The sequence below is a fragment of the Rana temporaria genome, chromosome 1, assembly GCF_905171775.1.
Source record: "Rana temporaria chromosome 1, aRanTem1.1, whole genome shotgun sequence".
Classification (NCBI taxonomy): domain Eukaryota; kingdom Metazoa; phylum Chordata; class Amphibia; order Anura; family Ranidae; genus Rana; species Rana temporaria.
In genome coordinates this window covers 657470630-657542718 of record NC_053489.1, presented here as the reverse complement: position 1 = coordinate 657542718, position 72089 = coordinate 657470630, and positions in this window count along the sequence as shown.

Here is a 72089-nt window from a genome sequence, read left to right as displayed (position 1 = left end):
AAAGCCTTTTCCAACATCATTTCTCCTATAACGGACTTGACTAAACTGTCTACTCGGTTTCGCTGGACACCAGAGGCCCAAACAGCCTTCGAAACCCTGAAAGGCTTGTTCACCTCGGCATCCATTCTTAGACATCCCGACGCAAGCCTGCCCTACATTCTTGAAGTGGATGCATCTGAAACCGCGGTCGGAGCAGTCCTCTCTCAGAGGCAGGGCCCCAAGGCACTGCTATATCCTGTTGCATACTTTTCCCGTAAACTATCTGAAGCAGAGAAAAAATACGATGTTGGGGACCGAGAGCTGCTGGCGATAAAAGCCGCCTTGGAGGAGTGGCGGTATCTCCTGGAGGGCGCAGCGCACCCGATTTTGATTTACACGGATCACAAAAACCTTGAGTACCTGAAGGTGGCCAAGAGACTTAAACCACGCCAGGCCAGGTGGGCACTTTTTTTTACGAGATTTTCATTCCACATCACGTACAGGCCAGGGTCAAAAAATATCAAGCCGGATGCTCTTTCCCGCATGTACGCCAGTTCGGAGTCTCCCAATCCTCCGGATACTATTTTGTCATCAGGGAACTTTTTGTTACTACAAAGGGACTTGGTACCCCAGATCAGGCAGGCATCCGCTGGCATTTCTTCTCCACCTGATCCGGAGCTACAATCCAGGGACGGTTTGCTATGGTACCGGGATAAGATCTTCGTACCGAGGGGCTGCGAATTAGTGTTCTGGGCTCCTGCCATGACCACAAGCTGGCTGGGCACTTCGGGATACAAAAGACCGCTGAACTTCTGCAACGCACCTTTTGGTGGCCCCAACTCCTGAAGGACTGCAAGGATTATGTGGAATTGTGCACTACGTGCATTCGAAACAAGGGTAGTAAACTCAGAGCCTGGGGACTCCTTAAGCCATTACCCGTACCGGAAAGACCTTGGAGAAGGATCTCCATGGATTTCATCGTGGAACTTCCCCCATCAGAGGGCTTCACCACTATCTTTGTGGTAGTGGACAGGCTGTCTAAGATGGCACACTTTGTCCCCTTAAAGGGCACACCCTCGGCTCCAGAGACGGCTAAAGTCTTCATCAGAGAAATTGTCAGACTCCACGGCATTCCTGCGGATATTGTGTCCGATCGGGGAGTACAGTTCACCTCTAGGCTCTGGAGGGCACTCTGCAGTAGTCTCAAGATCGGCCTATCGTTCTCGTCAGCATACCATCCACAGTCAAATGGGCAGACGGAGAGAACGAATCAGACTCTTGAACAGTATCTCCGCTGCTTCTCGTCCTTTTCGCAAGAAGACTGGGTGTCTCTGCTGCCCCTGGCGGAGTTCGCTTATAATAATTCCATCCACTCTGCCACCAAACAGTCCCCTTTCTTTGCCAACTACGGGTTCCATCCACTGTTCCTCTCCAATTCTGTTCCAGAAAGTACGGTACCCGCCGTTCAAGACACCTTGGATTTCTTTAACTCAAATAACAGGATCCTGCAGGAAACAATGACCAAAACACAGGAACGCAATAAGGAAATCTTTGACAAGAGAAGAAGGGGAGAACTCAACTTAGTACCCGGAACTAAAGTTTACTTGTCCACCTTGAACTTAAGGCTTGCATGCCCTACGAAGAAACTAGGTCCCAAGTTTGTGGGTCCCTTTGCTGTCAAGAGAAAAATAAACGAAGTAGCCTACGAACTTGACTTACCAGAGTCCTTTCGAATCCACCCGGTTTTTCATGTTGCCCTGCTCAAACCAGACGTTCCCAACTCCTTCCCTGGACGGGATACTGATCCCCCAGAACCAGTATTAGTCGATGGTGAGGAGGAATTTGAGGTGGAATCCGTCCTGCATTGCAGGAAAAGACGCAACCAAATTCAGTTCCTCGTTAAATGGAAGGGGTATGAGCCGGAGGAAAATTCATGGGAACCGGAGGACAACATACACGCCGAAAGACTAATTCAGTTGTTTAAAGACTCTCACCCGCTGAAGATGACTCAGTTGGGCATCCGGAGGCTGCCCCTTGGGGGGGGGCAATGTCATGAATTGCCTCGGCCACCAGAGGGCGCTAGCGGCGCATCGGCACGCACAGGGCGCGCGCAATCAAGGCAATCGCGCTCGTGCACGCGCGCATCGGCGGTAACGGCGCGCGGGAGCGCGCATCGGCGGTAACGGCGCGCGGGCACGTGCAGGCGTCCATCTGGCGCCAAAACAACCTATTTAAAGTGTCCTGGGAGCCTGGCCTCTTGCTGTCCGGTCTGCAGCGTTTTCCTGAGACCACCTGTACCTGTACCTGTACCTGTACCGACTACTCCTGCTTGATCCAGATCCTGATACCCGGCTTGTCTTCGTTGTTCCTGTCTTCCGCCTGCCCTGACCTCGGCTTGCTCAGACCATCCCTCTGCCTGATCCCTGGTACTCCGCTGTCCGCCTGTTGCCGACCCGGCTAGACGACCCCTCTACTACCTTGGCCTCTCCTGTGCCAGTCGGGCTGCTCCTGCTTCTCCGGTCTTCTGGGACCCGTCTCAGTCTTCTGGGACCTGCTGCGGCCAGACTCTCCGAATACCTTCCTTTCCGGCTTACCTGCTGTTCCAGTGCTGCTGCATCCAGGCTGCTACCTACCGGGCTGCACCTGCCTTTCAGAGACTGCTTCGGACTCCGCAGAATCTCCATCCGGCCCCTGCACCAGCGTCATCCCTGGCGCTTGTGCGACTCTGCATTCCCGTTCCCCCTGTCTACTCTACCAGGGGTCCCGGGATCAGAGGAGTAACAGCTGCCGCTTCCTGCACGTCGGGCTCATCCTTAAGGTACGTGACACCAGGTCCTTTACCTGCATAAAGGTCTGGGTCTTAAGTGGTTAATGACTACTTTATGTGCCACAGTAACATGTTGCACATAAGAAGGCCCTATGAAGGGAAAACCACATTCTTTATAAGGGAGAACTTCACCATGAAATATAAAACACCCCTTGTCTTTAGGTTTGTGTAGTATGGGGAAGGGTTAGAAATCCTGTCAGGTTTTTTATTGATTTTTGTGCCCCCAATGGGAAGATTCACCCCAACTTGTCAAGGTGACCACAGTCACTGACACAGAAACAAATGGAGAATATAAGATTTTTAACTAGAATAAGTATGGTAAAATCTTTATTAGGGGCACCTGTCCAGTGACAAATGCCTAGAAGGGAAGTTCCTTGACTTTCCAGAGACTTCCTTTCACTTCCTGACAAAGAAAAATACCCCCAGAGATGGGACTTTGGAGGCCAAACTCAAAGGTACAAAAACGTTTATTGGATGGACCGAACAAGATTCCGATTGATACTTGTTAATAACAGACCTAGTTGGTCGAGATAATTTACCATAAAAACACTTGCAAAAGGTATGCAGGTAGAAAGCACCAGGAATGAAAAGTGCACCAAGTGATAAAGAAGAAGAGAGGAATGGGGTTTTAACAACACATCAGTGTATGATACAACATAATTAAAACAAAAAACACTCTCCAAGGGACGGTGGAAGATGCCCGACGCGTTTCTGGTCTTGTGGGTGAGCAGAAGACCATCACCAGGGGCCAGAGAGTTGTATAGTGTGTGAGTTCTCAATCGTTAGATCTACCGGTAGAGAGATCCCTTGATGGGGTAACAATTGGTCAGTGGGCTCAGGGTGTATCTCCTTGAGTGCAGCCCTTTCCGGAGCAAACACGGGTCCCAATACGGGGGGGGGGGTTCCTTATTTTTCAAAGGCCCCTGAAAACCTGTAGGGTTTGTTCAGGTTGATCCACCTGGATCAAGGAAGGAAGACAGTTTTTACAGTGAGGTACATCCACGGCCTGATGGCGTTAATCCCGAGTGTAGAGGGTGCCTCCTTTCACTTCCTGTTGCATTTCCAGACAAGGAAGTGAAGGAAAATCTTCTCATTCGTATTTAGACAGCAAAAATGAAAGGGTAGGGATCCAAAACCCTCCTTCCCTATTCTACTCAAAACAAAAAATGTTTTGGCTTTGCATATACTTTAACCTTATTCTGCCTACATATCTCATACAGTATGTGCAGAACAGTGGCGGCTGGTGCTCCATTTTTGGGGGGGGGGGGCGGCACACAAACACCCCTGCCAGGGCTGCACTTACCCTATCCAGGTTGCAGCTTCCCCAGATTCTCCTCCCTGCCAATATGGTCTTAAGATCCGCTTCCTCTCCTGATCGGAGGGGAGGAGAAGCCAGAAGATAATAGCGAATATTGATTCAGTAATGTCACAAGTGGGTGGGCTTGGGGCACAGAGCCCAACCTTTTTGAAGCCAATTAGAGCCTCAGGCTTCGAATAAAAAACTCATATAAGTCTATGCATCCAGCACTCTGCATGGAGATTAGAGACTATTTGCCTCCGCACCAACAGTGTCTGGCCCATAAGGGGCGCCGCTCTACTAATCTCCATGCACCGCCCCTGCGCCCCTTATGGGCCAGCCGCAGTTGGTGCTGAGGCAAATAAGGTGAGCTTTAATGCTGCACATGTGTATCCATGGGCAGTCAAGGTTTATATGCTGAGAGCGCAGTCACTCCATTGTTTCAGCAGAGTGACTGACTCCTAGTCTCTAGTAATGACCAGGAGCTGGTGGGACTGGCTCACAATTATGTGACCCCTGTGACAGCTAATCACAGTGCTCATATGACTGAAAAAAATAATATGTTAAAAGGATGCCAGAGTGGGTGGAAAGGAGTAAATTTGATGAATATGTTTTATATTACTAAAGAAAGTAAGAAAAAGATAATTTTTTTTATTTCCACTGCATAGGGTCCCCAAGAATGAGAATAGTGGGCCAGATTCACAGAACAGATACGACGGTGTATCTCCTGATACACCGTCGTATCTGTTGTTCTATCTATGCGGCTGATTCATTGGGCCAGATTCACAAAGAGATACGACGGTGTATCTACAGATACACCATCGTATCTCTGACTTACACTGGTCCTATCTATGCGCCTGATTCATAGAATCAGATACGCATAGATAGGGCTAGATCCGACAGTGTTACACTGTGTTACACTGTCGGATCTTTTTTTCCATTTAAAAATGGCGCCGGGGCGTTCCCGCTGATTTACGATAAATAATATGTAAATCAGCGAGATACGCAAATTCACGAACGTACGCGGACCCGACGCAGTCTTCTTACAACGTTTCCGTAGCGGCTTTCCCGGCGTATACTTACCCCTTCTTTTATCAGGTGCAGCCAATGTTAAGTATAGCCGGCGTTCCCGCGTCGAATTTGAATTTTTTAACGTCGTTTGCGTAAGTCGTTCTCGAATACGGACGGACGTCGTTTACGTAAGCGTCGAAACCACTGACGTCCTAGCGACGTCAGTGGGAGCAATGCACGCCGGGAAATTTCGCGGACGGCGCATGCGCATTTAAATCGGCGCGGGAACGTGCCTGATTTAAATAGTACACTCCCCTAGCCGCGGAATTTGAATTCCGCCGGGGGGATTTAGGATCCGCCGTCGCAAGTTTGGAGGTAAGTGGTTTGTGAATTAGCCACTTGCCTCCTAAACTTGCGGGAGCGGATCTTAATTCACGTAGATCGAGCGGATCTATAGATCCGCTGAGCTACGTGAATCTGGCCCATTGAATCAGTTCCGCATAGATAGCCCTAAGATCCGACAGGTGTAATTGACTTACACCGTCGGATCTTAGGATGCAATACCGCGGCCGCTGCAAATTAGCAGTTACGGCGATCCACGAAGGTTTTTCCCGTCGTTACGTCGGCGCACGTCTTAGTTTCCCGTCGCAAAGTTAGGGCTGCTATTAACATGGTGTAAAATTACTCCACCATGTTAAAGTATGCCCGTCGTTCCCGCGTCGCTTTTGAATTTTTTTTTCCCCGGCGTAAGTACGTTACGCACGTCGCGATTCACAAACACGTCGCGCCGCCGTAATTTCACGCAAAGCACGTCGGGAAAATTGCGAACGAAGCATGCGCAGTACGTCCGGCGCGGGAGAGCGCCTAATTTAAATGGTACCCGCCCCATTTGAATTGGGCGGGGCTTGCGCCGGACGTGTTTACGATACACCGCCGCAAGTTTACAGGTAAGTGCTTTTTGGATCGGGCACTAACTCTGAAAACTTGCGGCGGTGTAACGTAAACGGGTTACGTTACACGGCCGCAATTCTATGTGAATCTGGCCCAGTGCACCTAAATGTAAGTGAGTGAGTGAGAAACTTGTATAGCGCGACACATGCGAACTGAATCACCTCAGGGCGCTTGGTATCCATTTCCTACTATATTTTGCCTTCAGAATAGATGGGTTTTGAGTTTTTTCCTGAAGGCCTGGTGATTCACTTCTGTTCGGATGCTGGTCGGTAGAGCGTTCCACAGTCTAGGTCCTTGAACTGCAAATCTTCGTTCTCCTTTGGACTTGTATCTAGCCTTGGGTATCTGGAGTAGATTTTGGTTAGTAGAACGTAGTATTTATAAATATTTTCGGTGGTGTTATACCACACATCAAAAATATATATATATTTTTTTTTGGGGGGGGGGGGGTTATATAGTTAGCAGGGCAGCAACTGTAAGACCGCTCACCCTCTGTCACTCTGAGTTTCAAAGCTACCTGGCTATTGCCATATAGTTGGATTATCAATATATTTCTTCTATCACAGGTGCATTTGTTTGTACTACTTCATCATTCCTTTCTTTTCTTTTTTTCATCTTTTTCCCAGTTCTTCCTTTATTTACTACAAATATATAATTGCTTTTATATTTGCCATAGATGAGATCAACAAGAACCCTGAAATTTTACCCAATGTGACTCTGGGATATCACATATATGATTCCTGTAATGATGTGAATAGGGCCATAGAGAGTGTCTTGAACATCCTGTCTGGTGCCAAGGCCTCATTTCCAAACTACTCCTGTATGGATCAATATAACCTGGCTGGTGTTATTGGAGATTGGACTTCAGAAATATCTATGCACATAGCACAAGTGCTAAATCTATATGGAATCTCACAGGTGGGAATAAATTATTGCTACAAATTAGTCAATGTATTTAACATGGATAATAGTATGGAAATAAAAGGGCAAAGGGCACCTTTTTGGATTGGGTTCAGCTCACTAGAAGTGATCTCCATTAACAAATGTCATTTTTTTTTTCTGGGGGAGGTTGGGAAGTTGGTGATTTTAATGTAAACCTGCCAGGGAGGTATCTTGATTATGATGCTTACCAGTAGACAATTGAGGGCCGGATTCAGATAGAATAGCCTATCTTTCTGCGATCGTAACGTATCTCAAATACGTTACGCCGCCGTAAATTAGGGCGCAAGTTCCGTTTTCAGAAACCACTTGCGCCCTTAGTTACTGCGGCGTAATGTATGTGTGTGTCGGCGTAAGCCTGCCTAATTCAAATGTGGATGATGTGGGCGTGTTTTATGTATATTAACTGTGACCACGTGTATTTGACGTTTTTTACGAACAGCGCCGCAAATCGTCAATGCTTTAGACGTGAACGAAACTTACGTACAGCCCTACTCGCGAACGACTTACGCAAACGACGTAAAATTTTAAAAACTCGACGTGGGAACGACGTCCATACTTAACATTAGCTACGCCTCATATAGCAGGGGTAACTTTACGCCGTAAAAAGCCTAACGTAAACGACGTAAAAAAATGCGCCGGCCGGACGTACGTTTCTGAATCGGCGTATCTACCTAATTAGCATGTTCATTGCGTAACTATACGGAAGCGCTACCTAGCGACCGGCGTAAATATGCAGCCTAAGATATAACGGTGTAAGACACTAACGCCGATCGGATCTTAGGGAAATCTATGCGTAACTGATTCTATGAATCAGGCGCATAGATACGACGCCGCACACTCAGAGATACAACGGCGTATCCGGAGATACGCCGTCGTATCTCCTTTCTGAATCTGGCCCTGAGTGTCAAATTCACTTATCTAGACCAGAGGACTCTAAACTACGGCCCTCCAGTGGTTCAGGAACTACAATTCCCATCGTGCCGAGTCAGGTCTGTGAATGTCAGAGCTTTGCAATGCCTCATGGGACGTGTAGTTCGGCAACAGCTGGAGGGCCGTAGCATGGAGATCCCTGATCTAGGCAATGGAAAACAAACTGTTCATAGACTTTGCAAGGAAAGATGCACTTTGCAAGGGAGTTTTCTCCAGAGCCTAGTGAATGAGGTGAAGTTCTGCTGACTTCCATAATCCATGTGCAGGCAGAATTTGTATTTTTTTTTCACAAACTAAGATTTCCAAGCATACCTACCAGCTAGCCTGCAAAAAACAAACAACCCTGTCTAACAATTTACGTTAAAAACGGCGGGTTTTGTTTGTACACATTTGCAAATATGGGCCAGATTCACAGAGACTTACGCCGACATATCAATAGATACGCCGTCGTAAGTCCAAAAATGCGCCGTTGTATCTCTGCGCTCATTCTTAAAATGAGATACGCCTGAATGTTGCCAAGATACGACCGACGTAATTCTCCTACGCCGTCGTATCGTGGGTGCATATTTACGCTGGCCGCTAGGGGCGCTTACGTTGATTTACGTGTCGAATATGTAAATGAGCAAGATACGCCGATTCACGAACGTACCTACGCCCGTCGCCGGAAAGCTACGCCATTTACGTAAGACGAACACCGGCATAAAGATAAAACACCTCTATAGGTGGCGCAGCGCATGCAAGGTATGGACGACGGAACAGCCTTTGTATTTTACGTCGTTTGCGTAAGCCGTACGTGAATGGGGCTGGGCGTAGGTTACGTTCACGTCGAAAGCATTGAGCCGACGTATCTTAGGGAGTATTTGCGACGTGATTCTGAGCATGCACGCGCATGTGCCGTACGAACGGCTCTTCATTTACATGGGGTCACGGTTAATTTAAATGTAGCACGCCCACTACCTGCCTACTTTGAATTAGGCGGGCTTACGCCAGCCCATTTTTGCTACGCCGACGTAACTTAGGGAGCAAGTGCTTTGTGAATACTGGCCTGGTCTCACTATGTTACGTCGGCGTAGTGCAAATGGGATGCGCTACGCCGGCCAAAAGTTGCACCCTCATACGTGAATCTGGCCCTATATGTGTAAGCCGAAGTGCCTACGTCAAGGCTCCACTGTATACTGTGGTATATAATTTTTAGAGTCTCCAAGTTGGAACACATATAGCAGTGGATAGATTATGGAAGGTTTGCCTGGAGGGAGCCCACCCCTCCTTTAACCACTTAAGACCCAGACCATTATGCAGGTTAAGGACCTTGCCCCTTTTTGCGATTCGGCACTGCGACGCTTTAACTGACAATTGCACGGTCGTGCGACGTGGCTCCCAAACAAAATTGGCGTACTTTTTTTCCCACAAATAGAGCTTTCTTTTGGTGGTATTTGATCACCTCTGTGGTTTTTATTTTTTGCGCTATAAACAAAAATAGAGCGACAATTTCGAAAAAAATGCTATATTTTTTACTTTTTGCTATAATAAATATCCCCCAAAAATATATAAAAAAACATTTTTTTTCATCAGTTTAGGCCGATACCTATTCTTCTACCTATTTTTGGTAAAAAAAAAAACGCAATAAGCGTTTATCGATTGGTTTGCCCAAAATTTCACACGAGTGGTCTAATCAGGTCCGTCTGACTGTTTTTTAGGCAGACCCAATCAAATCTTCCATTCTCCTCTATGGGGCTTGTGTCCGTTTACACCCAACTACCTCTGATCTGATCTGGAAAAAATAAAGGGAAGGGGATCCAATCCAATCTAAAGTAGAAACATAGAAAAGTGACGGGAAAAAAAGACTGAGTGGTCCATCGAGCCGACACATTTTTTACTTATTTTTTGTTATACAAGTTTTGTATTTTTTTTAAAGCCATTTACTGTAGACTGGCTCACTACTTTTGCTGGAAGTTTATTCCAAGCATCAACTACCCTTTCAGTAATATAATACATTCTAGGATTAGTCTTAAACTTTCCTCCAGTTAGTTAGTTCAATGTCCCTGTGTTTTTGATTTTGGTTTTGATTTTGGTTTCATATTGAAAATACTGCCCTCCTATATCTTATTCACTCACCTTGATGTATGTAAAGGAGTTTTATTGACAGACGATACTCTTCTGCCTAAACTGCTTCTCCCTGCTTGTCAGAGTTAACCGCTTTCCATCCGGGCCAATTCTGACACTTCGCTCCTACATGTAAAAATCATAATTTTTTTTTATAGAAAATTACTCAGAACCCCCAAACATTATATATGTTTTTTTAGCAGGGGCGCAATGTACGTATGCATTTGCTTCAGCGTGCAAGCTCGTCGTGCTTTAAAAAAAAAATTGTATTGTTTATTTTATTTTTTTGATTTCTACACTTACAGGTCCTCCAGGCTGAAAAGCTTTAGATTAAAAAAAACAGGATGATCTCGGCTTTCCAGCCGAGTATATGGCAGTATTTGCAACCACCAGGCCGGGTGTGATGTTATAACGTCGCGCCCTGGCCTCCGAGAGTCATAGAGATGACGGGGACCATCTGTTCCCCGGAAATCTCTATGGTCAACTTCCGCTGCCAGTGGATTCCTTCTCCGGGTTGCGGATCACATTAGCGAGTCGGTAGAAGCGCTGGAGCGCTGCGATAGGGGGCGTCCCATCCTACTGCCTGTTAGAACAATCAAGTGGTTAAACTACTGATATGATTGTTCTTAGGGTGCAGGGAATCGCTGGCTTAAAAGAATGATAGCAGGTTAATGTCTGTAGGTGGAAGCATCAGCCCGGTATAACCACTGAAACTGGAGGACATCATGTATGCCCTTCCGACAGGAAGTGGTTAATTTATACTGAGCTATTCATTCACAGTCTCAGAGTACATTTATGCCACTGCTCTGTACATGTTCATGTGCATGCATGGGATTGACGCCATTGTAGGACTGCCAATCAAGTGGCCAAAGGGTCCATATCCAGAAGGAAGGCCAAGAGATAATGCTTATGACACCTGAGAATGCACCACAGTGCTGGGGGTTAAATTCCATGCTAAAGATGGATTCCAGTGGGGTAGACTGTTGTGAATAACAGTACAGTTAATATTAAGTCCCCTGGGAGGGGACTTCAACATCCCCCTAGATCCTAGAATCGACACCTCCTCAGGAACTTCAGCTGTCCCCTGTCGGGTCCGAAGAAGTATACTACAAAAAATGCATGAAATGCAAGTGGTAGATGCCTGGAGGACTTTACATACAAAAGAACGAGATTATACTTTTTTTTCCAACCCACATCAAGTGTACTCGCGTATTGACATGTTTTTGATTCCACACTATTTAATTTCAGACGTTACAGAAATCATAATCGGAAATATAACATGGTCGGACCATGCTCCGGTTTCGTTGTGTCTCTCCCTGTCTAACCTGGCCACTCAACGTAAGGGATGCTGGCGATTGAATGAAAGCCTTCTTCAAAATCCTGAAGTAAGGGACGATGTATCTAAAGAAATGATAGCATATTTTCAGATAAACGACATTCCTGAGAGTGACCCAGGTATGATTTGGGAGGCACACAAGGCCGTGATCAGAGGAATTTTAATCAAACATGGAGCAATTTTGAAAAAGAAAAGGGAAAAACAGACCAAAGAATTATTAGATGAGATCCAGACCTTAGAAACACAGCATAAAAAGATACAGACAGCATCAGTAGGTAGGGAGCTGGGACATCTGAGAAGACAACTGTCGGAGATCTTACGGTTTAAAGCAAAAGCCCTAATCCAACGAGGGAAACAAATAGATTATGAAATAGGAGATAAATGTGGCAGATTGTTAGCAGGGAAAATTAAAGAATAGAATAGGTCAACTTATATATCACAAATAAAAGATAAAGAGGGACATTTAAAACAGATACCTAAAGATATTGCCCAGACATTCGGGAAGTATTATGCTACTTTGTATAACTTGCCTCACGCTACTTCCCCTCAGTCCAGGATAGCAGAATATCTAACCTCGACAGGTATGACGAGATTACCCTCACCAGCCCGTTATAGTCTGGACACTCCTATTACGGTAAAAGAAGTGACTGAAGTATTACAGTAGGTGTTTGTGATATTGTGCTTTTAGCAGGACAGCGTCGCGCTGATACTCGGCGACAGGGTGCCGAGATCTCGCCGACATCTCACACTCACTGGAATAGTGACAGCACATCCCAGCAAGCGCGTCATAGAAGCGACGGGAGATCCGACTTGGATTCCCGCCAATTCTACACGCGTGCGGCGTTTGTTATGAATCCTGAGGGGGAAGTCCCCGCCGGATTTTAAATAAAAATCCGGCATGGGTCCCCCCCTCAGGAGCATACCGGGCCCTTAGGTCTGTTATGGGTTGTAAGGAGAGCCCCCCTACGCCGAAAAAAACGGCGTAGGGGGTCCCCCTACAATCCATACCAGACCCGTATCCAAAGCACGCTACCCGGCCAGCCAGGAAGGGAGTGGGGACGAGCGAGCGCCCCCCCCCCCCCCCTCCTGAGCCGTACCAGGCTGCATGCCCTCAACATGGGGGGGTTGGGTGCTCTGGGGCAGGGGGGCGCACTGCGGCCCCCCACCTCAGAGCACCCTGTCCCCATGTTGATGAGGACAGGGCCCCTTCCCGACAACCCTGGCCGTTGGTTGTCGGGGTATGCGGGCGGGAGGCTTATCGGAATCTGGGAGCCCCCTTTAATAAGGGGGCCCCCAGATACCGGCCCCCCCACCCTAAGTGAATGAGTATGGGGTACATCGTACCCCTACCCATTCACCTGCAAGAAAAGTGGTAAAAACACAAATAAACCACACAGTGTATTAAAATATTTTATTTTTCTGCTCCGGAGGCCGCCCCCTGTCTTCTTTATTAGCTCTTTTACCAGGGGGGGCTTCTTCTTTGACGTCTTCGGGTGGGTGGGGGCCGCCGTCTGGTTCTCTTCCACCGCCGGGGGGGGGTGGCTTTTAAAAAAGCCCCCACCCCCCCGGCGGGTTTCCTCCGGCGTCTTCGGCGGGGCTCTTCTTCTTCCGCTATCCCGACGGGTCTTCTCCGCTATCCGGGGGGTCTCGCCGCTCTCCGCTGTTGACTCGTCGCACCCCGGTTCTTCGTCTCGCAGTCCGGTCCCTTCTTCCGTGCTGTACGTCTTCTTCCGCGCTGTGACGTCATGTTCTTCACTTCTCTTCTTCTCCCGATGTTGACTCGCCGGTCCTCCTCGCTGAAATGACGGATGCGCGCCTTGCATCGGACCTATATAGGCCTCACAGTCCCATCATGCTCTGTACCTACCCATGTGATACCTACCACATGGGTATCACATGGGTAGGTACAGAGCATGATGGGACTGTGAGGCCTATATAGGTCCGATGCAAGGCGCGCATCCGTCATTTCAGCGAGGAGGACCGGCGAGTCAACATCGGGAGAAGAAGAGAAGTGAAGAACATGACGTCACAGCGCGGAAGAAGACGTACAGCACGGAAGAAGGGACCGGACTGCGAGACGAAGAACCGGGGTGCGACGAGTCAACAGCGGAGAGCGGCGAGACCCCCCGGATAGCGGAGAAGACCCGTCGGGATAGCGGAAGAAGAAGAGCCCCGCCGAAGACGCCGGAGGAAACCCGCCGGGGGGGTGGGGGCTTTTTTAAAAGCCACCCCCCCCGGCGGTGGAAGAGAACCAGACGGCGGCCCCCACCCACCCGAAGACGTCAAAGAAGAAGCCCCCCCTGGTAAAAGAGCTAATAAAGAAGACAGGGGGCGGCCTCCGGAGCAGAAAAATAAAATATTTTAATACACTGTGTGGTTTATTTGTGTTTTTACCACTTTTCTTGCAGGTGAATGGGTAGGGGTACGATGTACCCCATACTCATTCACTTAGGGTGGGGGGCCAGTATCTGGGGGCCCCCTTATTAAAGGGGGCTCCCAGATTCCGATAAGCCTCCCGCCCGCATACCCCGACAACCAACGGCCAGGGTTGTCGGGAAGGGGCCCTGTCCTCATCAACATGGGGACAGGGTGCTCTGAGGTGGGGGGCCGCAGTGCGCCCCCCTGCCCCAGAGCACCCAACCCCCCCATGTTGAGGGCATACAGCCTGGTACGGCTCAGGAGGGGGGGGGGCGCTCGCTCGTCCCCACTCCCTTCCTGGCTGGCCGGGTAGCGTGCTTTGGATACGGGTCTGGTATGGATTGTAGGGGGACCCCCTACGCCGTTTTTTTCGGCGTAGGGGGGCTCTCCTTCCAACCCATAACAGACCTAAGGGCCCGGTATGCTCCTGAGGGGGGGACCCATGCCGGATTTTTATTTAAAATCCGGTGGGGACTTCCCCCTCAGGATTCATAACAAACGCCGCACGCGTGTAGAATTGGCGGGAATCCAAGTCGGATCTCCCGTCGCTTCTATGACGGCTCTGTCTCCATCGCGGCAAGCCAGCTCGGCGCTGGCTCCCGCGATGGGGCTCGTAGGTGCTCAATCTCGCCGAGAAAGAGAGCGAGATTGACACAAAATCGGGTTCACCTACTGTAAAATCATTCAAATCTGGAAAATCTCCTGGTCCGGATGGCTTTACTATAAGTTACTACAGAGAATTTTCTGAGTTGCTAAGTAAACAAATGACAAAAGTCTTTAATGCGGTGGGTCTGACTTCCACATTCCCTATGGATACCCTGAGAGCACATATTACGTTAATTCCAAAAGAGGGGAAGGACCCGGCGGATTGTGGAGGTTACAGACCCATCTCGTTACTGAACACAGATTTAAAAATATTTTTACGAAAATATTAGCAACCAGAATACAATCATGGATCCCCCAAATAATAGATTTAGACCAAGTAGGGTTCGTCCCCACGAGAGAAGGTAGAGATAATACAACAAAAGTTCTTAATTTGATTAATCAGGTAAATGATAAAAAATACCGTGTGTATTTTTAAATACAGACGCGGAGAAGGCGTTTGATAGGGTAGACTGGCGGTTCTTATTTGAGGTGCTGAAACAAATAGGAATGGGAGAACGAATGATTAGCTGGATTAAAAATGTTTATACAAACCCTCAAGCAGTTGTAAAGGCAAATGGGGTCCTTTCTGAACCCTTCAGCATCTTGAATGGTACTCGCCAGGGCTGCCCCCTCTCACCCCTTCTCTTCGTTCTCTCTTTGGAACCATTGCTGAACAGAATTCGCCTGAATCCGGATATACGGGGTATTAGGGTTGGGGAAGGAATCCACAAGGTTTCTGCTTATGCGGATGATATGCTTTTTTCAGTAACCGAGCCTCATATTTCTCTCCCTACTTTGCTGAGTGAGATTGAGAAATATGGCACTCTCTCTAATTTAAAAATAAATCAGACTAAATCAGAGGCCATGAGCATGTCACTATCCCCTCTTTCCCGGGATTCCATTCGGGCGAATTTTTGTTTTAAATGGAGTCCAATGCTTAGATACTTGGGCACAAATATTCCATCAAAAGAAAAGGACATTTTTAAAATGATTTTTTTACCAATGTATAATCTATTACGAGCCCTACTTGACAAATGGCGACTTGGTTCCCATTCTTGGTTTGGCCGCATTAGTATAATCAAAATGTCCATTCTTCCGAAAATGTTGTATTTACTTCAGGCGCTACCAATTAAGATTCCAGTGACTTTTTTGCGTCAGATACGTAGTTTATTTATGAATTTTATCTGGGCCGGGAAACGTCCTAGGATTAAAAGAGATCTGTTGACTATGCCTAAGAATCTTGGTGGAATGGGGGTCCCAGATATATTTAAGTATTATTATGCAGTACATCTATCTAGATTAGTGGACTGGTGTAAACATGTTAGATCTAAGAGGTGGGTTGACATAGAACAACAGCTGAGTACAGTTCCTTTAGGTAGAGCACCTTGGTGCTATACAGTATTACCGGCTCCTCTTAAAAATCACCCTATAATTGGCACAACACTAAAAATTACTGCACGTATATGCCAAAACGGGAACTTTTCTACAGTGCGATCACCTTTGTTTCCCATATTGGGGAACCCAAGTTTTAGTCCGGGTAATGAAAGAGGATGTTTCCGGTTATTAACCACTTGACCACCAGGCACGTAAACCCCCTTAATAACCAGACCAATTTTCAGCTTTCGGTGCTCTCACAATTTAAATGACAATTACTCAGTCATACAACACTGTACCCAAATGAAATTTTCGTCCTTTTTTTCACACAAATAGAGCTTTCTTTTGGTGGTATTTAATCACCGTTGGGTTTTTTATCTTTTGCGCTATAAAAGAAAAAAGACTGAAAATTCTGTAAAAAAAAAATTTTTCTTTGTTTCTGTTATAAAATTTGGCAAATTTAGTATTTTTTCTTCATTCTTTTGCATAAATGTGAAATATGAAGTTACGCCGAGTAAATAGATACCCAACATGTCACCCTTCAAAATTGCACACGCTCGTGGAATGGAGCCAAACTTCGCTACTTAAAAATCCCCATAGACGACGTTGCAGGGTATTGCGGAGTATTGTGGGGTATTGCAGGGTATTGTGGGGTATTGCGGAGTATTGTGGGGTATTGCGGAGTATTGTGGGGTATTGCAGGGTATTGCGGAGTATTGCGGGGTATTGTGGGGTATTGCGGAGTATTGCGGGGTATTGTGGGGTATTGCGGAGTATTGCGGGGTATTGTGGGGTATTGCGGGGTATTGCGGGGTATTGCAGAGTATTGCGGGGTATTGCGGAGTATTGCGGGGTATTGCAGGGCATTGCGGAGTATTGCGGGGCATTGCGGAGTATTGCGGGGCATTGCGGAGTATTGCGGGGCATTGCGGAGTATTGCGGGCATTGCAGAGTATTTTGGGGTATTGCAGAGTATTTTGGGGTATTGCAGAGTGTGGGGGCATTGCAGAGTGTGGGGGCATTGCAGAGTATTTTGGGGTATTGCACAGTGTGGGGGCATTGCAGAGTGTGGGGGCATTGCAGAGTGTGGGGGCATTGCAGAGTGTGGGGGCATTGCAGAGTATGGCTGGTACTGCAGAGTATTGCACAGGGAAGGATCGATGGCTGGATCTGTGACTGCATGTGTCACAGATCCAGCCCGAAGCAGCAGCAGCAGCTGCTGCTGCTTCCGCTCTCTCCCCTCTCCTCTCTCACACTGTACCGTTCGGTACAGAGTGGAGAGGGAGTATTGCGGGGTATTGTGGGGTATTGCGGAGTATTGCGGGGTATTGTGGGGTATTGCGGAGTATTGCGGGGTATTGTGGGGTATTGCGGGGTATTGCGGGGTATTGCAGAGTATTGCGGGGTATTGCGGAGTATTGCGGGGTATTGCGGGGCATTGCGGAGTATTGCGGGGCATTGCGGGGTATTGCGGGGCATTGCGGAGTATTGCGGGGCATTGCGGAGTATTGCGGGGCATTGCGGAGTATTGCGGGGCATTGCGGAGTATTGCGGGGCATTGCGGAGTATTGCGGGCATTGCAGAGTATTTTGGGGTATTGCAGAGTATTTTGGGGTATTGCAGAGTGTGGGGGCATTGCAGAGTGTGGGGGCATTGCAGAGTATTTTGGGGTATTGCACAATGTGGGGGCATTGCAGAGTGTGGGGGCATTGCAGAGTGTGGGGGCATTGCAGAGTGTGGGGGCATTGCAGAGTATGGCTGGTACTGCAGAGTATTGCACAGGGAAGGATCGATGGCTGGATCTGTGACTGCATGTGTCACAGATCCAGCCCGAAGCAGCAGCAGCAGCTGCTGCTGCTTCCGCTCTCTCCCCTCTCCTCTCTCACACTGTACCGTTCGGTACAGAGTGGAGAGGGAGGAACCGGCGTCATCACATGACGCCGGTTTGTTTACTAGTGATCGCTCCGTCATTGGATGGAGCGATCACGTGGTAAATCGCCGCTATCAGCGGCGATTTACCGTGATCCGTGATCAGCCGGGTCCGGAGACTCCCATGCGCGCCCCATAGGGTGGTTGCTAACTGGTTAATAGAGAAAGGAGTATATCAGGCCTCACATTTTATTATATCAGAAAACTGGCCATCGATTAAAACATTAATACAAATAGGAGGTCCTTTTGAAGTCAATATCTGGCAGGCGTTGCAATTAAGTAATTTTTTTAGATCATTAGTAGTGTTGCTCACGAATATTCGTATTGCGAATATTCGGCTCGAATATGGCATATTCGAGTATTCGCGATATATTTCGAATTTCGCGGTGAATATTCGCTATTCCGAATATTCGCATTTTTTCAATTTTATTTTTAAAACAGATCACATCCTATCGACGTCTAAAAGCATTGCTGGTATGATTAGAGACCCTGGGCCGAGTAGCTAAGCTGAGGCGATCCTTTTATGTTGCCGAATATTAAAAAAAAAAAAAATGCGAATTTTCGCTAATGCGAATGCGAAAATGATTGCGAATTTTTGATAACTGTGGTAGGAGAACTCTGATTGCCTCTGATGCAAAAGGGGGGGGGGCTTTGTGTATGTTTCTGTTATGAATATTTGTATGTTTGATATTATTTTTTTTTGTAAGAAGGAAGAAAAAAAGGGGAGAATACAGCAGCAACTCAAAAATGTTATACAACATAAATTAATACAAGACAGAAAATGGAGTCGCTCTACAAGAATAAAAAATATGTCTAGTGACAAGACATGTGGGCAAATTATAAAATAAGCAAGTGCAAATAACTTGTGAAATACACAGTGAAACAAATATATAAAGAAATATAGTCCCAATAATAGAAAAATAATCTTTCATAAAAATGTCTTTGATATGTGAAGTGAAAAAAAGTCCAAAGCATGCAGCATGAACGTGTTCAATCTTCAAGGTGTTTGATTGACAAACGGCTGTGACAGATGGATAGAGTAAAGAATCACCACCAATGCAAAACACTTTTTATTTTCTATTGTAAAATATCACGAATATTCTGAGCCAATCAGAGTGCTCCTTCCGCATTTGCCGAATATTCGCAATTATTTTGTATTGTAAAATATCAAGAATATTCTGAGCCAATCAGAGTGCTCCTTCCGCATTTGCCGAATATTCGCAATTATTTTGTATTGTAAAATATCACGAATATTCTGAGCCAATCAGAGTGCTCCTTCCGCATTTGCCGAATATTCGCAATTATTTTGTATTGTAAAATATCACGAATATTCTGAGCCAATCAGAGTGCTCCTAGCGCTGTTGTCGAAATTTCGCCATCAATATCGCATTCGCATTTTGCGAAATTTCGATAAAATATCACGAATATTCTGAGCCAATCAGAGTGCTCCTACCGCAGTAATCGAAATTTCGCAATTATTTTCGCATTCGCAATAGCGAAAATTCGCAATCATTTCATTTCGATAAAATATCACGAATATTCGAATTTAGCGAATATATCTCGAATATTCGACTATATATTCGAGATATATCGCGAAATCGAATATGGCGTATTCTGCTCAACACTAATCATTAGGCCCGGGAAGTAATTTTCATCGTCAGTTAACAATCTTTGAGTCGTACTGTAATGATTTAGAACCACTAGCCCGAGGGATCTCTAAAATGTATGGACTATTAAATAAATTTAGGGAGGATCAGGAGATACCGGGCCTTAACAAATGGGAGAAGGACCTAGATAGGACCTTCTCTGCATTACAACGTAAACAGATTATCTTTTTGACTCTAAACTCTTCAATCTGTACACGAATTCAAGAATTAAACTATAAAAACTTGATGCAGTGGTACCATACTCCCGTACGACTCAAAAAATTCTGCAATGAAAATTCTGACAGATGTTGGAGATGTGGAGAAGAAAGCGGGACATTGATTCATATATTTTGGTTTTGTAAAAAAATAAGAGTTTATTGGTTGTCAATTATGAGAATCTTGCAAAAAATTTCTGAGTTAAAAATACCCAATGATCCCGCTTTTTTCCTACCTCACCTATCTGAGATCCCAGTTCAGACTTATCGGAACTCAGTATTGTGCCATTTGGTGAATGCAGCTAAAGCAGGTATACCCTTACGGTGGAGGGATACTACGTCACCAACAGTTTTAGAGTGGATAAATAGAGTTAGAGATATAGAAGCTATGGAAGACCTAGTTCTCTCAGCTAAGGGTAAAAATAAACTATACAAAGAAACGTGGAAGAGCTGGAATTTGTTTAAAAATTCAGATGAGGGGAAAAGATTAATGACTGAACCTGATAAATGAAGAATCGGATACGCGCAGGGAATTATAATGTAAAATATAATATGAAGGATAAACCGACTTTCCTGTTATGAATTGTGGTTTAAGGGAGGGAGAGGATGTGGTTCCCCTTCTCTCTCCCCCTCTTTTCTCTTTTTTTCTTTTTTTTCTCTTTTTTTTTTTTCTCTCGTCTTTTGAGGGGGGGGAGCTGGGAAAGGGCAGATGCATCACTTGTCTCTCTGTGAGAGAGAGTGATGACTAAGAAAAGGGTTAGAGTGGGAAGATTTAGTGAGGGAGTTTATGGGAGGGTCCAGAGCGAATATGTATGTATTTTTTTTGTCAAGAGGATTGTATTCATGTTTGTTTTTGGCAGAGTATTTGCCCTGTGCCTTTCCATATGCTGTTTTATGTAAAGAAAAGAAAAAAACAAATAAACATATAAAGTACAAAAAAAAAAAGAAAAAAAGAAAAAGCAGTACAGAGTCACATTGGGACTTAACAATAAGCCACAAGTAATACGTGTCCCCTCAAAGACACATACAACAAGAATACCAAGCAGCTATGAAAGTGTAAAGTATGAAATGAAAGTATGAAATGAGTAAAAGAAAATTAATGGTTAATGGAAAAAAGGGTAGAATGGGTGCCACATATTTGATGAAGTTCATTATGTTTTTAAAGCAGAGTTCCACCCAAAAATGGAACTTCCACTTTAAGTGATGGTGACCCCCTGGTATGCCACATTTGGCATGTCATTTTTTTGGGGGGGAGTGGATACCCTTTTTTTTCTAGGTTTCCAGCTCCCACATCCTCCCAGCACCAGAAAGGAAGTTCACCTCCCCCCTCCCTTCCTGCAATCTTCCTGGACATGTCACAGGTCCCAGAAGATTGCTGGGCCATTCGTGGCTTGCGCATGCGCAGTGAAGTCTGTGAAGTCACACCCGGGCGCCCAAAGTTACAATGCTGGCAATGCAGATAGAAGGGGGCGAGGAGCTTGGCTTCATTTGTCCGCATCGCTGGACCGTGGAACAGGTGAGTGTCCGATTATTAAAAGTCAGCAGCTACACTTTTTGTAGCTGCTGACTTTTATATGGGTGGAACTCTGCTTTAAAAAAATCTCCTAGTTGAATCTGCTCAAAAATTCACCAGGAATTTGAATCTCAAACCCAAAGGATCACATTCTAGTGATGATCTCAAACCCCATCCCTATCCAACACTTCTGTTTAGTGTCAGAACATTCCCACTCTTTTCTGCATCCATGCATCCCTATTGGCTGATCATTGTTATAAGTTGCCTCATTTGGTAAGAGTTGGCCAGGAGTTCACTGCCAGGTAGTGCTAAAGCTTTGCCAATTCAGAACAGTTGGGTCAAGGAGAGCTTTTTTTATATAAAATGTCCTGTTCACTGTATTTTCCGGTGTATACGACGACTTTTTGGATGCAAAAAAATGCATCCAAAGTCGGCGGTCGTCTTATATGCCAAGGACAGTCTCCGGCTGCTGCGAGCATCCATGATTTAAAAGCCGCGCCTCCTCAGATTGTTCCGTGATAGGCGGAACACTAATACTGGAATGTTAATATCAAAACATTCTCCTATTATTTATTTAGATCAGCTATGGAGCACCATATGCTGTACTGACCAACAGACAACTCTACCCATCCTTCTTCCATACCCTGCCCAGTGATCACATTCAGTTCCTGGCAGTCGTTAAGCTCCTCAAACACTTTGGCTGGACATGGATTGGTGTCATTGCGTCCGATGATGATTATGGAGAGCGTCAGACTCAGGAGTTGATATTGAGCGCTGCCAGCCATGATATCTGCATTGAGTTTATTATTAAAATTCCACATGATCGAATAAAACAAAACAAAAATGAACGTTATGAGAAAGCAAAGATTCTAAACAATTCAACCTCCCAAGTTGTTGTACTTTGTGGGAAATCTTCATATTCCGTGAAGTACTTTCTAGAAATGGAATGTGAAATTAAGAGTGAGACATTTATTATGCCAGTAACATGGACTGTTGAGTGTTTTTTTCAACTACATAAAATACCATACCATGGAAGCATACTATTTACACCATCTAGAAAAAGTATACCACGTTTAAAGGAATCGTTTCAAAATATTTCCTCTGCCAATTGTACTGATGACTTTTTACTAGAAAATATTTTAGCATCCTTCTACTATTGTTTAACATCAGATTCATATTTCAATAGGATATTTCAAGATACATTCAAAGGTAAACTTCATAAATGTAACGCTATTCCTGACGTCTGGAAAAACATTGATACTTTTGGAACCACATATAATGTGTATAAAGCTGTCTATGTCTTGGCACATTCTTTGCACAATATGGAAGCCTATTTGTCCAGAAATGCCAAAGGAACCTTCATGAAAAATCAGAAGCTTATGCAAGAGGTAATGTGTATATTACTGTCTTGTACACATCTAGTAACTACTGCTATGTATTTTTTTACCACAACATTTGGTTAAAGCAGAGTTCCACCGAAAAGTGGAAGCATCGCTTATCTGCCTCCTCCCCCCTCCGGTGCCACATTTGACACCTTTTTTGGGGGGGAGCGGGTACCTGTTTTTGACAGGTACTCCTCCTCCTTCCCCCACCGCAGGGCCATTCAGAAAGCAGAGCACGCTTTGCACATGAGCAGTAGGGAACTGGCTTCACTGCCAGGTCAATGTACAGGCAATGGCAGCGGCAGCACAAAATGTTTACCCTTAGATTGATGCTCATTTTGTCTAGGGGAATCGGCTAGTTTTTTTTAAATCGAAGCTGTACTTACCTTTTTAGAGAGCGATCTTCTCCGCCGCTTCCGGGTATGGGCTGCGGGACTGGGCGTTCCTATTTTGATTGACAGTCTACCGACAGGCTTCCGACGGTCGCATCCATGGTGTCACGATTTTCCAAAAGTAGCCGAACGTCGGTGCGCAGGCGCAGTATAGAGCCGCACCGACGTTCGGCTTCTTTTGGCTACTCGTGACGCGATGGATGCGACCGTTGGAAGCCTGTCGGAAGACTGTCAATCAAAATAGGAACTCCCAGTCCCGAAGACCCATACCCGGAAGCGGCGGAGAAGATCGCTCTCTAAAACGGTAAGTACAGCATCGATTTTAAAAAAACTAGCCGATTCCCCTAGACAAAATGAGCATCAATCTAAGGGTAAACATTTTCTTATGGGTGAACTCCCGCTTTAACATCTGTACCTGAATTCACAAGTACTCTTTTGGATGGAAAGGTACAAAATCCCACAGACACATTCCAAATGTTTTTACGTAAAGCTTCCTCAAATGATAGGAGGCTGTCATTGTTGAGAAGGGTAGTGAATTCTATATCAATGCCCCTAGTTTTCAAATAGGATGTCCAGCAAGGTACCTTGATAAAGGTGGGCTGCATCCCATCAATATTTCAGGTGCACAATGAATTGCTTAGCTGACCACTTTACTCCTTTAAGTCCTGTGTGCAGGTACAGCAATAGGTATGGGCCGAACGGACCCCTGTTCAGTTCGGACCCGAATATTCAAAACCCCGAAAGTTTGGACCCGAATAACGAACCCCATTAAAGTCAATGGGACCCCGAACGTCAAATATCAAAAGTGCCAATTTTGAAGGCTTAAATTCAAGTAATTGGGCATACAATGGTTATAGGGGTCTAGGTCCTGCCCTGGGGGACATGTATCAATAAAAAAAAGGTTTGTGAAAAACGTCATTTTAAAATGAGCAGTGATTTTTTTGATTTTTAAAGTGAAAGCCTGGGGGTCCCCTAATGCCCTGTACACACGATCGATTCATCCGATAAAAACGGTCTGATGGGTTTTTTCATCAGATATCCGATGAAGCTGACTTTCATCAGTCTTGCCTACACACCATCAGTTAAAAAACGATCGTGTCAGAACGCGGTGATGTAAAACACAACGACGTGCTGAGAAGTTCAATGCTTCCGAGCATGCCTCGACTTGATTCTGAGCATGCGTTGATTGAGCCAATGTGTATGATGAGGCTACAATGTAGTGCACTGGGAACAAGATTAGAGATTTTTTTGGATACATTCTGGTGTCACTTTGACTAAAATTGGTCTCTGGGTGTTGTGGCGCCTTCCCACCGTAACCCTATAGAGATAATCTTGATGTACAGTAAGCAAGAATTTGCCTTGCAATGATATGCACCTGTCAGACAGGTACTGAAAAATTGGTCTTTGACCACCACGTCCACCTTTGCCTCTGAACACATTTGTTGCTGGCCCCCTTACAGTGCCAAGGGAATGTCTGCCTCTCATTGTTGTCCTCCCAGACATTATTTGGAGGAAGGGGCGGTGCTTATAAGCAAATGTAAAGGAGAATTTGAAATCTGTACCTAGATGCACTTTAATCAGTGTAAAGTGGTGTTTGGTGCCCTTTAATTTGAGTACTCACACTACACAGACACACTCCACGGATACAATATAATATACTACAATATAATTGCGCCAAACATACAGTGACGCACAGAACTATATGGCGTTAAACTGGCAGTAATGCACGCAAAGCGATATGGCGTTAAACTGTCAGTAACGCACGCAAAACTGTATGGCGTTAAACTGTCAGTAACGCGCACAGAAGTAAATGGCGTTTAACTGGCAGTAACGCAATCAAATAGATGGTGTTCAATTGTCACTACACTGACGCTATCGGAACTGTCCCTACTCTAGCTATACATTAATGTCAAGATTACTGACACAGTCTCACTACATTACAGTGAAACTATCTGAGCTGTCTCTACTCTACACTAATGTATGTATACAGTATATAAATGACATGGTCTCACTACACTATAGTGAAACCAGGGCTCAAAATTTCAAGTTCTGAGCTAGCCAGGCCTCAAGGGTTACTCGCCACTAGTTGCCCCACCCAGCCCGCCCAGCCCTTAATTTCGCCCCTAAACAGTCCCTCATAAATCTCATGAAATGACACTTAAATGTTTTATGCAGAATTAAGTTATAAAAATAAATATTAACAACAACTGTATCCGTGCCCACCAATGCAGGCTGCCTATGTCCACCAAATGCAGCCCATGTCCACCAAATGCAGCCCATATTCACCAAATGCAGCCTGTGTCCAACAAATGCAGCCCGTGTCCACCAAATGCAGCCCGTGTCCACCAAATGCAGCCTGTGTCCACTAAATGCAGCCCGTGTTCACCAAATGCAGCCAGTGTTCACCATGCAGCCCGTGTCCACCAAATGCAGCCCGTGTCCACCAAATGCAGCCCGTGTTCACAAAATGCAGCCCGTTTCCATCAAATGCAGCCCGTGTCCACCATGCAGCCTGTATCCAACAAATGCAGCCTGTGTCCACCAAATGCAGCCCGTGTTCACCATGCATCCCGTATCCAACAAATGCAGCCCGTGTCCACCAAATGCAGCCTGTGTCCACCATGCAGCCTGTGTTTACCAAATGCAGCCTGTGTCCACCATGCAGCCTGTGTTTACCAAATGCTGCCCGTGTCCACCATGCAGCCTGTGTTTACCAAATTCAGCCCGTGTCCACCATGCAGCCTGTGTTCACCAAATTCAGCCCGTTTCCACCATACAGCCCATGTCCACCATGCAGCCTGTGTTTACCAAATGCAGCCTGTGTCCACTATGTAGCCTACCTGGTTCCTGTGTGCAGGGGAGGAGAGGAACAGGAGCGCCGCCCAGATGATCAGAGCGCAGCGTGGGGAACACAGGATAACAGTTTTCATTTTACTTGCCATGTTCCCGCCGCTCAACGTCATATTCAGCCCCGCCCCCTGGCCGGGGAACTTTGATTGACAGATCACCCAACACCAGGATTGGACGGATGATCTGTCTATCAAAGTTACAGGACCAGGAGGCGGGGCTGGATCTGATAGCGAGCGGCAGTCACTGGGAGAAGGACTCCCATTACACATAGGCTGCCGGCGGTGCTTGCCCCACGGCTCCCAGGCAGCCCTTCCTCGCCAGACCTCAAAATCCAATAGCAAAATGTGAGCAGGCGATTTTTTGAGGGCTGGTGAAACTATCTGAGTTGTCCCTTCTCTAGCTGCACACTATGCAAAGCTGAATGATGGTCCTCCTCACTACACTCACACTATCCCTAGACTGACACTAAACTAATATTCTACACTGACAATTGAAGCAAAATAGTACACTATAGCACAATAACTAGCTAAAAGGACTGAACAGAGCCATGTTCTATCTCTCTCCACGCCAAAATCACACTGATAATGGCAGCAATTGTAAGAATACTTCATACTGTGGGGCGGGAATGAGCCATGATTGGATAAAGTCATGATGACAGTGTCTGATCATGACTCTGACAGTGCTCTGTGCCCTAATTGGCTTATGCATTGTGGTCGGTTCGGGGGGCTGAACAAATGGTCGAACGTTCCGAAAGTTTGGCTGTTTCCTGAATGACCGAACAGCGAAAGTTCCGCCCAAACTTATGCTCTGGCCGAACCGTTCGCCCATCCCTATACAGCAACATTAAAAATTAACTATACAAAAAAACTCAGGCCCATTATAAGGAAAGGCATCCCATTTGTGTATGTGTGATATTCTAGAAGAGAGGGGGTTCTTTACATGATACAGTATCACGTAATCTGATTTTTTTTTTCAACTGCTTTGCATGTTGTGTTTTTAAGCTAATTTAAACCCTAGAGTATCCACAATAACCCCTAATCTGGATGATTGTTGCATGTATTGGAGAAGGAAATAATAATAAAAAATTATGTAATTTAAGTTAAAAATTTTGAACGGTTGAAAAGACTTGGTATAGTCTTGTGCACTTTTTTTTAGTTTTTAAGAAGAGTCCATTTTCAAGATCCCACTGGAGAAGAAGTATATTTTAATGAGAGAGGAGATATGTGCACGTTGTATAATATTTACAGTTTTGGAAATAATTCTAATATTGGACTTTTACATATATATTTGGGAAGTTACAATGCATCTTCTCCTGATGGAGAAGAATTTGTGTTTGATGGATTACCACCAATATGGAAACATAGTGAGGTTCGTGTTTTCACTTGATTACTGATACCTACATAGATGTGTTAAGTAGTGTAGGAGCTTACCGCTAATTCTCTCTAACATTAATATTGCCCTATCACCAAGATGAACTGCATTATTAGGCAGAAGGGATGTGCAGGAGGTGGGAAGGGATGGACAAGCTTTAGTACTTTGAGAAAGTGTTGGAGTTTGCATGTCAACTGTAGGATATTAAACAAAAGATAATTAGGACAGCCACACTCCAATCCAATATAGCTTTATTGTAAAAAATGGAAACAGGCACTACAAGTCACAGCAACGAAACCCAGGACAGCTGGCGCGTTTCACACTAACTCAGTGTTTACTCATATGATTAAACACTAAGGGGCAGATCCACAAAGAAATTACGCCGGCGTATCTATTGATACGCCGGCGTAATTTCAAAATTCCCGCGTCGTATCTTTGTTTTGAATCCTCAAAACAAGATACGACGGCATCTCGGCTAGATCCGACAGGCGTACGTCTTCGTACGCCATCGGATCTAAGATGCAATTTTTCGGCGGCCGCTAGGTGGCGTTCCTGTCGAAATCCGCATCGAGTATGCAAATGAGCTATTTACGGCGATCCACGAACGTACGTCGGCCCGTCGTTTTTTTTTCCGTCGTTTGCGTTCGGCTTTTTCCGGCGTATAGTTAAAGCTGCTATACTGAGACGTACTCAATGTTAAGTTACGGCGGCGTAGCGTATCTTAGATATGCTGCGCCCGGCGCCCGGCGCAGATGTCTGTGGATCTGCCCCTAAGTTACTGTGAAATGCTTCAGCTGTCCTGGGTTTCGTTGCTGTGACTTGTAGTGCCTGTTTCCATGTTTTACAATAAAGCTATGTTGGATTGGAGTGTGGCTGTCCTAATTATCTTTTGTTTCTAATTGCCATGTGCATTTGCCAGCACCCTCGGTTCCTGAGAGGAAGATTGCAACCAGATAGGACCTACCTGGAGCAGCAATTTCTGTTTCTTTGTAGGACATTTGCAGGCCCCAAGTGCATGTTTTTTTTTTAGCTTAGTTAGGTAAGGTGAAGATATGGTTATTTTAGCCACTGCCTGACCGACTGGTGAATGTATGTATCATTTTTTATTTACCATTTTTTTCTCTTTTTTTTTACATTTTGTATATACTGTGACCAGAGCAGTGCAGTGTTACCATAGTGAGGAGGTGATTATGATTTTGTTTAACACTATGATTACTTATAACACTGAAGATCACTGTTATAAGTGGAGCGCCAGCCTCGTATAGGCCACTGGAGGATTACTGACCCCAAAGGTTGTGCTGACCTTGCAAGCCTCCCAACACCACTGACACTCTGGGTTCAGACATAATTCAAAGAAAGAATGCAATTGCAAAGACACCAGACTGTATCAAATACATTTGTATTTTACTAAGGAATCTTAAATCAACAAGAAATTATTATTAATGCAGGTATGTTTCAATCTCAATCTTTAGTCTTGGCAAGTATACAAAGGATAGGCGATGCAAAGAAAGAACACACTAACTCAAACGGTAATAACCAGTAGGCCCTGGAAGAACCTATGACCAAGGGTATAAAAGTGAAGAGAATGACCTACCTCTGTCAAACTGCTCCCTTAAATGCCATGGGCCCAGGAAGGAAACAACACAATATAAAAGAACTCAATATGTGAACAGTGCAGTAAGCAAATTCTGAGTAAGAGTTCCTCTTAATGAGCACAGGTGTTATGTATTAAGTCCTTCATGTCGGGGGGAGACTAAATAATTCGTTGTAGAGTAGGTATACAGAATTTTCAGCTAGCTCAACAAGGGCCCAGGGAGGTTGCTGTGCAATGGCGATCAGCAATAGTAGATAGCATATATAAACAAGGCCAAGGCTAATTCCAAGCTTACTTAACCACTTCTCGACCGCTATACGACTATAGATGGCGGCACTTTAAAGATGGATATCTCGGTAACGGCAGCAGCTGCTGCCATAACCGAGATATCCATCTTTAGTGTGAGCAGTCCTGTGAAAGATAACGGTGGTCTCTGCGGCGGATTCGCCACGAGATTACCGTTATCGGCGGAGGGAGAGGACCCCCCCTCCCGCCGCTCTCCCGCGCCCTCCACCGCTTACCGGAGCCGTCGGTAGCGGCGGAGGCGATCGGGTCCTTCAGCCTGCTGTGTGGGGATGCGAGTGAGGGCAAGATGTCCCCATAGCATTGCGGCGTCCGTGGGGGTATCCCAGTGCGCATGCTCGAAATCATGTCGCAAATAGTCAATGCTTTCGACGTGAACGTAATTTACGCAAAGCCCTATTCGCGAACGTTTTACGCAAACAACAAAAAATTTGACGCTGGCCCGACGTCCATACTTAACATTGCGTACGCCTCATAGACCCAGGGGTAATGTTACGCCGAAAAAAGCCTTACGGAAACGACGTAAAAAAATGCGCCGGGCGGACGTACGTTTGAGGATTGGCGTATCTAGCTAATTTGCATACTCTATGCGGAAATCAACGGAAGCGCCACCTAGCGACCAGCGTAAATATGCACCTAAGATCCGACGGCGTACTAAGACGTACGTCAGTGGGATCTAGCCCCCATTCAGGCGTATCTTGTTTTGTGGATACAAAACAAAGATACGCCGGAGCATCCTAGAAGTTACGCGGCGTATCAATAGATACGCTGACGTAACTTCTTTGTGGATCTGGCCCTTAAAGTGTAACTAAAGGCAAAGCTTTATTTTTATTTTGGACAGAGTGGAAAGGGAATAGAACGCTTGTCAATTTTTATTGCTGTCTGTGCCCCTGTTAGGGAGATTGACTGTCTCTATTCTGTTTACCATTATCATTGAAAATGAAAGTAAAAAAAAAACTCCCAAGAGGGAAATTATCTTCCAATAGGGACACTAGTTCCGGTGTCCTGGGGGTCCCCAGGGAATTCCCTTAATTTGCATAAATTTCCTCCCCTTTCCTGTTTGGATATGGGATATAAAGTGAAAAGAAATCTCCTCAATAGGACACAGATGATGAAAAAAAAATCTGACGGGGTTCTAAAGCCCTGTACACACGATCAGTTTGTCTGATGAAAATGGACCGTTTTCATCGGACAAACCAATCATGTGTGGGCCCCATTTGTTTTCCATCGGTGAAAAAAAATAACATGTTTTAAAATTTTCCTATGGATAAAAAAAACGATAGAAAAAAAACGATCGTTTGTGTGGAACTACATCAGAGAAAAATCCATGCATGCTCAGAATCAAGTCGACGCATGCTCGGAAGCATTGAACTTTATTTTTCTCAGCACGTCGTAGTGTTTTACGTCACTGCGTTTGACACGGTCGGATTTTTGACTGATGGCGTGTAGGCAAGACTGATGAAAGTCAGCTTCATCGGATACCTGATGAAAAATCCATCGGATTAGATTCCATTAGATATCCGATCGTGTGTACAGGGCACAACCCTCCCTTACTATATACAAAATGAAAAAAAAAAGGTTTTGCCTATACAGTAGGTGTTTGTGAAGGTGTTTGTGATATTGTGTTTTTAGCACGACAGCATCGCGCTGATTCTCGGCGACATGGTGCCGAGATCTCGCCGACATCTCGCACTCACTGGAATAGTGACAGCACTAGGGGGGGGCACCCTGTCCCCATGTTGATGAGGACAGGGCCCCTTCCCGACAACCCTGGCCGTTGGTTGTCGGGGTATGCGGGCGGGAGGCTTATCGGAATCTGGGAGCCCCCTTTAATAAGGGGGCCCCCAGATACCGGCCCCCCACCCTAAGTGAATGAGTATGGGGTACATCGTACCCCTACCCATTCACCTGCAAGAAAAGTGGTAAAAACACAAATAAACCACACAGGGTATTAAAATATTTTATTAGTCTGCTCCGGAGGCCTCCCCTGTCTTCTTTAGCTCTTTTACCAGGGGAGGCTTCTTCTTCCGATTTCCGGGGGTCTTCTCCTGCTCTCCGGGGTCTTCACCGCTCTTCTGTGACGTCTTCTCCGCTCCGGGGGTCTTCTCAGCTCTGGGGGGGTCTTCTTCTATGTTTGCCGCTCTCCGCTCTTGACTCGGCGCACCCCGGTTCTTCCTCCCGCTGTCCGGTTCCTTCTCCTTCAGGGCTGGCCGCCGCTATACTGGCGGCGGTCAGTCCGCTCTTCTGTGACGTCATCTTCTTCTCTTCTCGTCTTCCGTCTTCTCCAGATGTTGACACGCCGGCCGGCTCTTCTCGCTGCAATGACGAGTGCGCGGCTTGAGTCGGATTTATATAGGCCTCACAGTCCCATCATGCTCTGGTACCTACCCATGTGATACCTACCCACGTGGTACCTACCGGAGCATGATGGGACTGTGAGGCCTATATAAATCCGACGCAAGCCCCGGAAATCGGAAGAAGAAGCCTCCCCTGGTAAAAGAGCTAAAGAAGACAGGGGAGGCCTCCGGAGCAGACTAATAAAATATTTTAATACCCTGTGTGGTTTATTTGTGTTTTTACCACTTTTCTTGCAGGTGAATGGGTAGGGGTACGATGTACCCCATACCCATTCACTTAGGGTGGGGGGCCGGTATCTGGGGGCCCCCTTATTAAAGGGGACTCCCAGATTCCGATAAGCCTCCCGCCCGCATACCCTGACAACCAACGGCCAGGGTTGTCGGGAAGGGGCCCTGTCCTCATCAACATGGGGACAGGGTGCTCTGGGGTGGGGGGCCCCCGCAGTGCGCCCCCTGCCCCAGAGCACCCGACCCCCCCATGTTGAGGGCATGCAGCCCAGTACGGCTCAGGAGGGGGGGGGCGCTCGCTCGTCCCCACTCCCTTCCTGACCGGCCGGGTAGCGTGCTTTGGATAAGGGTCTGGTATGGATTGTAGGGGGACCCCCCTACGCTGTTTTTTTCGGCGTAGGGGGTGCTCTCCTTACAACCCATAACAGACCTAAGGGCCCGGTATGCTCCTGAGGGGGAACCCATGCCGAATTTTTATTTAAAATCCGGCGGGGACGGGGGGGCGCTCGCTCGTCCCCACTCCCTTCCTGACCGGCCGGGTAGCGTGCTTTGGATAAGGGTCTGGTATGGATTGTAGGGGGACCCCCCTACGCTGTTTTTTCGGCGTAGGGGGTGCTCTCCTTACAACCCATAACAGACCTAAGGGCCCGGTATGCTCCTGAGGGGGAACCCATGCCGAATTTTTATTTAAAATCCGGCGGGGACTTCCCCCTCAGGATTCATAACAAACGCTGCACACGTGTAGAATTGGCGGGAATCCAAGTCGGATCTCCCGTCGCTTCTATGACGGCTTTGTCTCCATCGCGGCTGGCCAGCTCGGCGCTGGCTCCCGCGATGGGGCTCGTAGGTGCTCAATCTCGCCGAGAAAGGGAGCGAGATTGACACAATATCGCGTGCACCTACTGTAGTTTACTTTGAATTGAACGTGACATACGTCAAACATTTTTTTTCTAGCGATGATATGGTGAATGTTGCATTCAATAAATATATAGGGGGCACATAAGGTTCTTGCTCTTAGCAGTATTTTAGTATAAAGCTAAGAGCAAGAACACAAGGACATGACCTCAAACTAGCAGGAGGAAAGTTCAAAACTGATCTTAGAAAGTATTATTTTAGTTAAAGAGTAATTGATTTTTGGAATAGACTTCCAAAAGACATAGTGAGTCAGTCAACAGTAAGTGGATTCAGACATGCTTGGGACAAACATAGATTTATACCAGTGGTGTCAAACTCAATTTCATCAGCATTACGATTGCTCTAAAAGGGCCGGTTGTATCTGTAAAACTAGATGTCCAGAACACCCCCACCCCACTTTAGATCAGATGTCAAGAGCCCTCCCACCATCAGAGGTCAAGAGTCCCCCACCCCACCTTTACTTCACAGTGCACCCTCTTTACTTTGTGCTGCTGCTGAGAAGAAGCTGGGGGGTGGAGCTGGGAAGCAGAATGTGCAAGGTCTGCAGGAGGACCAGAGGAGGGCTGGAGTCAGCTGCGGGAGTTTAATGAATGCTGAGACCAGAGGAGGCAGACATGAGGGGGTGCTGAGGCTGTACATACAGGTGAAGGATCTGTAGGAGGAGTCTTTTCATCCTCTCTTCTGCCAAATGCTGAGATGGAGCGGGGCAGAGACATGCCTCTCCATGGCTGCATGGTGAAGCACAGGATCTGGTGGAGGAGTTCTTTCCTCCTTTTTGCTGGTGACTGCTGAGACAAGGTAGGGGTGGAAACAAGGGGTGTGACACAGCTGCAGAGGAGGTGCGAGGGCCGCATGAAATGACCTGGTGTGCCACATTTGGCCCACAGGCCTTGTGTTTGACACATGCGATCAATGGTCAGACAAAAAGTTTTATATATATATGTATATACTGTATATATATATATATCTATCAGAATGGGGCACTTGGTCTGCCATCAGTCCTCTACTTTTCCTTGTTTCTATGTACTGCTTTATCCACTTAAGGACCGCCCCCTGCACATTTACGTCGGCAGAATGTCACGGCTGGGCACATGCACATACAGGTACGTCCTATGCTAGTACCCAGCCGGGTCGCGGGCGCACGTCGCGGGCGTGCGCCCGCGACCCGGTCTGAAGCTCCGTGACCGGGACTGCGGAACCTGCGGACCCGATCGCCGCTGGAGTCCCGCGATCGGTCCCCGGAGCTGAAGAACGGGGAGAGCAGTATGTAAACACAGCTTCCTGTTCTTCACTGTGGCGGCGGCATCGATCGTGTGATCCCTTTTATAGGGATTCGCAATCGATGATGTCACACCTACCTCCCCACTCCTACAGTTGTAAACACACATGAGGTCACACATAACCCCTTCCGTGCCCCCTTGTGGTTAACTCCCAAACTGCAATTGTCATTTTCACAGTAAACAATGCATTTTAAACGCATTTTTTGCTGTGAAAATTACAATGGTCCCAAAAATGTGTCAAAATTGTCCGAAGTGTCCGCCATAATGTTGCAGTCAAATAAAAAAATAATAATAAAAATGTAATATATATTTTTGGGGGATATTTATTATAGCAAAAAGTAAAAAATATTGCATTTTTTTCAAAATTGTCGCTCTATTTTTGTTTATAGCGCATAAAATAAAAACCGCAGAGGTGATCAAATACCACCAAGAGAAAGCTCTAATTGTGGGATAAAAAAAGGACGCCAATTTTGTTTGGGAGCCATGTCGCACGACCGCGCATTTGTCTGTTAAAGCAACGCAGTGCCGAATTTCAAAACCTGGCCGGGTCCTTTAGCTGTCTAAAGGTCCGGGTCTTAAGTGGTTATAAATATCTCCTTTAAGTTTTATGAATTCACCTATATAATGTAATTAATGTAATACAATGTTTTCTCTTTCTTTTCTTAATATGATTGTTTTCTAGGCTCCAGTGTCAAAGTGCTCTGAAGATTGTCTTCTGGGTTCCAGAAGAGTGATGAAGAGGGGGATTCATCGCTGTTGCTTTGAGTGTGTTCAGTGTCCAGAGGGGGAAATATCCAATGAGACAGGTGCAAAAAAAGAAAATTTTCATAGTTATATAGCGTTCACCTACATTGATACAAAATAATGGAACATGGTGCAATACTATTTGTACTTTGAGTTGTAAAGCTATCTCTGTGTGTATATATATATATATATATCTTATATATACAGTATATTTGTATATCATGTATAGTCCACATGTATCTACTAAAAGAGTCTATGGAGGAATAGATATAAGTCCATCTGAGGATGGAGTCACAAAGCCACAGGGGTGTCAGCACGTTAGGGCAAGCCTCTTGTTAGGAGCACGAGCAGTCTCCAGGATGCATGCAAGAGGGGGAGATATAAAGGTGCCTCTAAGTGCAGACTGTAGGCAATTTATTCAATAAAAAAAGGGTATATATATCCACTCACATTAGATAGAATAAAAACAGGCACTGGATAGTCCTTGTCTGGTGAGATGGGAAACAGTTTTCACACTGTTGGTGTAGCCACCACCATTCAGCTGGGTCCAGGAAGCTGGCTAGTCTGTGCAAGGGAACCAGAATGAGGGGTGGAGCAATGTGTTTCAGAGCATGTGCACTGAGGATTCTGAAGACAGGTGAGTTACTTTGTCAAGCTACTAGAACGGGACTAAAAATGCCATTATATATAGCACGCTATTTAATGACCATAATTCAGTTCCCTACTGAAGATGTAAACGCCCAGACGACACGCGTCTAGGGGCAGAGCTTGCGTATTGACGTCACATCGTGGCCATCTTGAGACCTATTTTTTACCAACTCTTTTTTATTTTAAATAAATATTTTATACGGAAAGCACTCGATTTTGCCTTCACATATTTATGCTATTTGGCAAGACAAATCGAGTTATATGTCCCATGGAAGCAGGTGTCTTGGAGGAAGGAGGCTGATTCTCAGTATTTTGCCAATTATGTGTACTATCCCCAGAGGGGAACACTGCTGATTCAATTCAGATGTGAATTGAGCAGCCTGTGAAAGTGGTGGTAGAGAACTCAAGCACTTTGGATTTGTAACAAGCCCCTGTTCGCTCTGTTCCACTCTCCCAACACTACTCTGCTACTATTGGATCAGATTGCAGATTGCAACATCTGATATTTCGGTCGTCCGATGCTTTGTGATTTGAACTACAGCTATGTACCATTCAAATCCAGTTGTGATCGCTCAGAACAAACACCAGGCAGGCTGTATGTAAGTTAAAACAGGAATCTCACGTTTACTGGATGCACACAACACACTTTTATACATAGCAGTTTGAAAACCCCGCCCAAACAACTACTTTCCTATTGATCAATTGTAAAGTACACTCTAGTCCTCACTTAGTTCATTTTGGCCATGCAAATGAAGAATTGAAACAGGGTCAGCAGGGATTGGTCCGATAGCTTGAATAGGAGGGCTGATGTGTAATGACAATAATATTATCTTCATGACCTTCCTCAAGGTCCAAAAAGGCTAGTTTTCTGCATCCAAGACATACGTAAAAGACAATCCAAAATCATTAGTGTTACAGTGTTCGACGAATGCTGCAACCAAATTTTGAGGACTGTCCCTGATGAATATAGTGTCCTCTATGTACCTCTCGAAAAATATCTGTTTTCTGTATCAGGATTGTTGTGCCATATGAACTTGGATTCCCAAAATCCCATAGCAAAATTTGCACCCATGGCGGTCCTCTAAACGTATCCATTTCTAAAACTAAAATAATTATGTGTGAGACAAAATTTTCTGCCTTCTAAGATGAAGTTGGCTTGTTGCTGATTAATGAAAGAGTCTGTAGATAAAAAATGATTCAAAGCTGAAATTCCAAATTGTTTGGTAGAAATCCCTACACAAAAAGGAGGCTTCAACTTTGTCTATAATACCGCTATCTATTGCACAACTTACCAAAGAGTCTGCCTCGATTTTGTATTTAGTTAGGGGGTCTGTCAGGGACTGGTGTGACCAGAAATGCGTGGACTGCAACAGAGTGTACCAAACACAGGTAAAGTGTAAATAATATGATTTATTAAGTGAACAACAAAGAAAATGTACCTCCTATACAGTAAATAGTGTAACCCAACCAGTGAACCAACAACCACTGAACACAAAACAAACAACAGTCTAAATCAAATATGTATAGAGCATGGGATAACCAACTTGCAATCATTCCAGAGCCAGGGTCATAAACTGGAGATCAAGCAGGGGGAGGTGGGAACAAGACAGGACAGGGAAAGGGAACCAAGAGACGGACCGAAAGGGTAGGAAGAAATCAGGCTGCAGGATCAGGGTTAGAGTCCAGGAACAGGAGATGGGAGATGGGATGCAGGCTTCAGGCACACAGGAACACAGATCAGGTGCACAAGGAGAAAATACCAATCCAAAGTGTAATAGCAGTCACCAGGTTTAAATACACATCCTGCAATCAGCATCAGGTGATGACTGATTGCAGGGGATGAGGTCTGCTCCTAACTGCCGAGAAACACCCACTGGTGGACACCAGAACTGCAGCCTAAAGATCTGGGAGCACAGTGTCACCAGCAGGTGAATCCTCTCCCGACCATCAGCCTCCGACTGCTGAAAGACACCCACTGGTGGACACCGGAACTGCAGCCCATAGATCTTCGATCCACAGTGCCACCAGCAGTTGAAATCTTTCCTCACAGAACCCATCTTCGAAGGAGCGACCTCCGGATGCTTCAACCAGCCATATCTGAAAGAGTCCAAAGAGCTAATGTCTCATAAGCCCAAGGAGTGCCAGGTTCCAAATAAGAAGCCTTGCTGCCGGATCCAAAAAGAAGCTAGGTGTTTCACCGCCTGGGTCTGGTAACTGGTTAGTTACCCCACCACTGGGGCTAGGAAACTGGCTATGTATCCTCGGCAGGTTCTTAGAAGCATAGAACATTTTATCCCTCAAAACAGTAGGCATCCCGACGCTGGGGTACCATGGGTTATTCACAAACTTAGCCCTGGGGTTTTTTGACAATACCGAAACTTTGACACCTGAATGTGTAGTTACGATCATGTAGCTTGCCTGATCTCCAGGACTCGTTCCACACTTCAACGGCCATCTAGGTTTCCCCAAGGCACTGGTTGCCCGGCACAGGTCCCCTAATGCACCTGGAGTTGTGGCAATCACATTTGTGTTGTGGCAAGGCCCGAATGGTGCTCTTCCACACCCCTGGAGCTCACCACTACCAAGGTAACAAAGGCAAACGTGGCTACCAATTGTGAAGGATATGTCCGGACCACCAGGATTTGGAGCCATCGGAGCAACTTACTGAAAGGTGGACCCAATCGAGGAAACTGAAAAAAGAACCTTAGGCAGAACAGGTAACCCCTACTAGGTACACAAAGACTCAGACGTGTCAGACCCAATAACAGATGGAATCCTACCCTCCGCAGGACAATCCAGCCAGGCAGTAAGCATTGAGTCAATAACATCACACTGATCTTTGGTCAAAGGATCATCTGAGGCGGGCTGGAAAGCAGGCATCGAAACAACAGGCATATCAGGCTGGGGCAGGGAGCAGAGGCACATCAGGCTGGGCAGCGGGCAGAGGCAAAGCAGGCTGGACAGCGGGCAGAAGCAAAGCAGGCTGGGCAGCGGTCAGAGATACATTAGGCTGGGCAGCGAGTTAAGGCACATCAGGCTGGACAGCGTGCACCAGATCATCAGGCTGGACATTCAGGCACCGGAACATCAGGCTGGACAGCGGGCACCGGAAAACACCAGGCTAGACAGTGGGCACCAGATCAGGATGGACAGCGGGCACTGGATCATCAGGCTGGACAGCGGACAACGGAACATCAGACTGGACATCGGTCACCAAAACATCAGGCTGGAGCATATATGCTGGCGTGGAGGCAGCCTGGAGCAGATCGGCTGGCGTGGCAGCAGGCTGGAGCAGGTCAGCTGATGTAGAGGCAGGCTGGAGCAGACAGGCTGATGTGGAGGCAGGTTACAGCAGATCGGCTGGTGCAGAGGCAGGCTGGAGCAGATCGGCTGGCGCGGAGGCAGGCTGGAGCAGATCGGCTCGCGCGGAGGCAGGCTGGAGCAGATCGGCTGGTGAGGAGGCAGACTGGAGCAGACTGGCTGGTATGGAGGCAGTCTAGAACTGATTGCCTGGTGTGGAAGCAGGATTGGATAGTGACAGGATTGTGCCGGTTGGGAAAAACTTCAGTATCTTTTTAGGCTTAGCCACTGAAGATCTGTAGGTGATTGCAGGGCTGTGCAGCTGATGGAAGAGAAGAGCGGTTGCTAAGGAGGATCTTTCTGGGATGGCACAGACATCTCCAAACAACATACTACCCTTATCAACTAGGTAATGAGCAATTTGGAGCAGTGACTAGCATTCTAATAGCTAGTCACTGCTCCACTCAATCAATATCTGGTGGCAGTATTCATTATCCTCTGTCACCAGCAAAGAAAATAAATAACCTCCTCCGGATGCATTTTCCCCCAAATAGCAGAACCAAGATGACTTCCCTCTGCAGACACTTCTGATCAGGACTTGGTATTATGTCAGGGACCAGTGTGACCAGAAATGTGTGGACTGCAACAGAGTGTACCAAACACAGGTAAAGTGTATATAATATGATTTATTAAAAGATAATTGAACAACAAAGAAAACGCACCTCCAGTACAGTAAATAGTGTAACCCAACCAGTAAATCAACAGTCAGTGAACACAAAACAAATGACAGTCTAAATCCAATATGTACAGAGCATAGGATAACCAACTTGTAATCATACCAGAGCCAGGGTCATACATGGGAGATCAAGCAGGGGGAGCTGGGAACAAGACAGGACAGGGAAAGGGAACCAGGAGACAAACTGAGTGGGTAGGAAGAAATCAGGCTGCAGAGTCAGGATCAGGGTCAGAGTCTAGGAACATGAGACGGGAGACGGGATGCAAGCTTCAGGCACATAGGAACAGAGATCAGGGGCACAAGGAGAAAATACCAAGGCAAAGTGTAATAGCAGTCACCGGGTTTAAATACACATCCTGCAATCAGCATCAGGGGATGTCTGATTGCAGGGGATGATGTCAGCTCCTGACTGCTGGGAGACCCCGCTGGTGGACACTGGAACGGCAGCCTAAAGGTTTGGGAGCACAGGGCCACCAACAGGTGAATCCTCTCCTGACCATCAGCCTCCAAGTGCAGAGAGGTGCCTGCTGGTTACATAGTTACATAGTTAGTCAGGTTGAAAAAAGACACAAGTCCATCCAGTTCAACCACAAAAAATAAAAAAACAAAATAAAAAACACAGTAAAATCCTATACACCCAACTCCATACCCACAGTTGATCCAGAGGAAGGCAAAAAACCCCAGCAGAGCATGATCCAATTTGCTACAGCAGGGGAAAAAATTCCTTCCTGATCCCCCGAGAGGCAATCGGATTTAACCTGGATCAACTTTACCTACAAATCTTAGTACTCAGTTATTTTATGTACATTTAGGAAAGAATCCAGGCCTTTCTTAAAGCAATCTACTGAGCTGGCCAGAACCACGTCTGGAGGGAGTCTGTTCCACATTTTCACAGCTCTTACTGTGAAGAAACCACCTTTCTGTATTTGGAGGTGAAATCTCTTTTCCTCTAGACGTAAAGAGTGCCCCCTTGTCCTCAGTGTTGACCGTAAAGTGAATAACTCAACACCAAGTTCACTGTATGGACCTCTTATATATTTGTACATGTTGATCATATCCCCCCTTAATCTCCTCTTCTCAAGAGAGAATAAATTCAGTTCCTCTAATCTTTCCTCATAGCTGAGCTCCTCCATGCCTCTTATCAGTTTGGTTGCCCTTCTCTGCACTTTCTCCAGTTCTCCGATGTCCTTTTTGAGAACTGGTGCCCAAAACTGAACTGCATATTCCAGATGAGGTCTTACTAATGATTTGTACAGGGGCAAAATTATATCTCTGTCTCTGGAGTCCATACCTCTCTTAATACAAGAAAGGACTTTGCTCGCTTTGGAAACCGCAGCTTGGCATTGCATGCCATTATTGAGCTTATGATCAACTAAAACCCCCAGATCCTTCTCCACCACAGATCCCCCCAGTTGTACTCCTCCTAGTATGTATGATGCATGCATATTCTTAGCCCCCCAGTGCATAACTTTACATTTATCTACATTAAACCTCATCTGCCACTCAGTCGCCCAATTAGACAGAGCATTGAGGTCGGCTTGTAAATTGGAGACATCCTGCAAGTACGTTATCCCACTGCATAGCTTGGTGTCATCTGCAAAGACATCTGCAAAGACAGAAATGTTACTTTTGATCTCAGACCCAATATCATTTATAAATATATTGAAAAGTAAGGGTCCCAGCACTGAACCTTGGGGTACACCACTGATAACCTTGGACCATTCAGAGTAAGAATCATTAACCACGACTCTCTGAATTCTGTCTTTCAGCCAGTTTTCTATCCATTTACAAACTGATATATCCAATCCTGTAGACCTTACCTTACACATGAGCCGTGTGTGCGGAACTGTATCGAACGCTTTTGCAAAATCCAAATATATCACGTCCACAGCCACGCCTCTGTCCAGGGTTTTACTTACCTCTTCATAAAAGGAAATCAGGTTTGTCTGACAACTTCTGTCTTTCATGAATCCATGTTGATTGCTGCTTAAATAGTTTTTTTCCAGCAAGAACTCATCCATGTGGTCTTTTATTAAACGTTCCAGTATCTTCCCAACTATAGAAGTTAAACTAACAGGTCTATAGTTACTTGGTAAGGACTTTGTTCCCTAGGGATGAGCTCCGCGTTCGATTCGAACGTATGTTCGAATCGAACATCGCTCGTTCGATCGTTCGTCGAAAATCGAACAAAACGGGTCGTTCGCGCCAAATTCGAATGACACAAAACGTCCCATAATTCACTGGGGCGTTGAGCGCTGATGATTGGCCAAGCATGCTGTATGTCCCGCATGCTTGGCCAATCACAGCGCTCAAAAAACGAAGAGCCATAATTGGCCAAAGCCAGGGTGGCTTTGGCCAATTATGGCTCAGGGGGATTTAGTACACGCCCCCCACTATAAAAGGCAGCCTGCACGGCTGCCTAGTGTAGTGTGTTGGCGGTTCTAGAGAAGATCAGTCAGTCAGACAGAGAGAGATAGAGAGATAGAGACACAGTGGGGCTGATTTACCAAGCCTTTACTCCATGACTCATGGAGTAAAAGCAGGAGTAGCAGCCGTTTGGTGATTTACTAAAGAAATACGCTGCTAGTGCAGTGTATTTCCCTAGTTACTAATGTGCTCCGTGCGCCCAGGAGAGGGTGCATTGTGCACCAGTACAGACCTGGCGCACGGCACATTAAACTGTAAATTGCGGGGGTTTGGGCGGGAGTTTATTAGGGGGGGAGGTGGGGGGATGCAGGGGAAGTGAAGTGACATGTGTTTTAAAAGTGTTTGGCGGGCCGAATTGAAAGGGAAAGTGTTTTTTGAAAACAGATCGCTGTACGCTTGCACAGTGCGCCTGAACCTCGGGAGGTTCATTTGCATACTGGGCATGCGCAGAGAGAAAAGTCAGGGATTCCCGTGCGCCTTGTCAGTACGCCGTGAAAATCTTGGTAAATACCAAGCGGCGTACCCGTGATTGCGCTGCGTGACGCGGCGCACGGGAATCTCCGAGCTGTTTTCAGCCCTGAAGGGGAACTCCGCGCCAAATTTCAAACTTGAAATCGGCGCGGGTCCCCCTCCAGGGCTACATTAGGCTCTTAGGCTTGGTCCGGAACGTGAGGGGTTAAACCCGCGCCGATTCGGCGCGGGGGTCCCCCCCAGATCCAAACCAAGCCCTCATCCCAAGCATGCAGTCTGGCCCGGACAGGAATGGGGGCGGGGACGAGCGAGCGCCCCCCCCCTCCTGAGCCGTACCAGACCGCATGCCCTCAACATGGGGGAGTGTGTGCTGTGGGGGAGGGGGGCACTGCCCCCCCACCCCACAGCACTCTTGCCCCCATGTCGATAGGGACAAGAGCCTCTTCCCGACAACCCTTGCCATTGGTTGTCGGGGTATGCGGGCGGGGCTAATCGGAATCTGCGAGCTCCTTTAATAAGGGGGCCCCCAGATGCCGGCCCCCCACCCTATGTGAATGAGTATGGGGTACATCGTACCTCTACCCATTCACATGGGGGAAATGTAAAGTAAAATAAAACACCACACAATAAAATATTTTATTAATCTGCTCCGGAGCCCCCCCTTTCTTCTTTAGCTCTCTTAGAAGGGGGGGTTTCTTCTCTCCCGATCTTCTGCCGGGACCCTGGGCTTCGGTGATTTCTGCCGGGGGAGGGCGCCATCCCTCGGTCCTCTCCGGAGCCTTCCGCCGGATGCCCCCACCCCATTTAAGCTCTTTTTCATTAGGGAGGGGCATCCGGACTTCGGGGTCTTCTGCCGGGGGATGGCGTCTATCCCCCGGTCTTTCCGGTGCCTTCCGCCAGGGTTCCGGTCTTCCTGGTCTTCTGCCGGGGGTGCGCCAACTCCCCGGTCTTTTCTCTGCTCCCTCTTCTGCCTGGCTCCCCCGCGGAGCCAGGGCTTTCTTCCGTCTTCTTTCTTCTCTCTTCCTTCTTCTGCCTGTCTCCTCCGGGAGCCCAGGGCTTTCTTCTCTGTTCCCTCTTCAGCCTGGCTCCCCCGCGGAGCCAGGGCTTTCTTCCGTCTTCCTTCTTCTGCCTGTCTCCTCCGGGAGCACAGGGCTTGTCTCCGCTGTCTTCTTCCTTCTTTCCTTCTCTTCCATTGGATGTTGACATGACGAGGTTCCGCGCTGACATGCCGTGTCAGCGACGGGCATGGACTTATATAGGGTAATGCCACCATGTGACCTCAACCCATGTGACATCACATTCCCTGGGCATGATGGGAATGTGATGTCACATGGGTTGAGGTCACATGGTGGCATTGCCCTATATAAGTCCATGCCCACTGCTCAGACGGCATTCCAGCGCCGGACCTCGTCGTGTCAACATCGAATGGAAGAGAAGGGAGAAGACAGCGGAGACAAGCCCTGTGCTCCGCGGAGGAGACAGGCAGAAGCGGAAGGCATCGCAGAAGCCCGGAGAGTGGCGCCCTCCGGCGGAAGACACCGTACAAGCCCGGGACCCTCCCCCAAAGGCAGGAGCCTCCCTGGTGAAGGGGGTCCCGGTGAATTACGTCGATGAAGACGGGGGTGGGGTGCCAGTGCACCCCCCCCGCAGAAACCGTCGTGGAAGCCCGGGACCCTCCCCCAAAGGCAGGAGCCTCCCTGGTGAAGGGGGTCCCGGTGAATTACGTCGCTGAAGACGGGGGTGGGGTGCCAGTGCACCCCCCCCGCAGAAACCGTCGTGGAAGCCCGGGACCCTCCCCCAAAGGCAGGAGCCTCCCTGGTGAAGGGGGTCCCGGTGAATTACGTCGCTGAAGACGGGGGTGGGGTGCCAGTGCACCCCCCCCGCAGAAACCGTTGTGGAAGCCCGGGACCCTCCCCCAAAGGCAGGAGCCTCCCTGGTGAAGGGGGTCCCGGTGAATTACGTCGCTGAAGACGGGGGTGGGGTGCCAGTGCACCCCCCCCCCGCAGAAACCGTCGTAGTAGCCCGGGACCCTCCCCCAAAGGCAGGAGCCTCACTGGTGAATGGGGTTCCGGCAGAAGATGGCGAAGCCCGGGGCCTAATGGGGTGGTGGTGGGGGGCCCCGGCAGAAGACCCCCGGCTGACTAATAAATTAATTTATTCATGTGTGGTGTATTATTTTTTTCCATTTTTTTCCCCAGGTGAATGGGTAGGGGTACAATGTACCCCATACTCATTCACATAGGGTGGGGGGCCAGAATCTGGGGACCCCTTTATTAAAGGGGCCTCTCAGGTTCTGATAAGCCCTCCGCCCGCATACCCCGACAACCAACGGCCAGGGTTGTCGGGAAGAGGCTCTTGTCCCTATCAACATGGGGACAAGAGTGCTTTGGGGTGGGGGGGCAGTGCCCCCCTCCCCCACAGCACACACTCCCCCATGTTGAGGGCATGTGGTCTGGTATGGCTCAGGAGGGAGGGGGGCGCTCGCTCGTCCCCACCCCCATTCCTGTCTGACCAGACTGCGTGCCTGGGATAAGGGCTTGGTTTGGATCTTGGGGGGGACCCCACGCTATTTTTTTTTGCGCGGGTTTAACCCCTTATGTTCCAGACCAAGCCTAAGAGCCTGGTATGCACCTGGAGGGAACCCACCTTATTTTTTTTTTGGGGGGGGTCTGGAGTTCCCCTTCATGAACAGCGATCTGTCATTTACACATGTCAGTCCCCCCCCCTACAGTTAGAACACACCCAGGGAACATATTTAACCCCTCCCTCGCACCTAGTGTTAACCCCTTCCCTGCCAGTGGCATTTTTACAGTAAGCAATGCATTTTTACAGCACTGATCGATAGAAAAATGCCAATGGTTCCAAAAAAGTGTTCGATGTGTCCGCCATAATGTCGCAGTACTGATAAAAATCGCTGATCGCCCCAATAACTAGTTAAAACAAACAAAAAAATATTTTGTAGACGCTATAACTTTTGCCAAAACCAAACACTAAACGCTATTTGCGATTTTTTGGAACCAAAAAGATGTAGAATACGTATCGGCCTAAACTGAGGGTTTTTTTATTTTTTACAATATATATTTTTGGGGATATTTATTATAGCAAAAAGTAAAAATAATTTTTACATATGTGGGCGGGACTTACGCAAGTCCCGCCCACATATATAAACATCGTTCAAACCACACATGTGAGGTATTGACGCGTGCATTAGAGCGAGAGCAATACTTTTCTAGACCTTCTTTGTAACTATAAACTGGTAACCTGGAAAAAAAAATAAAAGGTCGCCTATGGGGATATTCACGGAATTCATTTTGGCCCCATTGCAGGAGTGTTTCCAATAGTAAAGCGTGACATGTAAGGTATCTATTTACTCAGTGTAACATCATCTTTCACATTATCCCCAAAAATTGGGCTCACTTTTGTGTTTTGTTAATTTTTAACCACTTGAGCCCGGACCATATTTCTGGTCAATGACCGGGCAAGTTTTTGTGATTCGGCACGGCGTCGCTTTAACTGACAATTGCGCAGTCGTGCGACGTGGCTCCCAAACAAAATTGGCAACCTTTTTTTTCCCACAAATAGATTATTAAATGTGCGTGTTTACTTCTGTCTTTAACACCTCCCCTTCAGGCTGGAAAGCATCAGATCAGGGGAAACAAAAACAAAAAAAAGCTCTCATTCCATTGCAGCTTGGTTCCTACATGTGTGATGAACTGAGCATGCTCAAACACTTAGAAAAAAAATATCCTTTCTTTTTAAAAGGTGAAAAACACTCCTTGGATGCTCATAGAGCGTGGTTTGGGTTAATTGCAGGTGTGCCCAATTACAAGCTCACCCAAACTAGAGACTGCAATTTGTTCATGTGATTTCAATTGCTTCATTACTAGCACTGTTATAAAAAGCTTGGATCGATCAGTCCTCAGCTGCCCTCAGAAGGGGCAGGCTGGCAGAAATGCTGTTGCTAAACACAAATGTGGTTTGTTGCATGGGTTTTGTTTTATTTTGCCAATGGTTTTGGTTTATTTTTAAATGATGTTCACTTTGATGTATTTGTCTATGTGGCCTTATTTTATGAAAAATGTGTGAAGCTATGGTTATTTAGAATTTTGAAATGTATTTTTGTTTGTGTTTGTTTGTTTGTCTTTTTTCGCTTTCCTTGTTTTGTTGACCAATAAAAATTACTTTAAAATTGTTAAGTTTGTCTTTTGTTACTTTTTCATGCTACATATGTTGACAGCTGCAGCTGAAATCGGTTTGGGCCTAACAAATTATGTGTGTCTAAGCTTCTTTCCTGGTGTGTAATCATGAAATGTTTGCCATGTTTATTCCCCATGACTTTAAAGACAAAAACTGGTAAGTATTTTATTTTTTCTGCAGTGGTCCTCAGCCCTCAAGTACCCCCGACAGGACATGTTTTGTGGATTTCTCTTATCAAGAATTGCTGTCCAGACTGTATTTTAAAGCACATGTGCAAGATGAAGGAAAACCTGCAAACATGGCCTGTGGGGGGGGTTTGCTATTGGTGGACAGGCTTGACGTGCTGATTTACAGCACTGTGCTTAAATCTAGCACAAGGCAATCCTATTCAAATTGTGGGTGTTTGAGGGAAGCCAAGTGAGTGTTAGAACCCCTGCTTTGTGTTTTTTTATTTTTGTGTTGAGCTTTGTGTCCCTTTTCTTAAAATTGGCTTCACTTCCTGTCACACAGCTGAACAGGAAGTGAGGTTAAAACCCTACCAGTGTCATTTCTTGGGGACACAGGTCAATCTAACTAGTGTCCCCATTAAGCAAATTGCACTCCAGCACTGCTGTGTACACCCCAAATCATGGGTCTTCAAACTACGGCCCTCCAGTTGTTCAGGAACTACAATTCCCATCATGCCTAGTCATGTCTGTGAATGTCAGTGCATTACAAGGCCTCATGGGATGTGTAGTTCTAAAACAGCTGGAGGGCCGTAGTTTGAGGATCCCTGCCCCAAATGATTATTTAGTTTGGGGTTTAGTAAAGGCAAAGCCACTCTGCAGTACAAGCATAGTTGCTGAAAATCAGAGAGGAAGCACTGATGGTTTTAACATCCAATCCTGTAGAAGCAAAGTTGTTTTGTTTTCTTTCTTCCTTGCTTTGCACTTGTAGTGCAAAGTGGATTTGCCTTTAGTAAATGGACCCCAAAGTCCAAGATCCCTAATAATTTGGGGTGTACACAGCAAAATGCTAGAGTGCAATTTACATAATGGGAAACTATTTAGATTGATCTCTGTGTCTCCAAGAAAAGATATTAGTAAGGTTTTACCCTCACTTCCTGTTTGGCTATGTGACAGGAAGTGAATGAATTAGAAAGGGTGAAGACACCTCACAAATGTTGTCACTATCAGGGGTGCAGACATCCCCAAAAAAATGAGCAGATAATACTTATTTGCAAATTAATAATTTTTTAGTTAACATTGGGTGGGGTGCTCTAACACACACATTCATACATATTAGCCACGCTGTATCCTGGCCTATTGGCATGGTTATATTTTCTTAGGGCTCTCAATAAAACTCTATGAAATTTGTGCTTAAACTAGAACCAGGGGCGGACTGACAACTCATGGGGCCCCTGGGCAATAGAAGATTATGGGGCCCCTCTGGCTTACAGATGACCACCACGCCAGGAGGTAGTGCAGAGGCGGGCAGCTAAAATCTTGGGATATTCACATTAAAAGCATGTCATTTTCGGACATATCAGGGACAGATCTAAAAAAAAACACAGATTTTTACATACTGTCCCTGGTTTTACTGAGCCTGGCAACCCGGATGGGGCCCCCTAGTGGCATGGGGCCCTCGGGCAGTGCCCGAGTGACTCAATGGTCAGTCCGCCCCTGACGAGATTTTTAAAGGGTAAAAGTTTGACGCCATGCCACGAGCGGGCGCAATTTTTAAGCGTGACATGTTGGGTATCATTTTACTCGGCGTAACATTATCTTTCACAATATATAAAAAAATTGGGCAAAATGTATTGTTGTCTTTTTTTTTAATTCAAAAAAGTGATTTTTATCCAAAAAAAGTGCGCTTGTAAGACCGCTGCGCAAATACGGTGTGACAACAAGTATTGCAATGACTGCCATTTTATTCCCTAGGATGTCTGCTAAAAAAAAATATATAATGTTTGGGGGTTCTGATTAATTTTCTAGCCAAAAAATTGTGATTTTCACATGAAGGAGAGAAGTGCCAGAATTAACCCGGTGGGCAAGTGGTTAAAGTACTCATGGCTATAAAGAATAGAGTCATTGCTCATTAAAAAAAAAAAAGGGGTCCCTCCAAATTAAATTACCAGGCCCTTCAGGTCTGGAATGGATATTAAGGGGAACCCCGCCGTAAAAAAAACCCCAAAAAATGGCGTGGGGTCCCCCCAAATATCCATACCAGACCCTTCAGGTCTGGTGTGGATTTTAAGGGGAACTCCACCCCAAATTGAAAAAAAAAATGGCGTGGAGTCCCCCTAAAAATCCACACCAGACCCTTATCCGAGCACGTTGACCTGGCCGGCCGCAGAAAAGAGGGGGACAGAGTGCGGCCCCCCCCCCTCTCCTGAACCGCACCAGGCCACATGCCCTCAACATGGGGAGGATGTCCCCATGTTGATGGGGACAAGGGTCTCATCCCCACAACCCTTGCCCGGTGGTTGTGGGGGTATGCGGGCGGGAGGCTTATCAGAATCTGGAAGACCCCTTTAACAAAGGGGACCCCCAGATCCTGGCCCCCCCCATGTGAAATGGTAATGGGGTACATTGTACCTCTACCATTTCACCCCAAAAAAAATGTCAAAGTGTTAAAAATGACAGTAGCCGGTTTTTGACAAATCTTTTAATAAAATCTTCTTTTCTTCTTTCCTTCGGGTTTCTTCCGCTGCTTCTTTCTCGGGTCTTCTCGTCCACATCTTGCCCGACGTCTTCTTCTATCTTCTCCGTCCGTCCTTCAGCCTTGTGGCCCTTGCCCGTTGTCTTGTCCTGTCTTCTTCTCCGTCCTTCCGCCAGCCTCCTCGCATCTTGTGTCTTCTCCGGTCTTCTTCTCGGTCCGCCAGCCTTCTCATCCCCGGACCCAGCGTTTGAATTTGAATTGGGCCGCCGTGTTCCCGCTCCTGGGACCCGCCCCCCTCTGACGCCACAAGTAAACTCCTTAGAAGGTCATGTGCGTCAGAGGGGGGCGGGGTCACATGAGTGTGACACGGCGGGAACTTCTTCTCCGGGCGGCGCGATTGAAATTGAATTCCCCCGCTGTGTGACGCTCTGTGACCCCGCCCCCCTCTGACGCACATGACCTTCTAAGGAGTTTACTTGTGGCGTCAGAGGGGGGCGGGTCCCAGGAGCGGGAACACGGCGGCCCAATTCAAATTCAAACGCTGGGTCCGGGGACGAGAAGGCTGGCGGACCGAGAAGAAGACCGGAGAAGACACAAGATGCGAGGAGGCTGGCGGAAGGACGGAGAAGAAGACAGGACAAGACAACGGGCAAGATGCGTGACCAGAAGGCTGAAGGACGGACGGAGAAGATAGAAGAAGACGTCGGGCAAGATGTGGACGAGAAGACCCGAGAAAGAAGCAGCGGAAGAAACCCGAAGGAAAGAAGAAAAGAAGATTTTATTAAAAGATTTGTCAAAAACCGGCTACTGTCATTTTTAACACTTTGACATTTTTTTTGGGGTGAAATGGTAGAGGTACAATGTACCCCATTACCATTTCACATAGGGGGGGGCCAGGATCTGGGGGTCCCCTTTGTTAAAGGGGTCTTCCAGATTCTGATAAGCCTCCCGCCCGCATACCCCCACAACCACCGGGCAAGGGTTGTGGGGATGAGACCCTTGTCCCCATCAACATGGGGACATCCTCCCCATGTTGAGGGCATGTGGCCTGGTGCGGTTCAGGAGAGGGGGGGGGGGGGCGCACTCTGTCCCCCCCTCTTTTCTGCGGCCGGCCAGGTCAACGTGCTCGGATAAGGGTCTGGTGTGGATTTTTAGGGGGACTCCACGCCATTTTTTTTTTCAATTTGGGGTGGAGTTCCCCTTAAAATCCACACCAGACCTGAAGGGCCTGGAATGGATATTTGCCGGGAACCGCACGTCTTTTTTTTTTTTGGTTTTTACGGCGGGGTTCCCCTTAATATCCATTCCAGACCTGAAGGGCCTGGTAATTTAATTTGGGGGAACCCCTACACATTTTTTTGTTTGTTTTATGAATGAATCCCTTTAGAATTGTCAGAGCCGACAATTCATTATAGCCGCGTGTGAATTTTTAAATGACTTTTTTCCTTCTGAATGTCACTTTGTGCAGGGGCAGCTCTAAGTGCGGGAAAAATGCGGAATATTTCACTTTTATTGTTTCACTTTAAGAATTATTAATTTCACTGCTCCCGAAAAAACGGCCGTTTTAAAAAATAAAAAAAGCATTGATACATGTTCCCTGGGACAGGACTGAGGTCCCCAAACACTTTTTAGGACAAAACTTGCAGATTAGCCTTTAAAATGAACACTTTTGATTTCTCCCATAGACTTCTATAGGGAGTTCGGCGCGGCTTTACATATTAGTTTCAATGCGCCGGCTGCTACGCTGGTTCATGCGCCCAATTAAGCCTCCACCCGGAGTACTAATTAACGCATGAACCAGCGCAGCGCACATAGCATAGTAAATCAGGCCCAGTGTCTTAACTAGATAGATAGATAGATAGATAGATAGATAGATAGATAGATAGATAGATAGATAGAGTAGGAAGTGTAGTCAGTATAGTTAAAAGTACAGTTTGTAGAGAATATATTCACATCCTTAAGCGTTGTCAATATATTTATAAACTGTACAGCTCAGCTAGTTTATCTATTAGTATCTGTCAGGCAGGAGATTGTTCTACATGCAGCGCTCTAACGTGTTGTATTGCCTGCATTAGGGATTTACTTTAAATATAATTATTCTGTGTTATTTAACGTGTGCTAGTTAATTGCACACACAGACGCATTACCTGTTACTGCACGTGTGCATTTTATTTGCACAGAAGCGCAGTCGCTGTTAATGCAACTGGGCTATTGAATTGCACAGAAACGCAGTCGCTATTACTGCGTGCGTGCTGTTTAATAGCAACTAAAGGCAGTTGGTGTCACTGCGTGCGTGCTGTTAAATCGCATTTGACCGCAGTGGCTATTACTGCGTGCGTGCTGTTTAATAGCAACTAAAGGCAGTTGGTGTCACTGCGTGCGTGCTGTTAAATCGCATTTGACCGCAGTCGCTATTACTGCGTGCGTGCTGTTTAATAGCAACTAAAGGCAGTTGGTGTCACTGCGTGCGTGCTGTTAAATCGCATTTGACCGCAGTCGCTATTACTGCGTGCGTGCTGTTTAATAGCAACTAAAGGCAGTTGGTGTCACTGCGTGCGTGCTGTTAAATCGCATTAGACCGCAGTGGCTATTACTGCGTGCGTGCTGTTTAATAGCAACTAAAGGCAGTTGGTGTCACTGCGTGCGTGCTGTTAAATCGCATTTGACGGCAGTGGCTATTACTGCGTGCGTGCTGTTTAATAGCAACTAAAGGCAGTTGGTGTCACTGCGTGCGTGCTGTTAAATTGCATTTGACCGCAGTCGCTATTACTGCGTGCGTGCTGTTTAATAGCAACTAAAGGCAGTTGGTGTCACTGCGTGCGTGCTGTTAAATCGCATTTGACCGCAGTCGCTATTACTGCGTGCGTGCTGTTTAATAGCAACTAAAGGCAGTTGGTGTCACTGCGTGCGTGCTGTTAAATCGCATTAGACCGCAGTCGCTATTACTGCGTGCGTGCTGTTTAATAGCAACTAAAGGCAGTTGGTGTCACTGCGTGCGTGCTGTTAAATCGCATTTGACCGCAGTCGCTATTACTGCGTGCGTGCTGTTTAATAGCAACTAAAGGCAGTTGGTGTCACTGCGTGCGTGCTGTTAAATCGCATTTGACCGCAGTCGCTATTACTGCGTGCGTGCTGTTTAATAGCAACTAAAGGCAGTTGGTGTCACTGCGTGCGTGCTGTTAAATCGCATTTGACCGCAGTGGCTATTACTGCGTGCGTGCTGTTTAATAGCAACTAAAGGCAGTTGGTGTCACTGCGTGCGTGCTGTTAAATCGCATTTGACGGCAGTGGCTATTACTGCGTGCGTGCTGTTTAATAGCAACTAAAGGCAGTTGGTGTCACTGCGTGCGTGCTGTTAAATTGCATTTGACCGCAGTCGCTATTACTGCGTGCGTGCTGTTTAATAGCAACTAAAGGCAGTTGGTGTCACTGCGTGCGTGCTGTTAAATCGCATTTGACCGCAGTCGCTATTACTGCGTGCGTGCTGTTTAATAGCAACTAAAGGCAGTTGGTGTCACTGCGTGCGTGCTGTTAAATCGCATTAGACCGCAGTCGCTATTACTGCGTGCGTGCTGTTTAATAGCAACTAAAGGCAGTTGGTGTCACTGCGTGCGTGCTGTTAAATCGCATTTGACCGCAGTCGCTATTACTGCGTGCGTGCTGTTTAATATCAACTAAAGGCAGTTGGTGTCACTGCGTGCGTGCTGTTAAATCGCATTTGACCGCAGTGGCTATTACTGCGTGCGTGCTGTTTAATAGCAACTAAAGGCAGTTGGTGTCACTGCGTGCGTGCTGTTAAATCGCATTAGACCGCAGTCGCTATTACTGCGTGCGTGCTGTTTAATAGCAACTAAAGGCAGTTGGTGTCACTGCGTGCGTGCTGTTAAATCGCATTTGACCGCAGTCGCTATTACTGCGTGCGTGCTGTTTAATAGCAACTAAAGGCAGTTGGTGTCACTGCGACTATTTTGTTACTTTACACTTGAGCCAAGTCGCTCTTACTGTGTGGTTGCTGTTTAATACCATCTGAAAGCAGTTGGTGTGACAGCGACTATTTTGTTACTTTACACTTGAGCCAAGTCGCTCTTACTGTGTGGTTGCTGTTTAATACCATCTGAACGCAGTTGGTGTGACTGCGACTATTTTGTTACTTTACACTTGAGCCAAGTCGCTCTTACTGTGTGGTTGCTGTTTAATACCATCTGAACGCAGTTGGTGTGACTGTGACTATTTTGTTACTTTACACTTGAGCCAAGTCGCTCTTACTGTGTGGTTGCTGTTTAATACCATCTGAAAGCAGTTGGTGTGACAGCGACTATTTTGTTACATAACACTTGAGCCAAGTCGCTCTTACTGTGTGGTTGCTGTTTAATACCATCTGAACGCAGTTGGTGTGACAGCGACTATTTTGTTACATAACACCTGAACGCATAACTATGGCTGGAAGGACAAAGAGAGGCAGAGAGTCACGAGGGCAAGCAGGCTCTGCATCTAGAGGTAACGCTGGTGATGGATGTGGTGCATCCTCTTCAGCACGTGGCCGTGGCCGCTCGTCCTTCTTTTCGGGAGCTGGCCGTGTTGAGCCTCAACATGCTGAGAAATTAGTTGAGTGGATGACCAAGCCGTCCTCATCCTCCTCATCCTCTCTCACACAGACTGATTATAGTTTGTCTGGCAAAGCAGCTGCCAAGGCGTCCTCTACCCTCTGCACAATGGGATCACACAATCCTTCCCTAGTCCCACCGTGTCCTCCTGAGGAGTCCCCCGAACTGTTTCAACACAGTGTTGGGTACATGCTAGCTGAAGATGCGCAGCGTTTTGAAGACTCCGATGACGGAACACTGATAGAGGAAGGCATTGATGTGAGCCCAGGGAGAGGGGGTGGCCGAGAGGGACAACAATCTGGGAGTGATGTTCCCCCAGCTGGAGCATACTGCCAGGTTGTCGCCAGTGATGATGAGGAGGGAGGGGATGATGAGGTCATTGACTCTACCTGGGTGCCTGGTAGGAGAGAGGAGGAGGAGGAAGAGGACGAGGCACAGGCACATCTTCAAAGAGGCAGGAAGCCCTCCAGGGGTCAGCTTAAGGGCAGTACACCAACTGCATTACGTGGCGCTGCTGTGTCTCAACGGTACAGCAAAAGTTCTTTGGTGTGGGCCTTTTTTGAAACCTGTTCATCAGATCCTACCTTTGCTGTTTGCAACATATGTCTCAAGCGTATCTCGCGTGGCCAAAACATCACCCACTTGGGCACCACATGCTTGTCCAGACATATGTCGACCTGCCATGCAGCTCGTTGGCAGGCATACCAGAAAGACCCACACCAAAGACCAAAGCGGTCCTCCCCTTGCCCTTCTGTGACCTCAAACCCCACTAGACCCCCAGTCCTCTCTGCAGCCTGCACCGAAGGTGTAGAAATAGGTGTGTCACAACGTAGTAGTGGTAGTACATCCGGCCAATCTACTGATATTACCAGACAAATTTCCCTGCCCCAGCTGCTGCAGCGCCGAAAGAAGTACGCTCCCAGCCATCCACATGCCCAGCGGTTGAATGCTAGCTTAGCAAAATTGCTAGCACTTCAACTGCTACCTTTTCAGTTGGTAGATTCTGCCCCTTCCGTGAGTTTGTGGAATGTGCAGTACCTCAGTGGCAAGTACCCAAACGCCACTTTTTTTCACGGAAGGCGATTCCGGCTCTCTACCGGCATGTGGAAGGCAATGTCCATACCTCGCTGGACAGGGCGGTCAGTGGTAAGGTGCATCTTACCGCTGACTCATGGTCCAGCAGGCATGGACAGGGACGTTACCTGTCTTTTACGGCCCATTGGGTGACTCTGCTGGCAGCTGGGAAGGACGCAGGTCAAGGTACAGTAGTTTTGGAGGTTGTTCCACCACCACGCCTCCAAAACACTACAACTGCTTGTGACACACCTCTCTCCTCCACCCCCTCCTCTTCTTCTTCTTCCTCTGTGGCCTCTTCCTGTGGTGATGTTGGCTCAGAACCAGCCGTGCTCCGTAGGCGTACGACGGGCTACGCAGGAATGCAGGCCAAGAGATGCCATGCGGTCCTAGAGCTGGTGTGCTTGGGAGACAGGAGCCACACTGGGGAAGAGGTTCTTTCAGCTCTGCAGGGGCAGGCTCAGAGGTGGTTGACGCCACGCCAGCTGAAGCCTGGAATGGTGGTCAGCGATAATGGCACCAACCTCCTCTCTGCCCTGCGACGTGGAAAACTCACCCATGTGCCCTGTTTTGCGCATGTTCTCAATTTGGTGGTGCAGCGGTTCTTGGGCAGGTACCCTGGCTTACAGGATGTCCTGAGGCAGGCCAGGAAAGTCTGTGTGCATTTCCGGAGGTCATATAATGCCACTGCTCGGCTGACAGACCTCCAGAGGGAATACAACCTGCCCAAGAACCGCCTAATCTGTGACATGCCCACCAGATGGAACTCTACGTTGGCCATGCTGCAGCGGCTGCACACGCAGCAGAGGGCCATCAATGAGTACCTGTGCCAATATGGCAGCAGAACTGGCTCAGGGGAGCTTGGTTTTTTTTCACCACGCCAGTGGGCCTTGATCAGGGATGCATGCACTGTCCTGTCACCATTTGAGGAGGCCACGAGGATGGTGAGCAGTGACAGTGCATGCATCAGTGATACTGTCCCGCTTATTCACATGTTGGAGCACACCCTACGTGGAATAATGGACAGGGCCCTTGAGGCAGAACAGAGGGAGGAAGAGGAGGACTTCCTTACCTCTCAAGGCCCCCTTTATCCAGACACTGTTCCTGCTTGCCCACCTGGAACACAGGAAGAGGAGGAGGAGGATGAGGAAGAGGAGGAGGAGGAGGATTGTATCAGCAGCATGGAGGTGGAGCCTAGCACTCAGCATCAACAGCAGCAGCCTTCAAGGGATCATTTACAGTCCCAAGGAACACGTGGACTTTTACGTGGCTGGGATGAGGTGGCTGAGGATCCTGTCATCCTCAGTGACCCAGAGGACTGTGCCCCGAATGCCTCTGCAAACCTACGCTGCATGGCCTCCCTGATCCTGCAAAGCCTGCGTAAGGATCCTCGTGTACGTGCTATCAAGGAGAGGGATCATTACTGGCTGGCAACTCTCCTTGATCCACGTTACAAGAGTAAGGTAACGGATCTTATGTTGCCATCGCAGAGGGAGCAGAAGATGAAACTACTGCGGGAGGCCTTGCAGAAGGGTCTGTGCAATGCGTTCCCAGAACCGGGGGGATTACCAAAACCTGGCCCTGGACAACGTCTTGCTGAGGCTTCGGTGAGTCAGAGAAGGAGCGGTGGAGAAGGTGGCCGTCTGACCGATGCGTTCAGACAATTTTTTAGTCCGCAGCCCCAAGGTCTGACCGGTTCCAGCAACCATCGCCAGCGTCTGGTTTACATGGTCCGGGAATACCTAGCGGCAAGATCCGACTTGGACACCTTCCCCACGAAAAATCCTCTGGCTTACTGGGTCTTGAGGATGGATCACTGGCCAGAGCTTGCACAGTACGCAATTGAGCTACTGGCTTGCCCTGCATCCAGTGTTCTTTCAGAACGCACATTCAGTGCTGCTGGAGGCTTTGTGACCGATCACAGGGTACGCCTCTCCACCGACTCTGTTGATCGACTGACCTTCATCAAAATGAATCAGGCTTGGATCAACACCGGCTACCAAGCACCTGATGCTGATGTTACTGAATAAGAATTTTGTGTTGAAATATCAGATCCCTTTGAGACTGCTGATGCTGAGTGACTGTCCTGTTGTGCTGCTGATGGAATATCCTTCTCCTCCTCACTTTTCATGCTGTTAGCTAGTAAGAAATTTTGTTTTTCTGTGCTCTGCCACCAGTGCCTAAGGCCTAATTTTTCTGCCCCTGTTTAACAGGGGCGCCTAATAACAATTTTTGATGCAATACTTTGCACGTGGCCTAAGGCCTAATTTTTGTGCCCCTGTGTAACAGGGGCGTCTAATAACAATTTTTGATGCAATACTTTGCACGTGGCCTAAGGCATAATTTTTCTGCCCCTGTGTAACAGGGGTGTCTAATAACAATTTTTGATGCAATACTTTGCATGTGGCCTAAGGCACAATTTTTGTGCCCCTGTGTAAAAGGGGCGCCTAATAACAATTTTTGATGCAATACTTTGCACGTGGCTCCTTGTTGCGCTCCAATTACAGATATTGGGAGGGGTTGCAGTGTTATGTTGCGCCTACGGACACATTTTTATGCCCCTGTGTAACAGGGGCGCCTAATAACAATTTTTGATGCAATACTTTGCACGTGGCTCCTTGTTGCGCTCCAATTACAGATATTGGGAGGGGTTGCAGTGTTATGTTGCGCCTACGGACACATTTTTATGCCCCTGTGTAACAGGGGCGCCTAATAACAATTTTTGATGCAATACTTTGCACGTGGCTCCTTGTTGCGCTCCAATTACAGATATTGGGAGGGGTTGCAGTGTTATGTTGCGCCTATGGACACATTTTTATGCCCCTGTGTAACAAGGGCGCCTAATAACAATTGTTGATGCAATACTTTGCACGTGGCTCCTTGTTGCGCTCCAATTACAGATATTGGGAGGGGTTGCAGTGTTATGTTGCGCCTACGGACACATTTTTATGCCCCTGTGTAACAGGGGCGCCTAATAACAATTTTTGATGCAATACTTTGCACGTGGCTCCTTGTTGCGCTCCAATTACAGTATGTTTGAGGGGTGCCCTTTTTTCTACAATTTTGCTTTCCCAAAAAGATAATGCCACCCCCCCACCACCCCTAAAATAATCGAGATATTGTTCCCACACAGCACGTGCGCAACCAGTATTAAATTACTTTGTTCTTATAATAATTTAATGTTGTGCAGGGACATTTCTAAACATGTGCCACTACTAGAGACACACAGCAGGTGTGATATTTGAAGGAATTTTTCATTTTTTTTTTTTCACTTTAAACATCATTAAAATCGCTGCTCCGCAAAAACGTCCGTTTTTAAAATATTTTTTTCGATTGATACATGTTCCCTGGGGCAAGACCCGGGTTCTGAAAGACGTTTACCAACATTAAATTGAATATTGGTCTTTAAAATGATCGTTTTTGAATTCGAACGTTCGAGTCCCATAGACTTCAATGGGGTTCTAAATGTTCGCGGTCTGTTCGAACGTTCTGATGCGAACCGAACCCGGGTATGTTCGGCTCATCCCTATTGTTCCCTTTTTAAATATGGGCACCACATTGGCCCTGCGCCAATCCAGTGGTACTATTCCTGTCTTTAATGAGTCCCTAAATATTAGATACAGTGGCTTTGAAATGACAGAGCTCAACTCACCTAGGATCCGTGGATGGATGCCATCAGGTCCAGGTGCTTTATCCACCTTTATTCTGTCTAAATATTTCTGGACCATATCACTTTTGAGCCATTGTGGATTTGAGGCTGTTTTTACTATTAATATATTTAAAGAATTTTTTGGGGTTTGTCCTACTATATTTTGCAATCTGTCGTTCGTTTTGAATTTTTGCATCCTTGATTTCCTTTTTGCATATCCTGTTATATTCTTTGTAACATTTAAACAACACTAGTGTTCCTTCATTTTTATATTTTTTAAAAGCTACTTTCTTATTGTTTATAGCTTTTTTAACTTTGACCGTGAGCCACATAGGTTTTATTTTTAGCCTTTTAAACTTATTGCCCATGGGAACATACTTTGCAGTGAGGTTCCACACAGTCTTTTTGAAGAATTCCCATTTCTGTTCTGTGTTCATCTGTGCCAATAGTCCCTCCCAGTCCAAGTCCTGGAGAGCAGCCCTCATCCTTGGAAAATTTGCTCTCTTAAAATGTAGTGTTTTAATATTTCCTGTATGTATTTCTTGCTTATAGTTAACATTAAATGAAATCATGTTATGATCACTGCTACCCAGGTGTTCCTTTATCTGAACATTAGTAATAAGCTCTGCATGGTTTGAGATTATCAGGTCCAACAGGGCATCATTCCTAGTTGGGGCCTCAATAAACTGCACCATAAAATTGTCCTGCAATAGGTTTTTAAATTTTTGTCCTTTAACTGTCCCAGAAGTGCCATTAATCCAGTCAATTTCTGGGTAGTTAAAATCCCCCATTATTATCACCGTCCCAGACCTTGCAGCCCTTTCCATCTGTGCAAGGAGCTGAGTCTCCACCTCCTCATTAACATTGGGTGGTTTATAACAAACTCCAATGATTAATTTTGAACTACGCACATCTGTATGCAGTTCCACCCATAATGCTTCAGCCTCATCACACTCTCCATCAACCAGGTTCTCTTTCACGCTTGCTTTGAGGTCACTTCTCACATAGAGACAGACCCCTGGTTGACATCAGAACTGCAGCCCATAGATCTGGGTGCCACAGTGCCACCAGCAGGTGAAACCTTTCCTGACAGGATCTTTTTGACATAACTGGATGTGTCTGACAATAATCTTGTATGCCTCAGCTATATAATCTATTTCGTCTGGGTAACTATTTCAATTCAGAATGAAAGGAACTGCACGTGTCCACATAGAACAACTTTCTCATCATTTACTTTCCATTTTTGTAAATTGATAAAAAATAAACGATTAACCCTTCGATTTCTGACACACCTGCCTAAAACTTTTGCACAGTACTGTGTATATATCAAGTCTATAGATTTTTCTCTGAAAACATGCAGCAAAGAGTTCCCCAGGAAGTTCAGGAATCCTCATTATTTTCCAGACAAGGTTACAATGGGACCCAGAAGTGTGTCAGAAGAGAATGTTTTATTAAGAAGGCAGCTAATTACACCAAAAATGTGTTTGTTTTTTAATTGTCATTCCTAGGAAATTGTCAATATGTTCACCCATGATTGCCCCCCCCCACCTCCGCCTGCCCAGGTCCAGACATTACCCGGCCCGTGTGACTCGGGAGTATTCAGGGTTCAACACTTTATTGATAAAATCCTGTAACAATAAGTCCGCTTGTTACATAAAACAACATCGACATCAACATGCAGAATGGATTCATTCTAAGAACAATTGGCAACATGTACAGTATATGTAAGTATACATGTATATGTAAGTCAATAACCACTAATGCTATGCAGGAGACATTGCTGGAGTGACTGACCACTTAATCTCCGGAAGATTTACCCCCCCACTCCTATAAAAGGAATAAACCCTAAAAGGGCATGAGTACCCCCTGGTACAACGGGATTTTAAGGGCAAAACTAAAAATGTATAAAATTATAATTTATTAGAAAGTCTTGATTTTCTTAAAAAAGAACTGATTATATGCAAATCAAATCAAATTATCGACACATTGATAATTCGCACAGTATACATCAATTGATATAGTCATAATTTTAATGACCTGGCCATTTTTTGCAATACGGCACTGCGGTTCTTTTCCCTTATCGGCAGTTGTGATGATGATATCATTGTTGTCCATGAGATTTTGAAGTGCTTGATGTTGAATAGAGGTTAAGGGCTAGATTCAGATAGATCTTTAGATCTGCGTAATCTATCTGATTTAAGATCCGCCGCCGCAAGTTTGAGAGGCAAGTGGGTAATTCACAAAACACTTACCTCCAAACTTGCGGCGGCGTATCTTAAATCCCCCGGCGGAATTCAAATTCCGCGGCTAGGGGGAGTGTAGCATTGAAATTAGGCGCGTCCCCGCGCCGATTTAAATGCGCATGCGCCGTCCGCAAATTTTCCCGGCGTGCATTGCTCCCAATGACGTCGCTAGGACGTCATTGGTTTCGGCGTGAGCATAACTTGCGACGAGCGGTTTTGTGAATCGACGTACGCAAACGACGTAAAAAAATTGGGAACGACGGCCATACTTAACATTGGCTGCACCTCATAGAAGCAGGGGTAAGTATACGCCGAGAAAACGCTAAAGTGACTGCGTCAGGCCCGCGTACGTTCGTGAATTGGCGTATCTCGCTGATTTACATATTCTCGGCGTAAATAAGCGAGAACGCCCCCAACGGCCATTTTTAAATTGCAGTTAAGATCCGACGGTGTAACACAGTTACACCTGTCGGATCTTAGGCATATCTATGCGTAACTGATTCTATGAATCAGGCGCATAGATACGACCGGCCTAACTCAGAGATACGACGGTGTATCAGGAGATACACCGTCGTATCTCTATGTGAATCTAAGTATCCTAAATTATTATATTTTTTTGTGTAGGTTGTTGACAAAATTTAAGAAAATCAGAATATACCATTTTGTAAAATGTCTCAAGGGATGATATGGGTAGAAAATTAATCTGGTTTTAAGTGAAGAGTGCACTATAGGGGGAGAAGCGGTGAGGTGTTGGGTGTACAAGCTGAGGTTCTCATAAGAGCTCTCTTGGTATATTTGTTCAAATGTGTGGATAACATCAGCTTCAAAATCAAATTCTAAAGGGCAGGAAGGGGAAGGTGTGGGTTCAAGTCCCCGAATCATGGAAAGAAAATGATTTTATTTTTCTGTTTTGACCTGAAAGAACCTTTAATAGTCAGGTTTTGTATATATCTATTAAGATCTTTACACAAAAGGTAGGGGTTGGGTTTATTTGAGGGGGAAAAATTAAGTCCTCGACTTCTGACCAACTGTGTAAGGACAAATTTAATATTTTTTACAGTCTGCAACATTTTGTTTTGTTGCTTCCTATTTCTTTCTCGTACTCCTTCATAGCCTCTCTTATGTGTTTTATTTTTTGGGACCTGGCTGGAGGGGGCCCATCTCTAAAAAAAAGTCTCTACCGGTGTGTTGTAAAACAATAGAGGCAGTAAAAGGTGTCAGGGTGGTATGGTTGACATAAACGGACTCATGAGGAAGGACTATCGGGGCGTTTAAAGAAGGTTTTTAACATAGTGCTCCAGCCTTCATGCTGGTTCCCTTCAACAGACTAGTCAGCTCCCAGCTGAGCAGCTGACACTTGCAAAGTGAACAACCTATTTGCCTTTCGTAAATATGCCCCACAATGTATTACTGGGTCTCTGTGTCTGTAGCCATCTTGGTAAAACCAGGGCTTTTTCTCCCTCATGTCAGAGCCAGGGATGAGTCAACAGATTTGATCTGAACCTAGGTTTTTCTATCGGTATTTATACCACTTCTATATATGACAGCTTCCTCCTAAGAAAGGAGTGGGTGCTATTTCTGTCTGAAAGTATTTTCTCTTACCTTCTGCTCTGTTAGCAAATATCAGGGATTCAGGATAGATCTCTGCAACCCATAAAAAAAAATTAAATACATTTTTGTTTAGAAAATGTGTGACTGCTTCAAGTTTTTATTGCAGTGCACCTGCTGATGAGATATTGGCCCAGATTCACAAAGCACTTACGCAGACGTATAACAAGTCACGCCGACGTAAGTGCAAATGTGCGCCGTCGTATCTGTGCGCCAGACCCACAAACGAATATGTGCCTAAAAACAGGCTACACCCCGCCGACGTAGCTTGCACACGCGGCGTAGGGTGGGCGCACATTTAGGCTGGACGCATGGTGGCGCTCCCATTGATTAGCCATTTGAATATGCAAATGAGGGAAATACGGCGATTCACGAACGTGCGTGTGCCTGGCGCATGCTACGCGAGATGCACGTAAGTTGTACGTCCAGCGTAAAGTTATTCCCCATAAAAGAGGTGCAACCCGTCAACAGACATGCACAGGTCTGCACCAGGGAACAAAAGCCGACGTATTTTGAGTTGGACGTGTGTCTGGCTGGGCGTACGTTATGTTCACGGCGTACGCAGTGATCCAGCGTAGCTTAGGCAGTTGTGCCGGCGTGGTTGTGAGCAGGCGCATGGGGGGGTGCTGTCGTCATGGAGCATGCGCAGTTCGTAATACGTACCTGTCTGGTGCTCGGCCCATCATTTGCATGGGGTCACGCCTCATTTGCATGGGTTCACGCCCACTTCCACCTACGCCGATGTACACCTTCGAAACCCACGCCACGCTGGCGCAGCGTTGGGAGCACTGGCTTTCTGAATGCAATGCTTGCCTCTCTGCGCTGCATTGGCGTAGCTTACATTGTTTGCCTTATGGCGGCGTAATGTGTGCCTTGCTCTCTGTGAATCTGGGCCTTATTCAGAATCATGCCCAAGAGTCAATGATACAGGGGGAGAGGAAAATGGGAAAATCTTGTCAAAAAATTCACAGATAGCACCTTCCACCAACAGAGGTTCTAAAATTCCCTGTATTTTTTAGGCCCCATACTCACGACCAAACATGTTTGCTGAAACTGGCCCGCGGACCAGTTTCAGCATACATGTTTGGTCGTGTGTAGTTACGAGCGTACAGAATTTCACCGTACATTTGCCCGCCGGGCCGTTTTTCAGCAGACATTTATTTCCAAACTTGTTTTAAAACCGTCCGCTCAAATCCTGTCCGAACGTACATGTTTGGTGGTGAGTACACAAAACCAACGTACAAAAACCCCGCGCATGCTCAGACTAAATGAGGCCACGGGAGCGCTCGTTCAGGTAAAACTCACGTTTGTTTGGGATATGGCACATTCGTCAATAGAAAGATTAATTCTAGCAATAGAACACTGAAGCAAAACACACAATAACCAATGCTTGATGCCGTCGTTTTATTCATTCTTCTCTTGCTATAACTAATCAGTTATTTAGCTCATGTTATTTCAACTGAGTTGTTCCATACTGAAAAGTGACATTTGTTAGCTGTGATGTAGTAAGATTTTTGCAAACTTTTATTGGCCCGACGTATCATATTTTTAGTGGTCCTCCACATTTCCAATTTTTTGCTTTTAATGTTTAATGGTTATCTTTCCCACTTTCTTTAGGTGTTTATAGTTATGTCACCATTTAGAATATTTTAATAGGAAATAGTTTTGATTTAGCTTTTGTTTGTATATTTAACATGTTTTTTTTGAAGGTTGTTTAAATTGTCTACCATGTTGGCACACCAAATGCCCCCCCCCCCCACATGAGTTAGTGAATAGTTTAGATTAAACATTTTATTTGTTTGTAATGTTTGATGCCTAAAATAATACCCACAGTATTACAAACAATAGGCACGTTTTTCAAATCAACCAAAAGGCTTTTATTTGAGCTAATTATAAAAAGGATCAAAAACAGAATGGCAGCACTTGAACAGCTAGCAACATACATGCAAACTTGCATTTGAAACATGGTGAAGGATAAACTAGCCAACCTCAGGAAGCACACAAAATAAAATCTGAAGCAGCAGCACATAACCAAAGGAACCCAAGCTGTGGTAGTCCAAACAAGATGCCATTTGTGGGGGATCAAATGGAAGGCAGGGCATCAACGTCTCCTCTTCCTTGCAACCTTCCTTCCAGGCTGCCTTCCAGCGGGTCTTCCCTGGGCCCTTGCAGGTGGGGATGATGTGGCAGCAGGAGTATGATGTTCAGCAAGCCGGGCCGGGTCACATAGCCCAGTGTCTGGGGTCAGCAGCTCCCTCTGCATCCACCAAAGGGCCTGGTTGATGATGCCCTTGGCCAATTGCCTCTGCTCCTCCGTGCCTTTATTGAGGTCATGTGCCACGGAGGCACTGTAGGCCTCAGTGGGGTTGAGGGGGGCCCTCATGATGGCACTCGCCTCCTGAATCATTTTCAGGCTGGCTTCCTCCACTGCCCCCAATTTCTTCTTACGGCCTGGTGGCCTAATATAAAGGGGAGGAGCCTGGCTGGTGGTGCTTGTCCTGGGGAGCTGCTGAACGCCACTGGGCCCGGCCTCCTCCTGGCTGCCACTGACCCCTTCGTCCTGGCTGACAGTGAGGAGAGGATCTGCCACCTCCTGGCTGGTCTCTTCTTCCTGTGTAAAAAAAAGGGACATGTTGTAATATATTTAGGAATATACTCACTCACATTTTCATGCTTGAATCTTATTTTTTGCCTTGAATTTAAACTTGAAAACAGACTCACCCTCTGACCCCTGCAGTTGTCATCCCTGACACCTATTTGTTTGCCCACGATTTTAGATTTTTACTTCCCAGCTTGTATTTTATTAACCAATATCAAGTCAAGAATCAAACAATAATTAAGATTATTACATAAATAGTTATGAAACTACTATACCTCATCATCGTAGAGGCGCAGATCTGCCTCTCTGTCAGCCAGGCCCTCTTCATCCGACTCTGCAGGGCTGTGGTGATCTGGGGAAGTCCCGCTGGGAGGTAGCGTGGAGGAAAGGTTGGGATTCAGACTTGACATTGATGCCCTGCCTTCCAGTTGATCCCGCAAAAATGACATCTGGTTGTAATACCACAGCTTGGGTTCCTTTGGTGGTCTTGCTGCTGCTCCAGATCTTAGCTGCTTTTGGTGAGCTTTGTACACTCTCCTATATGTGCCCCTGAGGTTGGCAAGTTTATCCTTCACCATGTTGGCACTGCATTCTGGCACCCATGTCCTCATGTATGCTGCTAGCTGTTCAAGTGCTGCCGCTCGTACGTCCTTGTTATGATAATGGTCCTGCTTTGAATCCCACAGGATGGGCATTTCCCTGAATTTATCCAGCAAATGCTGGATAATGTCTTGGCTCTGCAGGAGATCCATTGGGAAATTAGGATTTTCTCTTTTTTTTTCTAGATTGAAAAAATAAAAAGAAACCAAAAACACAATTAAAAAAAGCCTCAGCATTTACATTGATAGAATATGTTGTTTAAAAAGTAGTACCTATATAGAAATACAAACACAGTGTCTCTTGTTTAGAAACTGCTGGCCAGCTCTGCCCCATTGGTTGTTTTTAGATAACATTTTTTTTATACATGCCGCCCCTTTGGTTACATTGCAGGAAATAATATAAATCTACAACCATACACAATTATTACAAATGACAGCATTCATCAAGCCACTATTGCATGTGTAGATATCCTGCCCCTCAGCATTGATTACATGAAAGAAACTTCCTAATGACCTCTGTCCAACCAACACAGAACAATACTTGGCCTGATCTGAATACACCCTACATAATTGATAATGAGTCACAGCATTTTTGATCTCTCTATTTTGTGATGTCTACAAAAGCATTTGGGTATGAAAATCACATTCTGGTATCCAAGAGACATAATAGCTTAATAAAACTGTGCAACCAACAGACCAAACCCCCATCCCATTGCTCTACATTTTAGAGCCCGCTGCTGATCCCATGTTTAAATTTCTTACCTGCCTCTCTCACAATCCTCGTTTCTTCCGCTCGCTGAATTAACACGTAACCTACGTAATCACGTCAAGCGCCTTTTATACACTCCGCGTATGTATGAAACGCCGCCCTCGTCACCTTTGCCATGCCCCTAATCAATTGAAAAAGTAAATATGGCGTTAACTGTGTAGGTTCTGGAATCGCGCGAATATTCTCCGCGTAACCTACGTCAATACGTTGTTGGCATTCGCGACACTCCGCATATGCAATAATCCCCGCCCTCATCTCCGCCCCTGACGGGACATTTCCTCGTTTCCACGCCCCTAATCTCTGTGGGAAGGAAAGATGGCGATGTCACACGAGCGGGCACGGAGCTCTCATGGCGCAAGTGAAGGGACAGAGGCTGGACCGTCCCGATCCAGGCCTAAAAGATATAAAGCCACTAATATGGCGTTCGAAGAAATGGTGGAGTTGGTTTACATCATGAGGAGGAAGGATTATGATGGTGAATGTGGGCCCTACAAAACACCGAACCGTAGGAAGTCACACATAATGGACAAGGTGGCAAGGAGAATGAGGAGAATGTTTGGTGTCACCAGGTCAAAGGAGCAACTACGGAAGCGTTGGTCCGATTTAAAATTGAGGGAGCCACATCACATGAAGAAGATACTAAAAATTCTGCGTAAAAGTAAGTCCATATTATTTAAGGGGGGGGGGAAATGTCTGCAATAATGTGTTGACATGTATTTTTTCACATCTGCCTCCTTGGCCTGCTTGTACTTTTGAACACGTGTAGATACTGTATTGTGTTTATGTCAAATAACAACCTTAAACAAATTTTGTGAAATAGTAAACACGCGTAATATGACATTGTTTAGCAAAAATGTGACGTTACTCCAGGAACAACACACCTGGACATGGCTGACTGGCCCCAAACTTGGTTTTCCAACATTGTTGACTAGCAAAATCACAGAAATTAAATTGAGTGAATGTGACAGGCAAACAAGATTCATTCTCCAAAATGCAAATAAAGCTGATGTTTTAACATCTTGAAATGCAAAGCACCTGTGTCTCAAAAATCTAAGTATATTTATTTGGAGGGTCGACGAGAATTAATGTTTTGGGGTGACATCCATTTGTGTCACTTCTTTGCAAAAAAGGGGCAGGATCAGAGCTTGGCCTAGAACTACGCCAAAAATGGAGGATTGCTGAAAGAATAAACAACCAAAAATCATCATAAATGTATCGTCTATGCAATGTGTGCGATTTATGATATCCAATATCTGTGTGCTAATGAGTATACCTTTTGTTTTTTATGATTTCTTATAGGGGAAAGAAGACGCCAGCAATTGGAGGAGGCAGAGAGGGCCAGACACCCGGAAAATCAAACACCTCCACATGTTGAGCAGGAGGAGGCTGGGGAAGGAGAAGAGGATGTGGAAGGAGAAGAGGATGTGGAAGGAGAAGAGGATGTGGAAGGAGAAGAGGATGTGGAAGGAAGAAAGGAGGAAGGAAGAGAGGAGGAAGAAGTTATTTTGGACTTAGAATTTATATCAGATGAAGGGCAAGTGGCGGAAGAACAATTTGGCGAATTGCAAGAAGGTGGATTGATGGATGAAGGAGGAGTCGAAGATGATGGGGAGGTGGTGGAAGAAGGAGGAGTGATAGAAGATGATGGGGAGGTGGTGGAAGAAGGAGGAGTGATAGAAGATGAAGAAATTGGGGATGTGGAAATTATCAGGCCATCAGGTCAGTGTCACCCCTATATTAATAGGGCCAAACATATGCAGATAGGCTGGAAATTATTTACATATTTTGAATGCCAATTTGTTTCTTTTTAGGGGATGAAGATGGAGTAGCACATTTTTCACGTGCAAGTGCTTCTATCATTATACAGCAACTAATGGAGTGCAGCACGGAAATGGACATTATGCAGGAAAGGATGCTAGTCATGGAGCAGAATGTGCGAAATGTCATCTCAGAGTGTAGCACGGAAATGGAGAACATGCGACAAAGGATGCTAGTCATCAACCAAAATTACAAAAATATCATGGACATGATGGGCCGTGTCAAAGACTGAACCACAGAAGCCCATCCCCCGCCCATCCCCCGCCCACAAAACCCTTTTTAATTTTTGTACTTTATAATACGCCAAAATTTCTAAATGCACACACAGTGTGCCAATATGTGCTATCTGCCATCACAGACTATCTATTGTCTGTGCTTTGTGGGTACAAACCCCTCCTCGATCCTCAAGTAGTTGAGAGGAAGGGTTTGCTCCCACAAAACACAGACATTGATCACCCATGATGTCAGATAGCACATGTGGCCATTTGTCTGTTTAACCAATGACATTTGGCGAGTTTTCACTGAATGTGTGCATTTAGAAATTTTGGCGTGTTCCAGTGTGAAAGCACACCATCCATATGACTGACTGCTGTTATTTTTTTTTTTTTTTGTTTGGTGTTGATCTTTTTTGGTTTGTAAATGTTTCCAGTTTCAGATCACAAAACGAACAATAAATCTCACCTAAAGAAAGAAGTTAACTAATTTAGGTAAAAAAGTCAAAAATTTTTGTGTTGTGTTAAAATCTTGTAGAAAAAATTAGACACAAACAAATGACAAGGCCAAAAATTCTTGCGTATAGTTTCAGTGAAATTATTCTTACATTGTGTTTCGATCATTATTATTGATAATCACTGTCAATAAAGACAAAAAAATAAATAATTAAAAGCCAATATTTTGTCTCAAGAATTTGCAGGAAATGTTTTCTGCCTAAAAATACACATTTCTTGTTAAAAAATGAATAAAAAAAAAAAAAAAATATGAGACATCAAAAGCAGAAAAATGAGTGGCTTCTTATTTCTAGACTGAATACCCAGTTAGTAGATGAGTGAATAATGTGCAAATGTGGTTAGTTAATACATCTGAGTAAGTAAATTTGGCACTAGAAGTGCACTATTTTTGGAGAGAACCTGGAAGACAGAAAAATAGAGAAAAAGCAGTAATGACAAACAACTGTATAAAGTCCAATGGTCTAATTATTTATTAGTTGTGAGAATATTCCTTTCTTTGGGGGGCCGAATTAGAAAGAAATATGATCTGGCATAGCAATGGCCCCCCGACCCATGAAGTACTCAACATATTTGTCGCGTACCTCACGAGCAGATTGGGGGGCCAAGCCAGCGCGACCAGTGTCCAGGCCAGGAATGTTCTCTGAGGGTAGTCCTGCCTCAGAGCCCATGGAGGCTAGGTACGTCTGGGAGTGCCTGCGTAGAAAATTGTGCAAAATGCAGCAGGCAAATATAATGGTGTTCAATTTATATTCCGCCAAATGTATCGATGTCAGGAACAGGCGGAACCGGTTGCTGAGGATCCCAAAGGCATTCTCGACTACCCTCCGAGCCCTGGACAACCGAAAATTAAACACACTCCTCTCTAAGGTGAGGGTCCTCTGGGGAAAAGGCCGCATTAGGTGAGGTCCAAGGCCGAAAGCCTCGTCCGCTAGGAACACAAACGGAAGTCCTTCCACATTATCTTCATCTGGTGGCAATGCCAGACCACCAGTTTGGAGACGATCATAGAAATCAGTCCGTGAGAACACTCCCCCATCTGACATCCGGCCGTTCTTCCCCACGTCCACATATAGAAACTCATACTGTGCCGACACCACCGCCATCAACACGATACTATGATAACCCTTGTAATTATAATAGTAGGACCCCGAGTGGGGTGGGGGCACAATGCGGACGTGTTTCCCATCTATTGCTCCACCGCAGTTAGGAAAATCCCACCGCTCGGCAAATTGGGAAGCCACAGACTGCCATTCCTGTGGTGTGGAGGGTAGCTGTGGGGACAAAAAAAAAAATAGATTTAGTACTTTGGCACATAAACATTGCAAACATAATCATACAAGCATCCTTGTGCAACTTTACATTTTTAAAATAGCATTTGCTAATTATGAAGGGAGAATTTCGGGGCACAAATATATAGGCCCACTTAATTAATAAGAGACTCCACAGCCCTCTGATGGGGACAAAAACACTTTGAAGGGGGGGTGGGGGGTGTTAAAACTGTTTTTAGAAAAAAAAAAATTAAAGTGGCATGGTGGGGGTTGGCCCGAAGATAGCATGCTGGACAGGTTAATATTGGGTAAGATGAAAATATGCAGGTAGGCCAAAATAAAAAGAACATGTAAAAGCTGATATCAACATGCATAGTGAGAAAAGGGAACGTTAGTTAAACACACAGCATATCTGGGAAATAAAATAAAAAGTTAGTTTGCCACATTATTAAAGACACATTGTGAGGTTAAAATGAGGAAACTTACCTTCATATACTCCTCGTGCATAACTTTAATGATGGCAGCACACGTGTCCGGTATGATGACCCCAAGCGCCTGCGGAGAGATGCCTGTCGAGAACTTGAGGTCCTGCAGGCTCCTCCCAGTCGCCAGGTACCGCAACGTGGCAATAAGCCTCTGCTCGGCCGTGATGGCTTGACGCATCACAGTGTCCTGCCTCGTGATATAGGGGGACAGAAGATCCAGCAGACTGTTGAATACGGGGTCCGTCATGCGGAGAAAATTCCTATAGTCATTAGGATTATTCTCCTGGATTTCCCTAAGCAGAGGCATATGAGAGAACTGGTCACGCTGGCGCAACCAATTCTTGGTCCAGAAACGCCTCCGCCCCCTGTTTCTGGCCAAAGTACTGGAATAATGAACATATCCAGCAGCCATCCCATAAACAGCACCAACTCGCGAAAATTGACGCTGCTGCTCCATCATGGCTTCAAACCGGCCGGCTGGTCAGTCAAGAACACACTCCAACAGAAAGCACAATCAAATCCAGCGGTACCTGCAAAGAACGCACGACACACAGATACGAACGCACAGTACGAATCTGCTAAGCAGAACGAACTGCACGCCTGTACCCGAATGCCAACTACGTACCCACAAGCACACGCACTGAACGAGAAAATACTACCTGCTAAAGCCTGGAGACCGAGAAGCGCGAATCAGCTCTAACCAAACCTTCACTAACACGAGCAAAGCCGTAACTAGCAAAAGCGGAACAGAGGGCGTCGCCATTGACTTTGGCCTTTCCCTTTATAGTGACGTCAAACGTGGATTACGTGCACGCGTTCAGGTCCGCAGGGAAATATCGTCCGCTGGTGTGTACAAGCCAGCGGGCCAAATGAAAAAACAGCCTTGTACGCCGGAAACAGCCCGTCGGACATTTCGAACGGACATGTTTGCTCGTGAGTACTCGGCCTCCATGTTAGATATTTTTAGAAATGATTCCCAGAAAAAGCATATGAACTTCTGCTAGAGAATCATATCTAAATATATAGCCAGATTCAGAAAGAGTTAAGCCGGCGTATCAGTAGATACGCCGTCGTAACTCTGAATCTAAGCCGTCGTATATTTAAGTGTATTCTCAAATTGAGATACACTTAAATCTAGCTAAGATACGACGGCCTGCGCCGTTGTATCTTAGCTTTCTATTTAGGCCGGCCGCTAGGGGCGTGAATGCTGATTTACGCCTAGAATGCGTAAATCATCGAGATTCGTCTATTCACGAACGTACGCTTGCCCGTCGCAATAAAGATACGCCGTTTACGTAAGGCGTTTTCAGGCGTAAAGTTAGTCCAACAAAAAGCTGGCCTAGCCAATGTTAAGTATGGACGTCGGTCCCGTGTTGAATTTTGAAATTTTTACGTTGTTTGCATAAGTCGTCCGTGAATGGGGCTGGGCGTAATTTACGTTCAGAAAAAAAGAGAGTACTTGCGCTAAACCAAAAATTATTCTTGTGAAGTACAATCATACATGGGCGAAGCCCGCTTAGTGTATCATATGTGACTCAAACAAATTGGTTACAAGTGTGATAATACCTCTGAGCAAAAGAGGGCCGGAGCCGCCCCAAAACTATTTGGGCAGGTGCAGCACCTGTGCGCCCAGATTCAAATGGTAATGAATAAATGGTTCAAAGATTGCTCACAAGACCATGGGCAAAATTAAT